This window comes from Helianthus annuus, chromosome 7, assembly GCF_002127325.2.
Source record: "Helianthus annuus cultivar XRQ/B chromosome 7, HanXRQr2.0-SUNRISE, whole genome shotgun sequence".
In the NCBI taxonomy this organism is placed as follows: Eukaryota; Viridiplantae; Streptophyta; class Magnoliopsida; order Asterales; family Asteraceae; genus Helianthus; species Helianthus annuus.
The window spans coordinates 107578506-107650594 of record NC_035439.2 but is presented as its reverse complement, the minus strand read 5'-3'; the positions used below and the strand labels follow the sequence as shown (position 1 = coordinate 107650594).

At 36.9% G+C, this 72089-nt stretch overlaps 1 protein-coding gene and 1 long non-coding RNA gene across 5 annotated transcripts; one reads left to right on the top strand and one right to left on the bottom strand.

Annotated features, from left to right (window-relative positions):
* Nucleotides 1-28399: 28399 nt before the first annotated feature.
* Nucleotides 28400-31599, top strand: LOC110867759. Of its 4 annotated transcripts, none has more exons than XR_004862340.1 (8): nt 28400-28662; nt 28769-28803; nt 28883-28973; nt 29083-29145; nt 29213-29316; nt 30686-30818; nt 30994-31086; nt 31187-31599. It is a non-coding gene; the product is annotated as an uncharacterized LOC110867759 (long non-coding RNA). The 4 variants fall into 4 exon arrangements; XR_004862338.1 differs by having other exon boundaries at nt 28400-28673; nt 31194-31599; XR_004862339.1 differs by having other exon boundaries at nt 28400-28702.
* Nucleotides 31600-48599: 17000 nt separating this feature from the next.
* LOC110866447 (zinc finger BED domain-containing protein RICESLEEPER 1-like) lies at nt 48600-49236 on the bottom strand. The gene is made up of 2 exons (XM_022115594.1): nt 48730-49236; nt 48600-48656 (listed from the first exon to the last, which is right to left on the bottom strand). The coding sequence occupies exons 1-2, from the start codon at nt 49234-49236 to the stop codon at nt 48600-48602; spliced, it is 564 nt and encodes a 187-aa protein (XP_021971286.1).
* Between the last annotated feature and the right edge of the window lie 22853 nt (nt 49237-72089).

Below are 72089 nucleotides of genomic sequence, written 5' to 3'. Positions count from 1 at the left end.
AGGGTGATGTCATCATGAAGTTCTTATGAACTTCAAGTTTTGGCCCCATTCCACCAAGAACAACTCATATCTGAAGGATTTCCACATGATTAAACAATGTTTTCTCATAGATCTAAACATTTTCAAAGTTAAAATAATTGAAAGACACTTTTCCAACTTTCTTTCAACTCTTTTACACTCAATGCACTCAAAACCGATAGATACAGAGCTTGTACAGACCTTCTACTCTTCCTTAGTGATGTGTTGGTTCAAGATATGGTTTCTATCAAAGAGACAACCGATTTCGGATTAAACATGAACAAACCGTCACGAACCAGTTAACTGGTCGAGTTTGGGTGATTCCTGTTCGATCGGGTGACTTGGGTCTTGGTGGAGATTCTGTTGTTTAGTACGTTGTCAAACCGTCTCGAACAAACCGCAAACTTTCAAAATAATCAAGTTCAAGACGACCAGATTCGTTGGGACTTGAGGTTCAACACTTAACAATTTTCAACATATTCAATGCATAGTCAGTTTTAACGGATTGCCATCCGATCGATAGACCATCTGATCGAGTGACAATCCTGTTGTGAACTTGTTCTCTGAGAAATGCCTCGCTGGACGGATCACTATCCGATCAAACTGCCGTTCGATCGATCGACCTGAAGGGTAGAGATACTTCTCTGTTTTCAAAATGCTACAACGAAAACTTCAAAGCCATCATACACAAACACATCCTTACCAAACAAATGTCAATCCAAACGGATTGCCATCCGATCGGATTACCATCCGATCGGATTACCATTCGACACTTGGTTCTTTTCACTGTTTATCGCGTCGTTCTACACTTATGCTATCGTTAACTGTTCAAGCTAATCACTTGGCGCTCCCTTCAATCCAAGAGAGTGTTTACTTGTTAAACGCTATCTGTGAGTATACTCGATCCCTTTTTTACGCACTTTTGGGTATTACATACGTTACCTATGTTCAAATCACATCGATCACACAATGCAAACACTATTTATACACTCACCGTTATTGCATGTTACGTGTTATTCGATGAATGCTTGTATATTATGTTAACACAGTGATTATTGCTTGACACCTTAGCAATGATAGTACTATAGTTTGGACTCGGCACCTATCGTGGACAGGGGTTGTTAAGGTCTTTACTTCACATGTCACAGTGGGGATATGTGTTGTGCATTCAACAACTCGCAGTCACGTCTGTGCATATTTCTCTGTCGATAACCTACTAGCTTTCACTTTGCTACATGTTACATGCTGGTTATGCGTAAATGATTTCGAACTCTATTATACTATCAAACTTGTATGCTCACCTTTACACTATGTGTATTGACTTTATTTTAATGTATGTGACAGGTGTTTGAGATGCTAGGATGTTGCTTGCTTTCGTGGAAACGAGTAGGAGAGTCTAGAAACAAAGACAATTTATATATTTAAATCTGAGTTGTCGGAACATGTTATTTGCCTTTGAGATATCGATGTCTGTAATAATTAATTTTACTTGATGGGTTATGGTATGAGACATAATGTTAACTATCCGGTAATTTAGTTGTTATGGAATTTCTCATGGACAATCTGTTTCGCTCAGTGTCGCGCCCGATGATTCCGCCATCGGTTGGGGTGTGACATGGCTCCTTTTCAATTTCGATACCTGAATTGGTTTGTCGTGGGTCCTTCTGTGTAGTTTCTCCTAAACTAACTGCTTCCACTTCAGTTTCAGATTTATCCTCATTGTTTGGCCCAGAATCTGCCAGTGGGTTTTTAGAATGCTTTTAGTAAAAAAATGTCAAAAAGTTTATCCTTTTTGATCTGAGTAGATTTGTTATACCTGTGGAAGTATTTTTTTTTTTCTTGAACTTTTTCTGGATGTTTTTGTGTAGATTCTGCTAAATGCACTGCTGCTTCCATCCCAGTTTCAGTTTCACCACTTTCTGCAGGCCAGTTTAGGCTAAAAAATATAAGATTTTGTTCTTTTATTTTATTTTATAATATGAAGTGTTTTTACCTTGGACAGGTGGTTTCTAAGCGTATACACTCATTTCCACAGTTTGAATATTTTCAATAAGGGTGTCTGTTACTCCTCCATCATCTGTATTTGTAAATCCTTCATCATCTGGCTGTAGTATCCCTATAGACACGAATTATTGAATTTTAATAACTCATAATCAAAATCGCATGCTATACATGACATGGCATGTGAAATCAAAAATCAATTGTATGCATGAAATCACATGTGTATTTTAAGAAAACGCATGTGTATAGGAAATCCAATGTTTATTTGTTGAGCTTCTGATTCCATTTGTCTGACAGTGTCCACAACATTGGATATTATTTGTTGAGCTTCTTCATTCTCTCTACATTCTTCATTTGTTTTATCTTTTTGATGAACATTAGAAGGTACAGTTTCAGGCTCTTGAACCGAATCAGGCGGCACACAAACTGGATTATTCAGAAGTGTGTCATCCCACTGCTTACAGGCCCCCATAATATTCGGATCCCAAAAACACTTGGTTTTTGCATCTGAAACTAAGTTGTTCATATCTTGAACAATTTGACCCATTTCAATGTATTTTGACATTGATCCTCATTCTTTTCAACAGATTCTGTATTATGTTTAAGTTAAATACTATCAATCTAAATGTTAAAATAAATGGATTAAATGAAATTAATATTTGATGGGCTTACCATTTTATTGATGTTCGAAGCCGCTCGATTTTGTTGCTGGTCTGAACCGTAGACTACGGTGGGTGAAAGTGGAACAGGAGTGCTGCAATAGTCCAACATTTTCGGTGTTTGTCTCCCAACTCCCATCACAAGGTTCAACTGAGACGTTTCCGGGATGTCAAAACTGAAATCCATCATATCATCAGTGTGCTCGTTAAGATCCTCCTCGGTTTCTACGTTTTTTACTACACGTGGAGTTCTTCTTCTGTAGCTTTTGTGTTGTCAATGGGTCGTATGTTGTATACTCCTCCGTTGAACGACCATGTTCATTTTCATTTTCACTTTCATTTGTCCACAAAGTTCCCTTATCTGAAATATGTTCCTCGACTTTATCAATCTCCGTAGATGTGATATAACGAATAATTGGTATCTCCACGACTTTTTCGAACAGTTGAAGCCTCTTGTTGTACTCATGTGTGTATAGAAGCAATATAAATATAAAAAGGAGTTGATTTTTACTTAGAATATGTATTTATTTTATCTTTTTATATATATATATGTTAACAAATGTAGTAAAGCATACCGTAAGAAAGGCAACAGGTCCCACGAACTGTATTTTTGTGTTCTTCCAACCCGCTCTTGTACGACGTAACGTGTCCAGTACATATGAGCACCAATCTAGATGCGGTATATCCTTAACAGTCTCTACCCCAAGCAAACATCTATCATTTGCATTTGTAGCTTTTGTAATCTCTGCAAAAAAATGTCATCCAGTACACCAGGAAATTAATTCTAAACAGGCTTCCCCCATCTCTTTGATTTTCCATTGCTGTTGCAATTAAGCCATGGGTAATTCTCGCGTTGTCCCCCCATTGACTGATGAATTTATCCATAACACTATCTCCACTTTCGGGTTCTTTACTCTTTTCAATCTTCTCAACCTTTTTAACTTTTCTTTTATCGACTATTATAACAACTGGCTTAGGTCCTTTTGGTATTCCAAATACCTCATAAATTGTGTCCGATGTAATTTTGATTTGATGTTTACCTATGTTTAGCTTATCGAACATCTCGTCAAAGTTTCTGGCTAGCCAATAGCCCAAACGTGTCGAAATATGGTTGATATTCATATCTAGAATAGCCCCAAAGCCCATATTTTTCACCTCATCAACTTGTTCTTTTGAAAATTTTTTCACAGTATCCATATATGATGTAGGTTGACATCTCAACAATATTGCTTCGTTGCTGTATTCAAAGAAAGCCCAAGGTTCTGTTCTAGGTGGTTCATGTAATAACTCTCATTAAAATCTATAATTAGGATGATAATTAGTCGATAAGAAAACCCTAATTGAGACACCAAAGTAATTATGCACTAACCCTAAAATTTCCAGAACAATCGGAATTAGGATCAGGGCCCCTAAAACTCAGGGGGGGTTAAACCCTAGTGATAATTATCCATAATATACGTTGTCCAATTTGAAATTCATTTTCATGTTGAGTCATGCAAGCTAGTCCCGAACCCAGCTAGCCTATATAATTAGACTGCATCCCTTACGGACCGTAAGGGGAAATGGCATACGGTCCGTAAGCCTGTCCAAAAAATCAGTATAAATAGCAGACATTGGGACTTGCTTTCTGTTGTTAATTCGACGAAGAAATTTGATGTGTGTAAAATGCAACATATAAATCACATCAATTAAGGCATAAAACTAACCCTTTTTAAGTACTAATGTTGGAAAAAGTGTGTTTTTGTCTTCCTTTTGTATTTTCAGGATGAAATGAGCTCAAATTCACAAAAGAAGCAAAAAGACAACTAATTCTAGCATAAATACAAGAAAAGGAATAAAAGTAGACTGCCCGGACCCTCAACGGCATCCTCCAAAGCAAAGAAGAGAAAACAGAAGCCTGAACACGCCCCGTGCTCAGCCAGCACGGGGCCGTGCCCAAGAAGCAACATAAAAGACAAACTAGTAGAAGCTTCTATTGCCCACCACGGGGCCGTGTCCAGTGAGCACGGGGGCGTGGTGAAAGTACAGCAGGCGCATTAATTGTAATTGCGAATTACAATTAATGAGGAGAGAGAGTGTCAGACGGGCACGAGGGCGTGTCCAGCGGACACGGGGCCGTGCCCAGCCTTCTGTTCAGCCTATAAATAGGAGTGCTTGGTTTCATTCCATCTCATCCCTTGGCACACCACCTCTCTCACACTTCATCCACCACCCACCACCACCATAACACCATCATCCACCACCATCATCCATTGTCATCGTAGAGTGTGTGAGTCGTCTCGGGATCCAAGATTGATAGTAAGAGTTCTTGACAATCAAGGCCATGTTTGCCTAAGTCTCTTACATCACTTGGTGAAGACAAGTGTTTAGTATAATACTTTTTATTTTTAATCTTTTGCACTTTTTATTTGGTTTTGTATTAATGACTTTAATAACTAGTTGCTTATGTTGAAGGTGATCTTTCCTTATCGTTTGTCCGTGGTGTCTTGGCATTATTTTACTGTCTATATAAAATAAAAGATTTTCACCATTCATATCTCCACGGTCTATATGGAGGTATGTTGGCTACCTGGTCGGGGGTTAAGGGAACGGTTTGGTAAGGGTCTTGCCCTTGTTCAGCGTTTAGAGGTCCTGCTTGGGACCTGGGTCAAATTTAGTAGGATCTCCTTCAATGCCCATAGGTATTGGATGGCGGGGATCCAAACTCTTTGACCCCCTCATAAGTTAACTATTATTAATACTATAACCCGGCTATTTAGGACTGTATCCCTGCTGACTCAGACTACTTAGCCGAGGGTAACGTCACCGCCAAAAGCGGGGCCTACCATAATTTGCATTAATAACTTAATTCATTATCTTCCAATAATCCGACCCTTTAGGATTGTATCCTTGCTGACTCAAACTACTGGGTTGAGGGTAACGTCGCCTTCAAAAGAGGGGCCTACTACAATAACTAAGATAATCTCTTAAACAAGTGCAAAAGTGCGAAAATAATCAAAGGTTATACTAATACACGAATCGGATCCAAGTGATTCATCTTGTCTATCTGTTTTTATTTTATTTTATTTTTCAGCATTTAGTTAGTTTTTATTTTCTTAGTTTAAAAACATTTTTTTCACTTTTTGATTTGATTAGACGTTGAGGATAAACTGGTATTAAAAGCTCTTGTGTCCTTGGACGACCTCGGTATCTTACCAACACTATACTACGTCCACGATGGGTGCACTTGCCCATATGTGTGTTTAGTGTTAGTGAATATCGTGTTTTTATAAATTTAAAACTTGGCTAAAGGTGTAAAAAGGGCTTAATTATACATATAAATTATATATACACCAACACACATCAAAATTCGTTGTGTAGAGTACGTTATAAGCAGAAACAGTCCCAAAACACACACTAATATCGAATTGCTGCTGCAAAACAGGGTAATCACTCGATCGCTATTACGATTCATTTTCCGACTGATCAATATATCCAATGGATGTTTAAGTGCCGCCCACATAGGGTTATACTTTGTCGTTCGTCGTTAAATCGATGGATGTTTAAGTATTGCACTTTGTCGTTCGTTGTGAGAATTTGATCTCGTGAGTTATCGTAAATGCTGTATTGATCACTAACCCGGTTTTGTGTGCATTATTATTTAAATTAGGTTAACAAGGCTAAACCATATTCTGTCCGTGTTAAATCCGCAATGTGAGTCATTCTCTTTTTATCAAATGTTTTGCAAATACTCCAAATTATTTTCAGAATTATAAATTACAGTGATTAAGTTTATGTAATCACCAAATTACAGCCAGTATGTGGGGTATTGTGCACATTACTACTGTTTTAATCACATTAGGTGGGCGAACCTAAAAAATAAGTGATATAAGTCATTCATTGGGGCAGCCAATGGTGATATGACCACAGTCACAGATCCGGTCGAGTGACAAATACTGTGGGTAGTTGGTAGATATCAGAAACATATGTAAAAACTCTTAATACTGTAAATTATAATAAACGAGTCATTTTAATAAATAGAATGATTCACTCAGTATTTCCCGCTGACAAAACCTTTTTCAAACATGTTTCAGGTGATCTATTGTAATTCAGGAAAAGTGTTGGGGAGCATTTCAAGCTTAAGAAAGTGGCTCATTATAAAATAGAGAAATATGTTTTCTAAAAATAAAGATTTATCAGTAAAATTATGTTATTGTAAATTACCGGGATTTTATCCCGAATTGTGGAATAAAATAATCGGGAAAAGCTTTTAGCTTTACAACGATCCTGATGATAAACTTCCGCTGTTAAACTCAATTAAATAAATATCACGGGATTTCTGTCCCGCGGCTCCTGAAACGGGCCAAACCGGGTCGGGGGCCGTGACAGAAATGAGGTGGTATCAGAGCCACTGAGTTAAGCTAATTAAGTATTTAGAGATACTTAATTTTTCCTGATTACTATTTATGTGATTATGTGTTATATTAAACTGACTATGTGTTAGTTACAGTATGGGTAGGCAAAAGCTGCAAAATATCTATCTTAAATTAGATAGGTCAGTCTATGAAAAGGGAAGTTCATCCCAAAACAAATCTTCAAAACTCCCTACAATTCTTGAAGAAGGAATATTTGTGCGAAAAGCATAATATGAGAAACCGCTTTTTCCTAGAAAATGGAGTACGATTATTAAGAAAAGTAAAGAGCAAATCCGAGAAAAGAGGATTAAAAGGGAAAGCCAGGAATTAATCCATAAATCACCTTGGGAAGACAAGCTAGATGAAAAATGGGCAAATTTGTATATGCTAGCTACAGTAGCAGAACATGCAGATCTTTAAAAACCCTAAGTCTAGTAATAGCACTTCCCAGTAAATAAATAAATAAATCCGAGTGTGTTCTTTCCTGTTATTTTGTACAAATAGTGTGCAATAAAACTTCAATGTTTATTTGTTAAACTTTGTTCCAAAGTTTTAACTTAGTATTTTTGTGCATTTGGCATATATGCTACACAGCATGAATGAGATATCTAAAGCCTTTCAGAACCTCGATCTTTACCCGGTGAATGTAGAAGTTTCCAAAGATTTCACTGGATACTTTGCTGATGTGGAACAACCTGTAGAATTCAATGATCCACCTTTGACAAAGCCAAAACGAAAGAAAAGAAAGAATTATGTATGGGGTAGTCGTATCCGTAGGAAAAAGCCAGCCACAAAACTTCCTAAAATAAACAACCCTTTAGAAAAAGGAAAAGAAATTGTAATCAAAGAAAGTACTAAACAGCAAGAGATGGAAACTGAAGTCAAGAAAGACTCTAGGCAAATGGAAAAACAGTTTGAGGAATATTCTAAAGATATAGAAATGGAAGTAGGACAAGGTTCTAGACCAACTCAGATAGAAATTGGAGAGAGCTCAAACCAAAACCAGGGAATAACTTTTCAGGAGGAAATAGATTTCCTATTAGCAAGCTGTGAGACTATTCAACCTGTCAATACGAATGTTTTTACCTATCCTAGTGAAAATCCACTCCTTATGAACCTTGAACCAGCAATCCCAGAACCAATAGTCCACTCTCAACCTGTAGAAATGGACGAATGGTGGACAAATGATTGGCAATTTCAAAATATTATCAATGATCCTTATTCCTTTTTTCCACAATTCGATCCAGAACCCCTACCTAATCCACCAATGAGTAACGAAAATATGGCTGAACTTCGCCATTATGGTGAGGAATTGATGGATGCAGGAAATAGAATCAGGGAGATAGGGGGACAAATTGCCTGGAAGTATGATGAAAGGGAATTTCGTTTTTAAGACGACAAGTGGCGAGAGGTAGGAGGGTGGTAAAACCATAGTTGTGTAATAGTAAAAGTAAATAGTAAAATCAGTCTGTAACATAACTACGAATAAAACTTTGTAAAATATTTGTGTGTAGTGATGCATACTATAACGGATATAAAATGGAAATCGAGAAATCGATAGTTTTGACTATACATGTATAATTGCTATTTATCAAATACTAATAAAAAATTATATATATATTATCAGATGGCAAATATTGGTAACGAACCAGTAAATGAGGTTAATCAGTCGGAGCAACATCCAAGGGATCAATATATGACTAGACAAGATATTGAAAATATTGTTGCTCAAGGGATAGCCAATGCTATTCCAGCATTCGTTGCTGCTGTAAAAAGTCCAATCGAACCGCAACATATTGTTCCTAGTAAACGTACTTCTGAAGATAACTTTAGTAACAGTATAAATGGGGGCAATAATCATGTCAATCATGATAATGAATCCCAGCACACGCCGCTCCCTAAGAAACTGAAAGCTGCAACACCTGGTTGCACTTTCAAAGAATTCCTTGCTTGTAAACCCACTGAATTTGCAGGCAATGAAGGGGCAACTGCATCACTGCGTTGGTTAGAGAAAACTGAAGCAGTAATTGCAATCAGTAAGTGTGCCAAAGATGATCAGGTCATGTACGCATCAAATCTATTGAAAGAAGGAGCACTCGAATGGTGGAACACTGTGTTACAAGCTAAAGGAAGAAATAGGGCTTATGCTATGACTTGGGAAGAATTTAAGAATCTTATAGAAAGAAAATTCTGTCCTGGGTATGAAAAGGAACAAATGGCAAATAAGTTCCTAACTCATCGGATGATAGGTGTGGATTGTCGTGGTTATACTTCGACATTCTTTGAATATGCTAGAGTGGTACCAACACTGGCTTCGCCAGAACCGGTACTCATTTCTCGCTATATTTGGGGATTAATTAGCGAAATTCGCAATATCGTTAAGGCTGCGAGACCTCGCACTATTGACGATGCTGTAGAATTAGCTAACACTCTGACTGATGAATTGATACGCACAAGAGATGAAGACAGGAAGAAGGAACTAGCTCAGAAAATTACCCAAGGATTTAGGGTGGGTAATAGTAGTTTCAAGAAAAGAGGAACAGGGCAATCTTCAACTTTGCCATTCTGCAAAATTTGCAAAAAGAAACATTTTGGAAAATGTAATAAAATTTGCAATTTTTGCAAAACGATAGGACATCGTGAAGAAAACTGCAGAAAGAAATCCATAATTTGTTACAATTGTGGAGAAGCCGGACATTTCAAAACAGAATGTCCTAAGTTAGTCAAACCAGTGGACAACAAAACCAAGGCGACCGAAGGAGCTACTAAAAAGAATGCCAGAGCATTCCAGTTAACCACTCAAGAAGCAGAGCTCATCCCGGATGTGATAGCCGGTACATTTTTAGTTCACGACGTTTATGCAAAAGTATTATTTGACTCTGGTGCAAACCAAAGTTTTATAAATACTTCATTCTGCCAAGCTCTTAAGTTACCCTTAACTACCATTAGGCAGATTTTTACAGTCGAAACCGCAGATGGGAATTCAGTAAAAATCAATCAGGTTTTGCAAAAAGTAGAAATAGAACTTTCAGGTCATAAATTTGCTGCAAACCTATTACCTATGAAATTAGCTGAATTTGATGTTGTGTTAGGAATGGATTGGTTAATAGCCAACCATGCTCAAATCATTTGTGATAAAAACTCTATAGAAATTCAATCACCTACTGGAGAAGTAATCATAATTACAGGAGATAAACCTCGAAAGCCACTGAAGTTCATATCAGTAATGAAAGTTGATAATTATGAATGAAAACAAGGAATAGTATATATGATTTTAGTAATCATTAGTACTAAAGGTAAAGAACTTAAGAAAATTCCTGTAGTCTCAGAATACCCAGATATATTCCCGGAAGATTTACCTGGGTTACCACCAGATAGGGAGGTAGAATTTAGGATTCATCTAATTCCAGGAACTACACCGATAGCCAAAGCACCCTATCGATTAGCTCCTACCGAAATGCTAGAATTGAAGAAGCAATTAGATGAATTACTAAGCAAAGGATTTATACAACCTAGTTCATCCCCTTGGGGTGCACCAGTGTTGTTTGTGAAAAAGAAAGATGGATCAATGAGAATGTGTATCGATTATAGAGAGCTAAATAAGGTTACAATTAAGAATCGATACCCATTACCTAGGATTGATGATCTTTTCGATCAATTACAAGGCGCTAGGTACTTTTCTAAGATAGACTTGCGCTTCGGATATCATCAATTAAAGGTTCAAGAAGAAGACATACCTAAAACTGCTTTTAGAACTAGATATGGACATTATGAGTTTACAGTCATGCCCTTCGGCTTAACTAATGCACCTGCAGCATTTATGGACGTGATGAACAAGATCTGTAAACCATATTTGGATAAATTTGTAATTGTTTTCATAGACGATATACTTATTTATTCAAAAAGTCAGGACGAACATTGTCAGCATTTGCATGCACTCTTAACTTTGTTAAGAAAAGAAAAGTTGTACGCCAAGTTCTCGAAGTGTGAATTTTGGCTACAAGAAGTGCAATTTTTAGGACACATGGTAAATCATGAAGGTATTCACGTAGATCCTGCTAAGATAGAAGCAATTACCAATTGGAAGGTTCCGCAAACCGCAATGGAAATTAGAAGTTTTATAGGTTTAGTCGGGTATTATAGACGGTTTATTAAGGATTTTTCCAAGATAGTTGTACCATTAACTAAGCTAACCTGTAAAGCCATTAAGTTTGAATGGGGACCTAAACAAGAAGAAGCCTTTAGAATCTTGAAGCAGAAATTAACCAATGCTCCAATCTTAGCCTTACCAGAAGGAACAGAAGATTTTGAAGTATATTGTGATGCTTCAAAATTAGGATTTGGATGTGTGTTAATACAACGCAAGAAGGTAATTGCGTATGCTTCCAGACAATTGAAGAAGCACGAGGAAAACTATACGACTCATGACTTAGAATTAGGAGCTATAGTTTTTGCCCTTAAGATATGGAGACATTATCTGTATGGAAGTAAGTTTACTGTTTATACAGATCATAAAAGTTTAAGGTATATATTTGGGCAAAAAGAGTTAAATATGAGGCAAAGAAGGTGGATGGAAATCCTGAGTGATTACGACTGTGATATTCAATATCCCGAAGGAAAGGCAAACGTAGTTGCAGATGCCTTAAGTCGTAAGTATCATGAAAAACAAAGGCGAGTCCGTGCTCTTAGAATAAATCTACAAGTAGATTTAATGGGTCAATTAAAGGAAATTCAGGAAACAACAATCAAGGATGATGGTGAAGGAATGAAAGGTTACCTAAAACAATTGGGACAAGGAAATGATGGAATTTGGAAATTCCACAAAAGCAGAATTTGGGTACCTAAACAGGGAAATTTACGATCGAAGATTTTAGAGGAAGCTCATAAATCTAGGTATACTGTACATCCAGGAAACAATAAAATGTACCAAGATTTAAGAAAGAATTTCTGGTGGATAGGAATGAAAAAGGATATAGCCGAATATGTATCTAAGTGTCTAACGTGTTCACAAGTTAAAGCCGAACATCAGTGTAACAACTGCCACTAAAAACAATAATTAGGATGATAATTAATCAATAAGAAAACCCTAATTGAGACACCCAAGTAATTCTGCACTAACCCTAAAATTTTCAGAACAATCGGAATCAGGATCAGGGCCCCTAAAACTCAAGGGGGGCAAACCCTAGTCGATAATTATCTAAAATAAAACGTTGCTATGCTCTGATTGGTTAATTTGTTGAGTCACCAAGGCTAGTCCCGAGTCTAGGCAGCCTATAATTAGACTGCTTAGCTTACGGACCGTAACGGGATCAGGCATACGGTCCGTAAGCATGTCCCAAAAATTACTATAAATAGCCGACATTGGCACTTACCTGTAGAAGTTAAAACGTCGCTCAGATTCTGTCTGTACGTCGTGTTATACTACAATCAGTTCACAACACACACACGATCACGAGGTGCTGCCGCAATCAGGGTAATAACTCGATCGCTATTACGATTCAACGTCCGATCGATTATAACTATCCAACGATTGTCCGAGTGCTGCTCAAATTGAGCTTGTACTTTGTTATTCATTGTGATTTCGACTTGAATGTTTGAGTGCTGTTCGAATTTAAACTATGCTCTGTCATTCGTTGTGAATCCATTGGATTGTTAAGTATCGCACTTGATAATATTTGTGAGGGTTTAATCTCGTGAATTGACGTAACTACTGAATTAGTTACTAATCCCGTTTGTGTGTGCATTGTTATTTAAATTAGGTTAAAAGGCTAATCAGTAAAGCTTATACTCCGCTCGTAAATCTGCAATGTGAGTCATTCTCTTATTATCAACTGTTTTACAAAACTCCAAGTTATTTTCAAAGTTATAATCACAGGGATTAAGTCTTTGTAATCACCATATTACAGCCGGTATGTGGGGTTTTGTATACATTACTTGATAATCTTCAACATTGGGGCAGCCAATGGGTGATATGACCATAATCACAGACACCACTGGACAGGTGGGCCAGTGGGTCGAGTGGTAAAGTACCATGGGTAGTTGGTTTGATAATCAGAAACATTGTAATCGCTCTTAATACTGTGAATTATAACTAATGTGTCGTTATAGTAAAATGGATGATTCACTCAGAATTTCCCCGCTGACAAAACCTTTTTCAAACATGTTTCAGGAAATATGTTGTGAGCAAAGAAAGAGAAGTGCCGTGAAGCACTCCCAGCTTAGAAAAGTGGCTCAGTGTAAATAAATAAAAGAAGCATGTTTTGAAAATAAAAGATTTCCCGGAGAAATCATATTATTGTAAATTATGGAATTTATCCCCCAGCTATAAAACGGGCAGTTTGAATTATTAAAAGATCATGTTTTAAAAAAAGACTTCCGCTGTCGCCTAAATTAAATACCACGGGATTCCTGTCCCGCGGCTCCTGAAACGGGTCAAACCGGGTCGGGGGCCGTGACAGGAAAAGGTGGTATCAGAGCCACTGTTTTAAGCTTACTGATTAAGCTCACTGTTCTAATTAATTTAAGCCTATTGAAAAACAATTAGGAAAATTTTATTCGTCATTCTGTGAATATATGCTTATTAACTAATTAATTGTTAAAATTACAGTATGGGTAAACAAAAGATTTCTGCTATCTACCGCAAATTAGATAGTACACCTAAAGAACAGGGAACCTCTTCCTCCAAATCTCCCACCAATTTAGAAGAAGGAATCTTTGTCCGTAAGGCAAATTATGAAAACCCTCTTACCCTGGAGAAAAGGAATTCAATTCTTAGAAAGGGTCAAGTGAAAAAGAAACCCCAACCCAAGAGAGTGAGGTTTAACCCAGAAATTCAGGAAATTAGCAATAATCCACCAGGGGAAAATAACTTAGATGAAAAATGGGCAAATCTGTATCTACTCGCTACTATAGCAGAAAATGCAAATCTTTAAAACTCTAAGTTTAGTAACAACACTTCCCAGTAAATAAATAAACAAATCTGAGTATGTTCTGTTTACTGTTATGATTGGTGTGCAATAAAAATGTTTATTTGTTAAGCTTTGTTCCAAAGTTTTAACTTGGCATTTTTGTGCATTTTGCATATACGCTACACAGCATGAGTGAGCTATCCGAGGCGTTTCAGAACCTCAACCTCTATCCTGTGCCAATTGAAGTCTCCCACAACTTCACTGGTTACATTGCTGACATAGAGGAACCTCTGGAATTCCAAGCTCCACCGCTGGAAAAAGCAAAACCTAAAAAGAAGAGAAGATATGTAGGGTGGCGAAAAGTGCGCAGAAGGAAACCTAGGAGACTCCCTAAAATAGAAAATCCTGTAAGTGTGAGCAAGGGAAAGGAAATAGAAACCGGAGAAAGTTCCAAACCAGCAGAAATAGGGATAGACCTAAAGCAAAAGGGAATAGAGATCGGAGAAAGCTCTAAACAGCTTGAAGAAATCACATTCCAGGACGAAATAGACCGTCTACTGGATAATTGTGATATATTAGAGCCTATCAACGATAATCTCTTCTCTTATCCTGCTACAGCCCAACTCCCAATAAACCTAGGACCAGCTATTCCAGACCCACTAGTTCACACCCGACCATTAGGCCAAATGGAGGAATGGTGGACCAATGACTGGCAATTCCAAAATATAGTCAATAGTCCCTATAGTTTTCTCCCACAGTTTGATCCAGAACCTATCCCTAATCCGCCAATGAGCTATGAAAATTTAGCTGAACTACGTCAGTTTGGTGAAGAACTGATAGGCACCGGGAATAGAATCCGGGAAATGGGGGAACAAATCTCCTGGAAGTACGACGAGAGGGAGCGTCGTTACTGAAACTGCCAGTGAACCAAAAGATAGGATGGGTTTGAAGAAGTTTGTTTGTATTATAACTAATATAGTAAAACTGACTCTGTAAAATGGGCAATAAAACAATGTAAGATAACCAGTGTGTATTGAAGCAGGTATAATATATAAAACAAAACAGAAGTCGAGGCATCGACAATTTTGGCTATGCTTGCATGTTATACTGATCTATGTGTTTATCTGTGATTTGTTATCAATAATTAGACACTAATAAATCCTATTAATGCTAATTAGCAGATGGAAAACGCTAATAGTGAACCAATTAATGAAGTAAATCAGTCTGAGCAAAATCAAGAAGATCAATATATAACTAGACAAGATATTGAGACCTTTATTGCTCAAGGGATAGCCAATGCTATTCCAGAAATTGTGGCTGCTGTTCAAAAACCTGCCGAACCACAACAATTAATTCCTAGTAAACGTACTCCGGAAGATAACGGCAGTAACAGCATAAATGGAGGCGGCAATCATGACGATCATGATCCGCAACAGGCCCCACTCCCTAAAAGAATGAAAGCTGCATCACCTGGTTGCACTTACAAAGAATTTCTTGCCTGTAAACCCGCAGAGTTTGCAGGTAATGAAGGGGAAACTGCAACACTGCGTTGGTTAGAGAAAACCGAGGCAGTAATTGCAATAAGTAAATGTACTGAAGAAGATCAAGTGATGTATGCTTCGTATCTATTCAAAGAAGGGGCGCTAGAATGGTGGAACACGGTGCTACAAGCAAAAGGAAGAAAGGTGGCCTATGCAATGAATTGGGAAGAATTTAAGAGTCTTGTAGAAAGAAAATTATGTCCCGAATACGAGAAGGAACAAATGGCAAACAAGTTCCTGAGCCATCGTAGGATAGGTGTAGACTGTCGAGGATATACTTCGACATTCTTCGAATATGCGAGAGTGGTACCTTCCCTGGCTTCGCCAGAACTGGTACTCATTTCCCGTTGTATTTGGGGATTAATCGGAGAAATCCGTAACATCGTTAAAGCTGCAAGACCACGCACGATTGACGATGCTGTGGAATTAGCTAATACCTTAACCGATGAACTAGTCCGCACAAGAGAAGAAGATCGCAAGAAGGAATTGGCTCAGAAGATTACCCAAGGATTTCGTACGGGTAATAATAACCGCTTTAAAAGAAGAGGAACAGGGCAATCCTCAACCCCGCCATTCTGCAGAAATTGCAAGAGAAAGCATTTTGGAAGATGCAATATAACCTGCAATTTTTGCAAATCAGTAGGACATAGTGAAGATAACTGCAAAAAGAAAGCCATAGTCTGCTATAATTGTGGAGAAACCGGACATTACAGAACAGAATGCCCTAAATTGGTTAACGCCGCAGATAATAAAGGCAAGCAAGCTGAAGGGGCAACTAAGAAGAATGCTCGCGCATTCCAGCTAACCACTCAAGAAGCCGAACTTATTCCAGACGTGATAGCGGGTACGTTCTTAGTACATAACGTCTATGCAAAAGTATTATTTGACTCTGGTGCAAACCAAAGTTTCATTAATACTTCATTCTACCAAGCTCTTAATTTACCTTTAACTACCCTTAGGCAGATTTTTACAGTCGAAACGGCAGATGGAAATTCTGTCAACATAGATAAGGTATTGCAAGAAGGAAAGATAGAACTATTAGGCCATAAGTTTTCTGCAAACCTGTTACCTATGAATTTAGCCGGATTCGAGGTAGTATTAGGAATGGATTGGTTAGTCGCCAACCATGCTCGAATCCTGTGTGATAAGAATTCCGTAGAAATCCGTACCCCCACAGGAGAAGTAATCTTAATTACAGGAGATAGACCTCGGAAACCATTAAAATTCATTTCAGTAATGAAATTGGCTAGTTATTCAAGGAAACAAGAAATGGTGTATATGATTTCTGTAATCATTAACACTAAAAGTAAGGAACTCCAGGACATCCCTATAGTTTCAGAATACCCAGATGTTTTTCCAGAAGAATTACCTGGTTTACCACCTAATAGGGAAGTAGAGTTTAGAATTCATTTAATTCCAGGTACTACACCAATAGCTAAGACACCTTATCGATTAGCACCTACTGAAATGCTAGAATTGAAAAAGCAATTAGATGAATTACTAAGCAAAGGATTTATACAACCTAGTTCATCCCCTTGGGGTGCACCAATGTTGTTTGTGAAAAAGAAAGATGGGTCGATGAGAATGTGTATCGATTATAGGGAATTAAATAAAGTTACAATTAAGAACCGATACCCATTACCTAGGATTGATGATCTTTTTGATCAATTGCAAGGAGCTAGGTATTTCTCTAAGATAGACTTAAGATCAGGATATCACCAGTTGAAAGTACAAGAGGAGGACATACCTAAAACTGCTTTCAGAACTAGGTATGGACATTATGAGTTTACAGTCATGCCCTTCGGATTAACAAGTGCTCCAGCTGCATTTATGGACATGATGAATAGAATCTGTAAACCATACTTGGATAAATTTGTAATCGTATTCATTGACGATATACTCATTTATTCCAAAAGTCAGGAAGAACATTGTGAACACCTGCATGCACTCTTAACCTTGTTAAGAAAGGAAAAGCTTTATGCCAAATTCTCGAAATGTGAATTCTTGCTGCAGGAAGTACAATTTTTAGGTCATATGGTGAATCACGAAGGAATTCACGTAGATCCTGCTAAAATAGAAGCAGTCACCAATTGGAAGGTTCCACGAACGGCTATGGAAGTTAGAAGTTTTCTAGGCTTAGCTGGATACTATAGACGATTTATTAAAGATTTCTCTAAGATAGCTGTACCTTCAACTAAGCTAACCTGTAAAGCTGCTAAGTTTGAATGGGGATCTAGACAAGAGGAAGTTTTTAGGATTCTAAAGCACAAATTGACAAATGCTCCAATTTTAGCTTTACCCGAAGGAACCGAGGATTTTGAAGTATACTGTGATGCTTCAAAATTAGGATATGGATGTGTGTTGTTGCAACGCAAAAAGGTAATTGCGTATGCGTCTAGGCAATTGAAAAAGCACGAGGAAAATTATACAACTCATGACCTAGAGTTAGGAGCCATAATTTTTGCCCTTAAAATTTGGAGACATTATTTGTATGGAAGTAAGTTTACCATCTATACGGATCATAAGAGTTTAAGGTATATATTTGGGCAAAAAGAATTAAACATGAGGCAAAGAAGGTGGATAGAAATCCTAAGTGATTACGACTGTGATATTCAATATCACGAAGGAAAAGCGAACGTAGTCGCAGACGCTTTAAGTCGTAAGTATCATGAAAAGCAAAGACGAGTCCGTGCTCTTAGGTTAAATCTACAATTAGATTTAATAGAACAATTGAAGAAAATTCAGGAAACGGCAATCAAGGACGATGCCGAAGGAATGAAAGGTTACCTAAAGGAACTAGAACAAGGAAAGGATGGAATTTGGAGATTCCACAAGAAACGAATTTGGGTACCTAAGCAGGGAGAATTAAGAAATAAAATTCTAGAAGAAGCACATAAATCTAGGTATATTGTACATCCAGGAAACAATAAGATGTACCAAGATTTAAGAAATAATTTCTGGTGGGTAGGAATGATAAAGGACATAGCTGAATATGTAACCAAGTGTCTTACTTGTTCGCAAGTTAAGGCCGAACACCAGAAACCTTCAGGACTACTACAACAGTTAGAAATGCCTGTATGGAAATGGGAACTCATAACAATGGATTTTGTTACTAAGTTACCCAAAACCAGAAAAGGTAATGATGCTATTTGGGTAATTGTGGATCGATTAACCAAATCAGCTCATTTTCTACCAATGAAGGAAACCTTTAGCATGGAAAGGTTAGCCAAGTTGTATGTAGATGAAGTAGTATCCTTACATGGAGTGCCACTCTCCATTGTATCGGATAGAGATAGTCGTTTCACTTCCCGTTTCTGGACAAGTTTCCAGGAGGCAATGGGAACTCGACTTAATTTAAGTACCGCATATCATCCTCAAACAGACGGACAAAGTGAACGGACGATACAAACCCTGGAAGACATGCTCCCAGCATGTGTAATTGACTTTGGTGGTAATTGGGATAGCCATTTACCATTAATTGAATTCTCCTATAACAATAGTTATCATTCGAGCATCGAAGCTGCTCCATTCGAAGCACTGTATGGACGCAAGTGCAGAACTCCCGTTTGTTGGGCAGAGATAGGAGAAAGTCAGTTATCAGGTCCAGAGATTGTACAAGAGACCACAGACAAAATAACTCAAATCAAGGAAAGACTGAAGACTGCTAGAGATCGTCAGAAGAGTTATGCGGACAATCGCCGTAAGCCATTAGAATTCCAAGTTGGAGACAAAGTACTATTAAAAGTATCTCCTTGGAAAGGAGTAGTACGATTTGGTAAGAAAGGAAAACTGAGTCCAAGATATGTTGGACCATTCCCAGTGATCCAAAAAATCGGACCAGTAGCATTTCGGTTACAACTACCAGAAGAATTAGCTGGAGTACATGATGTGTTTCATGTATCCAATCTCAAGAAATGTCTATCAGACGAATCCCTGGTAGTACCTCTTCAAGATATAGAGGTAAATGAAAAACTGAAATTCGTAGAGAAACCACTACAGATCGAAGATAGAAAAATCAAGTTTCTCAAACATAAACGACTAGTGCTAGTAAAAGTCAAATGGGAATCCAAGAGAGGACCAGAATATACTTGGGAACTGGAATCAGAAATGAAGCGAAAGTACCCTCATCTATTTCAGTAAATCTCGAGGATGAGATTTTTCTTAAGGTGGGGAGGATGTAATAACCGCCACTAAAAACAATAATTAGGATGATAATTAGTCAATAAGAAAACCCTAATTGAGACACCCAAGTAATTCTGCACTAACCCTAAAATTTTCAGAACAATCGGAATCAGGATCAGGGCCCCTAAAACTCAAGGGGGGCAAACCCTAGTTGATAATTATCTAAAATAAAACGTTGCTAAGCTCTAATTGGTTAATTTGTTGAGTCACCAAGGCTAGTCCCGAGTCTAGGCAGCCTATAATTAGACTGCTTAGCTTACGGACCGTAAGGGGATCAGGCATACGGTCCGTAAGCATGTCCCAAAAATTACTATAAATACCCGACATTGGTACTTACCTGTAGAAGTTAAAACGTCGTTCAGATTCTGTCTGTACGTCGTGTTATACTACAATCAGTTCACAACACACACACGATCACGAGGTGCTGCCGCAATCAGGGTAATAACTCGATCGCTATTACGATTCAACGTCCGATCGATTATAACTATCCAACGATTGTCCGAGTGCTGCTCAAATTGAGCTTGTACTTTGTTATTCATTGTGATTTCGACTTGAATGTTTGAGTGCTGTTCGAATTCGGACTATGCTCTGTCATTCGTTGTGAATCCATTGGATTGTTAAGTATCGCACTTGATAATAGTTGTGAGGGTTTAATCTCGTGAATTGACGTAACTGCTGAATTAGTTACTAATCTCGTTTGTGTGTGCATTGTTATTTAAATTAGGTTAAAAGGCTAATCAGTAAAGCTTATACTCTGCTCGTAAATCTGCAATGTGAGTCATCCTCTTTTTATCAACTGTTTTACAAAACTCCAAGTTATTTTCAAAGTTATAATCACAGGGATTAAGTCTTTGTAATCACCATATTACAGCCGATATGTGGGGTTTTGTATACATTACTTGATAATCTTCAACATTGGGGCAGCCAATGGGTGATATGACCATAATCACAGACTCCACTGGACAGGTGGGCCAGTGGGTCGAGTGGTAAAGTACCGTGGGTAGTTGGTTTGATAATCAGAAACATTGTAATCGCTCTTAATACTGTGAATTATAATTAATGTGTCGTTTTAGTAAAATGGATGATTCACTCAGTATTTCCCCGCTGAGAAAACCTTTTTCAAACATGTTTCAGGTAATATGTTGTGAGCAAAGGAAGAGAAGTGTCGTGAAGCACTCCCAGCTTAGAAAAGTGGCTCAGTGTAAATAAATAAAAGAAGCATGTTTTGAAAATAAAAGATTTCCCGGAGAAATCATATTATTGTAAATTATGGAATTTATCCCTCAGCTATAAAACGGGCAGTTTGAATTATTAAAAGATCCTGTTTTAAAAAAAGACTTCCGTTGTCGCCTAAATTAAATACCACGGGATTCCTGTCCCGCGGCTCCTGAAACGGGTCAAACCGGGTCGGGGGCCGTGACAATCAGAAACCTTCAGGTCTACTACAACAGTTAGAAATGCCTGTATGGAAATGGGAGCTCATAACAATGGACTTTGTTACTAAGTTACCCAAAACCAGAAAAGGTAATGATGCGATTTGGGTAATTGTGGATCGATTAACCAAATCCGCTCATTTTCTACCTATGAAAGAAACCTTTAGCATGGAAAGGTTAGCCAAGTTGTATGTGGATGAAATAGTATCTTTACATGGAGTCCCACTCTCCATTGTATCGGATAGAGATAGTCGTTTCACTTCCCGTTTCTGGACAAGCTTCCAAGAAGCAATGGGAACCTGACTCAATCTAAGCACTGCATATCATCCACAAACAGACGGACAAAGTGAAAGGACGATCCAAACTCTAGAAGACATGCTCCGAGCATGTGTAATTGACTTTGGTGGTAATTGGGATAACCATTTACCATTAATCGAATTCTCCTATAACAATAGTATTCACTCAAGCATCGAGGCCGCTCCATTCGAAGCACTGTATGGACGCAAGTGCAGAACTCCCGTATGTTGGGCAGAAATAGGAGAAAGTCAATTATCAGGTCCATAAATCGTACAAGAAACCACAGATAAGATAACTCAAATCAAGGAAAGATTGAAAACAGCCAGAGATCGTCAGAAAAGCTATGCAGACAATCGCCGCAAGCCACTAGAATTCCAGATAGGAGACAAAGTACTATTGAAAGTTTCTCCTTGGAAAGGAGTAGTTCGATTGGGTAAGAAAGGAAAACTGAGTCCAAGATATGTTGGACCATTCCCAGTGATCCAACGAATAGGACCAGTAGCTTATCGCTTACAACTACCAGAAGAATTAGCTGGGGTACATGATGTATTTCATGTATCCAACCTCAAGAAATGTCTATCAGACGAATCCCTGGTAGTACCTCTTCAAGATGTGGAGGTAAATGAAAAGCTGAAATTCATAGAGAAACCCTTAAAATTAGAAGACTGGAAGGTCAAGTTTCTCAAACACAAGCGACTAGTACTGGTAAAAGTCAAATGGAATTCAAAGAGGGGACCAGAATATACTTGGGAACTGGAGTCAGAAATGAAGCGGAAATACCCTCATCTATTTTAGTAAATCTCGAGGACGAGATTTTCTTAAGGTGGGGAGGATGTAATAACTCTCACTAAAATCTATAATTAGGATGATAATTAGTCGATAAGAAAACCCTAATTGAGACACCCAAGTAATTCTGCACTAACCCTAAAATTTCCAGAACAATCGGAATTAGGATCAGGGCCTCTAAAACTCAGGGAGGGTTAAACCCTAGTGATAATTATCCATAATATATGTTGTCCAATTTGAAATTCATTTTCATGTTGAGTCATGCAAGCTAGTCCCGAACCCAGCTAGCCTATATAATTAGACTGCATCCCTTACGGACCGTAAGGGGAAATGGCATACGGTTCGTAAGCCTGTCCAAAAAATCAGTATAAATAGCAGACATTGGGACTTGCTTTCTGTTGTTAATTCGACGAAGAAATTCATTGTGTAGAGTACGTTATAAGCAGAAACAGTCCCAAAACACACACTAATATCGAATTGCTGCCGCAAAACAGGGTAATCACTCGATCGCTATTACGATTCATTTTCCGACTGATCAATATATCCAATGGATGTTTAAGTGCCGCCCACATAGGGTTATACTTTGTCGTTCGTCGTTAAATCGATGGATGTTTAAGTATTGCACTTTGTCGTTCGTTGTGAGAATTTGATCTCGTGAGTTATCGTAAATGCTGTATTGATCACTAACCCGGTTTTGTGTGCATTATTATTTAAATTAGGTTAACAAGGCTAAACCATATTCTGTCCATGTTAAATCCGCAATGTGAGTCATTCTCTTTTTATCAAATGTTTTGTAAATACTCCAAATTATTTTCAGAATTATAAATTACAGTGATTAAGTTTATGTAATCACCAAATTACAGCCAGTATGTGGGGTATTGTGCACATTACTACTGTTTTAATCACATTAGGCGGGCGAACCTAAAAATAAGTGATATACGTCATTCATTGGGGCAGCCAATGGTGATATGACCACAGTCACATATCCGGTCGAGTGACAAATACTGTGGGTAGTTGGTAGATATCAGAAACATATGTAAAAACTCTTAATACTGTAAATTATAATAAACGAGTCATTTTAATAAATAGAATGATTCACTCAGTATTTGCCGCTGACAAAACCTTTTTCAAACATGTTTCAGGTGATCTATTGTAATTCAGGAAAAGTGCTGGAGAGCATTTCAAGCTTAAGAAAGTGGCTCATTATAAAATAGAGAAATATGTTTTCTAAAAATAAAGATTTATCAGTAAAATTATGTTATTGTAAATTACCGGGATTTTATCCCGAATTGTGGAATAAAATAATCGGGAAAAGTTTTTAGCTTTACAACGATCCTGATGATAAACTTCCGTTGTTAAACTCAATTAAGTAAATATCACGAGATTTCTGTCCCGCGGCTCCTGAAACGGGTCAAACCGGGTCGGGGGCCGTGACAGTTCAGGTTGGCTTGCTTTTTTTCCCTGTTCCAATTTTTTTGAAGGTTTATTTTTTTTTTGTATTTTAGATCTCTTGTCCTCTTTCTTCTTTTTTGGTAGCGGCTCAACAAAGTCATCATCCTCAGAACTTTCTTCTAGAACCCTTCTTTTATTTGTTTTTGTTCACGTTTTCAATGTTGATATGGCCTCCTCAAAGTCATCATCCGACGGTTGTGGTTATAGCGTACATAATGTACGATTAGGGCTATTGTACAATAACCGACCCCTCTATATATATATAGGGTAGGGATAATGTACATTAATTTAAAAGTGTGAGAAGTGTTTTAAACCATTAGATCTTTGATCTAATGGTTAAGATCAATAGGGACCAAATTATAAATTATGTTTTAATTATTTGGACTGATTTAAAAATTGTAGGGGTAATAGTGTCTTTGTATATGTTTCAAATTAGGTAACCTATCCTAAATTCCAGCAATTCACTCCTAAAATCTAGCGATTCAATTTTAAACAAATTTCAAAATTCGGACATTCTAAAAAAATCCAGAAATATGTAACTGCTACAAGAAATATATGACACTATACATCCATCATATAACACTATATAACACCATATAACACCGTATAACACTATGTAACACCATATAACACCATATAACACTATGTAACACAATATACACTATATAAGAATATATAACACTATACATCTATCATAGACATGCTATTAGACAAATATAACACTATAACACTATATAACTCTAAATAACACTATATAACTCCATATAATACCATATAACACCATATAGCACTATATAACACTATACATCCATCATATAACACTATATAACACCAAAAAACACCATATAACACCATATAACACTATATAACACTATATAAAAATATATAACACTATACAGTTCTGAACGCGATGACACAAATTCGTAGATTAATTCTTAATTCGTATTCCTATAATTAAGGGCGGCGGTTATGGAAGGTTATCAATTAATTAAATCATAAAAAAATTACTTATTTACCCTTTTGAATTAATTTAGATTGAGGACACATGTTATCGCCCCAATATTTCTCGCTCTTCTCACACTTTTAGATTAATGTACAGGATCCTCTACCTATATATATATATATATATATATATATATATATATATATATATATATATATATGGGTCAGGATTTAGAGAAAACGGTGAAAAGTGTGAGAACGGTGAGAACGCTTATGGGTCGTCCGATCAAAACAATCCATGGACTAGATTGCGCGGTGGCGTTTTCGTAAATAACATCAGTTATATTATGTGGGACGCGCTTCATTAAGGGTAAAAGAGTCTTTTACCGCTCATATTCAAAACACCATCAAATGATAAACGCCATTCAAAAAAAATAAAACGCCATTAAAAACAAAACGATAACAATTAGTCATAAAACGCGTTGCATATTACAGGAAAATGAAACAACACAGAAACTGAATTTCAGTTATTAACATTTATTCGAAGAAAATTCCTTCCTAAATTAAGCGCCAAAAATATCATTAAACGAGGTAAAACATAGCTTCCATAATCACTTCAATCTATCCAATTCTGCAAAAAAAACATCTTTAACCAAAAACACCAACTTAAACAAAATGCCAAAAATGGCAACAATCATTTCTTGGAGATACACTCTAGGGATCAGGTGATATGTCCCCGTTTTGACAACAGAAGGAGGGTGTGTCAAGACGGTCAGGGCAATTCTGAAGATGGAAGAAGAGATACAGAGGGCAATCTTATCCCTTGGCATCGCTCTAGACAACGAATGCCATGAAACACATATGCTTATGAAAGCATTAACCAGGAAATTTGGACCAATCAAAGCAGATGTGAAGTCGAACCCTGTCATGACATCATGGCATTTTGATGATGAAACAGACATGGTGACCGTTACATACGATAGCGGAGAGCAAGAAGTCTACTGGCTAGAAAACATCATGACAAAGCACCGTCTGGGTTTCATGGAAGAATTGCATAACGCCACTTGTACCAACACAGAAAATAGACTCAAAATTGGAGTTAATGTAACACATGTTCAAGTGGAGACTTAAAAATCTTCAGGAACAAGAAGCTGATGAAGGTGAAGGTGATGACATGGATGAAGATCCAGATGAAGACTCCGAGTAGGAAGAAGATGACACAAGTGATGGTTACTTTTCGGATAAATTACCTTCTGACGAAGGCTTTTAATTTTTTTCCTCTTTTTTTTCTATGTAATCTTCTTTTTTTTAAAGATAATTAAATGATATATTTCTCTCTTTATTAGCAAAATGGCAAAAATATACTAAAAATAGTTACTCCTTACAAAACGCCGAAAATAACAAAAAATATTTTTCCTGCTTAATATTTTATTTACTCCGTTATTGTATTTTGTCATCTTGGTCTGCATAACGCCATTTAAAAAAAACGCCAAACTTAGAAGATGGGATGTCTATAACCTGTAAAACTGATAAAAACTGATCAACAAAGTAAATACAAAAATAGTAACTGAAAAGACAGTTCCTTTATTACTATCATTTATTACAATAAAAAAGTCCCGCCTAAACTACGCGCCAAAAAACTCCTATAAGAGAGGGGTCTATACACAATGAAATTGATCACACCCAGAAAACATAAACGACATATCCTCTAGAAACCACTCACTTTAAAACGCCACAGATGGTAAAAATTTCACTGAAATGGATTATTCTTCTGAGGGGGTTATCTCAATAATATTTTGCTGAATGAGATGGACAAATATTAAAGAAAAAGAGACCGATGACAGTGATATGCCATCATGTAAGCTTTGTTCTTGATGAATATCAGCATGGAATAAAGAGATCAACACAAGTGTAAATGCTATTTTGGACTTCATTATTATAAATAGCATCAAACAAGAGTTGATCTTCAATGACATGCCACCAAACAAGAATATCACACCAAAACGCAGGATGCCACTAAGCAGCTTTTTCTGAAAAAGACAGGGTTCATGTAGGAAAGTTGGAATCTAGCTAAAGTATTCAAAAAAGGTTCAAAACGCCAAAAAAATTCAAGAAGATATAGGCTGATGACAGTGAAGATTCGGAAGAGAAATTAAATTACCATTTTTTATATTTTTTTCATTTTATATTGTTTTAATATCAATTTATATGCTGTTTTGTTATCTAATTCTTTATAAATAAAATACATTATTATATAAAACGCCAAAAACTACAAATACCAAAACGCTAGAAGTATGAAAACTGGGAGAACGGGTGCTGGCAAAGCACCTTGTAAAATGTATTAAACGCAAAAAAAGTAACTAAACGCCAAAAAAAATTGGTCTTATTGTAATCTTAGGCAAATATTAATGACTCGTATTGTATTATTATACAAAACAATACAAAACGCCAAAAAAAATAACCAGAAAACGCAATAACGCCAAAAAATTATCTATATGACACAAAAACAATTAATTCAACGCCAAAAACTTTAAAAAATACAATTAACGCTAAAAAAAACTTAGACGCCATAAAATGTTATACCGCGTTGGGAGAATAAAAGAAGATTGAAAAGACAAAAAAATCCCTCCGCCCTTCTCTACGTCGCGTGACACGTGTTGGGGCAGGATGCGTTCTCACACTTTTGAGCGTTTTCTCGTGATCCCGTTTCTATATCTATATATATATATATATATATATATATATATATATATACACACATATATATAGGGTCAGGATTTAGAGAGAACGGTGAAAAGTGTGAGAACAGTGAGAACAATTGTGGTGGTGACATGTGGCATTGATGTTAAATTACACTAAGGGGTAATATTGTCAAAAAACCCACTCACGTGAATTGGGTGTTCAAATAAAACATCATAACAAAAAAAGCCATTTTTTTGAGCTATAATTTACAACAGCTCAAAAAAAAAACATTTTTTGAGCCATATAGCTCAAAAAACGCCAAAAACTCCAATTAAAACGCCACGCCAAAAAAAAGCTATTTTTTTAGCTTCTATACTATATTATAATGCACGAGGGAGGGGTATTTTAAGATACCCAAAAAATAAGAACTTTCCCCCCCTTTATTTATAGAAAGACCCCTAAAATAAGGGTAGTTTGGTCTTTTAAACACTATTTATTTTTTAGACCCTAAACTTATTACACTTAAATCCCTATGTTTTAACAAAATTATGAATAATTAGTTACACTTTTCCCCCTCCACAATAAACCTATAATTATTTTACGTATTCTTGGCATATTTTATAAACTATAATGTTTTAAAAATATCCAAAGGCACCATGATGATCTACTAATTTTTGTCGATGTTTTGATAGTTGTCTTGTTCAGTATTGACATACAAACTAAAAGATACAAGTAGATGATGTTTTAGTGTACAAGTGATTAAAGCCCAACGTACCTGGTCATTATCGATTTTTATTTTATTCAATATCGAGGTATGAATTAAAATGTACAAGTAAGTAATGCCTTAGTATACAAGTGATTACTGCGATATAAAAACTAGGTGGTTTTGTTTGGAGAGTCGAAATCCGGCTATATATAAAATAATAACATGATAAACACATGTAACTAAGATATTTAAAATATCATTAAGTAATTTTTCACTTTTAAAAATGTACAATTGGTTAAAGCATTATCTACAAGCTTTTCAAGCATGAATTATTATCTTAAAATCTGAAACCTTAAAATCCTAACCAACTCACCATGTATCCGGGACATTGTAAAATCCTAACCTACTCACTATGTATCTGGGACATTCAAATTCAAAATTCAAAATTCAAAATTCAAAATCAACTGAAACAATTAAAGGCACTGATTGGCTCCGCCGCTAGGTATTACATACCCTTAAAACCCAACATACTGTGGTGGGTGAAACTCAAACCTCACACAGGGTTTTTGAAACTCAAACTCACACCAACACATTCTCCTCTCTATCTCTCCTAAATCAAGAAGTACATGATGTTTAATGGCTTGATTTTGAAGATGTTTAGGTGATTCTAAGGTTTGATTTAAAAGTTCAAGTGATTCCAGGTTTGATTTCTTCTTCTTTAGGTGGTTCTGTTCAGTTTAACGAACTTGCTCTAATTAATCTTGCAGATTCGTATGAATTCATCCGGGACCCTTCAACACTTGTAATGGTTCTCTTTTTTTAGTCGAATTTGTTGTTTTTTAGTTATTCGTTGGTTTAGGGTTTCTATTTCTTTTGTACAGTCAAAGACAAGCAGGTTTCTGGCTAGATCACATTCATGGAGGTATAATATGCCACTACAATAGAGTCGACTTTTGAAGACAAGAAATATAGGTAAATAGGTTTAATCTAGCTTTCAAGGCTTTAGCTATATTAAATATCAAACTCTCGTAATAAGCTAGCTGGATGAAATTGTTAAGCACATTCTCTTATTTTGTTTCAGTTAAATGAGGTAGATTCAAAATTCAGATGGAGTCTAATAGGGATAAGATAACCATCTTAAACGGTAAGGATGAGATTGTTATAAGAATGCCCTATTGTGCTTATTACGATAAGTTATCCTATTATTTCAGTGTAGTGACAAGTTGGGTCTAGGCCTTGGACTGGGTAGCTTTGTTGCTGGAGTGATGATATCAACAACTGATCTTGCTCACTATATTCTTGAACAACTGAACAAGTAAGATCTAACTACTTATCAATTTGGACCTAACAATTATTATATTTGTGGTTGATTCTCTTTTTGAGGTTATTGGGTATAGTTTATATTGGAGGCCACACATCCTGGACCTGTAAGTGACTCTCCTACAGTGTTTGTAGAAATCAGTATGTACCTCAAAAGGGAAAAGCTAATTGTTAGATAACGAAAGGTTACTCTTTGGTTTCATAGTTTTAGACTTAATTAGAGGTGACGATTTTAACCCATTTTCTTACGAATGGATTCCGGGTTGTGTTTTATCTCAAAGGTTTCAAAACTTAAAGGGTTGTTATTTGAACTTGCTAACGCTTCGTATTATTCATAATAAGGGGAAAAATTTAGGTATATAGATCAATTATCAATCAGGTAGTTTTTTAATGCTCATCTTTAAGGGCTCTATGGTATAGTTAATGATTTGCTATGTATTGTACTTGCAATCCAAAGATAATTTTACACATTTGCTTTAATAACTGAGTATACTGATTTTCTTTAAAAGAGATATTTGTTCAAGTTTGCATAAATTATCTTCATCAGCATATGTTTTTCCACTTGGTGTGTTGAATTTATGAAGCTTTTGTTCTCACTCCTGGCACATGATTAAAGATTTACATGTAGTATAGATTACCATCTTTAATTCCTTATAACTAAGGAAAAACATAATTGTGTTTTGTGCTCAATTTGCCTCATTAATTTATTCTATTTTGTTTACTTCCCCAGCTAAAGCTAATGTTCTTGAGTCTTTTCAATTATATGAATTGAATACGGGGCATGTATCAACATCCGTGAATGACATGGTGTAGGTAGTTTTAAAATTTATTAACTAACTTCATCTTAACTACCAAAAATAGTTATTCATTTGCTTGTGTTAGTCTTCATATAAAAATGAGAACTCATTTTTTGTGGTATTCAAGTAATAACATCTGAATTGCCCAGAATGCATACTTAATTTCAAATGTAAATGTGTAATAAAATCTATAGGTGGCAAGGTTGGCAGGTCAGTTGAGTTGAGTTATGGGTCAAAAGGGCTATGCTTTTAGGGCCCACTATAACTGGTTAAGCAGGTCAGGTCAAAAGGGCTATATTATTGTTCACTATGCTCCATCTGTTGTATCTTGTGCTTGTACAACCATCTACAAAATATTCCCAAATTCTAGACCAGCACTGGTTGTTCAATTACTATGGAGATATGATTCATAATCAATTAAATTTAAACACTAAGTTGTTTGTCATGTTTGAAGCGCAGGTAAGAACTTATGTTTGTATTATTATACGTTGAATGATAATATTTGCTACACTTTGATCTTCGATGCCAACTTTCTTATCAACTTCAAGTTTGTTATTTGGTTACTAGATCGTTTCTTCTCTCCGCATGATTCCTCCCGTCATCTTCAACATATGTTCATGTCGTCTGCTGGAAGCTGTGGAGGTTGATGTTAATACAAGAAGTCGGGCCTATATTAACTTTTGACAACCTCATCAAATCTGTAGGTTTTCTTTAAAATTACATTTATCTAATATATTATGATGGAAAACTTATATAATTGGTTTTACTTTTAATTATCATATTATTAAAATCCTTTATTCCTTATTTAAACCAATAATTATAGTGGTTTTATGAAATGATTTAGAAGCATTAAGGTAACTTTTTTCTTATTTCAGACGCTAGCATTCTTCTATTGGGTTTGGGCACCCGTTTGTGCAAACATGAGAACCAGGGGTGTTCAAACTGTTGTTGTAACTTCAAACTTAATGGTGAGTGTAAGCCTTGTTCATTATCATAAACAAATTAAATGTTTAAATTAACTTCCTATATGTAAATGGTGGTATTAAGTTTTTTTATGTGTTCAACAAGTTTAAAGTAGTTATCTTATTGGAGAAATGGATGGCGGATTTCATGGGATTGGCGCTGGAAGAATCTATGAGTTTTTTCAACAGTGGTTTATTTCTGGAATCATCAGTTTGTGTTCCTTCATTATTCGTTTCGCTACTGAACACGCTAGGTCGGTTTCTTGTTCGTTGAGGCGGCTTGGTGGTCATGTGCTTTCCTTGCCTGAGGTATTGCACTTGTATCGAGAATAAAATGCCTCAACTGTCTCTTATGTAAATGAGCCTTGAGAGATCATTTAACCAGCTGAAGGGAAGTATCTCCCAAATCAGCCCATTAGTTAACAAAAGGGGCAAAATTGTCACCTTTAGGTACTTATGGCTAATATATTTATTTATGTGTTATGGTTATCACATTCAATAGAAAGTGGAGTTGTGGAAGGCTTCTGTATTGTTTCTTTTGGAGTCAGTTAAAGAAAAATCATGTTAAGGTAATGTTGGTCGTATAAAACCTCAATTTACGCTTGCTATTTTGGATCACATCATTTGATGGTATTAAAGAGGTAAAAATGCATTATTGACATGTTTGCATCAGTGTGGACATTCTTTTAGCCATTTGATCTCAAAAGTCAAACCTATTTTGATTGCATCCAAGATTTATTCTACGAAAACACCAAATTGGGATAAGATGAACTGAAGCCCAAAATGATTATAACTGGGCTCACAAACTGATGGTTGGGTCTTAGTGTGTGGTATGTGGGCCCATAAGGAGATTAGTTCTAACTAGATATAGGGAAGAGTGCAAACAAAAAAAATCGACAAGGTCAAGCATGCTTTGCCTTGCCCAAGTCATTCTGTCACCATTGTTGTGGCATTTAAGAACCCCAAAAGGCGAATGGAAACCGCAATTGTTTACCAACATTTGTGGACTTTCTAACATATTTGTACATTAACCTTCATAATTAGTATAGCAGTTTTTGCAGTTTAATATGCTTGAATAATGAAACTCTTTAGAAAAATTTGATGTTTAAATTTAATTTCCTGTATACGAACATGATTTGTTTTACATGCGTATATAGCAATCACAAAGAACATGACATTGATGGCTTACTAGCTAATCTCTTTGTGCGTATATTTGAGATGTGAGAACATTGACTGTGGCTTTGAAATTAGTCTAAACTAACTTGGGTTAGTTTCATATCGATTCCGTACACACATTTTGGTAAGCAAGTTTATGTGTTATGTGGGCTCGGGTAGGGTTGGTATATTTTACTATAGTAGAAGATTCACTTCAAAACTTTACAAGACCAATTACAAAAGAATCCTTTTTAAGGACATTTTAACATATAAAATAATATATAAAATAAGGACAATTATAAACTTCATCGATTTTAAGGACAATTTAACATATAAAATAATATAACAAGAAATTTTTATAGTTAACTACAAACTAACAGAAACGTTTTTATACGTGTGATCATTTACTCACATAATTTTAATGCTAAATTGATATTTTGTTGAGATGTTGAAGGCTACATATTGATCACACCAATGCTACAAATTTAAAAATTAACTATGATAAAACAATAAACATAATAAATTTTCATAAAATATTATACGAATAAGAAAACTGATAGTAGTACTAGACAATAAATCATAAGAGAATTGATAAAGTAACGGAAACGAGTATCGGGTTGCAAATTTTTGTTGCTGCAATCATTTAACCAGACCGAACCTTTCATATTTTCATATACTTCTAGCTTTTATACATCAAGTTCATGTATTTCATATTTTATACTACCACTTCATTCATATATTATTCCGCTTCATGTTTATACATCCAAATCATGTATTTATACCTCATTTCATATATTTTGAAGCAAACGTAGTGTTGTTTTAGCTATTAACCGAAATTAAAAAAACTGAACAAAAACCATCATTCTAACCAAATAAACCAAACAGATTAATCAAAAATCGATTGATCAATAAACTAGACTAACCGATAGCTTCGATTGAGGATAATAGCCGAACCGGTCGAATCATGCACACCACAATGAAATAGACTTATCGATAACCTCGATTATGTCGTATATCTACCACAATGATGCTACAATAAATATTATACGAACAAAAAATTATCAAGTACCACAATCCAAATTGTCACCCCCGTAGCATCGCGCGGACACCCTACTAGTAATTTACAACAACTAAAAAAAAAACCATTTTTTGAGTCGTATAGCTCCCACTAAAACGCCATAAAAAACTAATATTTTGAGCTATAATTTACAACAGCTCAAAAAAACTATTTTTTTGAGCCATATAGCTCAAAAACGCCATAAGCTCCCAGTTAAAATGACGCAACAAAAAAAAAAACTATTTTTTGAGCTATAATTTGCAACAGCTCAAAAAAACCATTTTTTGAGCTAGCTCATTAAAACGCCAGAACAAAAAGAGCTCAAAAAACGCCATAAGCTCACAGTTAAAACGCCACAAAAAAAACTATTTTTTAGCTGTAATTTACAACAGCTAAAAAAAAACCATTTTTTGAGCCATATAGCTAAAAAAACCATTTTTTTGTCTAACCGCTAAATTAATATCTTTCGTGCTCAGAAAAATCATAATTGGTACTGTAAAAACGCCATAAAACACCCAGTTCAAAAAAACGCCATGAAAAAACTCAGTTGAAAACGCCATAAAACACTCAGTTCAGAAAAAACGTCATGAAAATAACTAGTTAAAACGCCATAAAAACACCTAGTTCAGAAAAACGTCATGAAAATACCTAGTGTAAAATGCTATAAAACACTAAGTTCAGAAAAAACGCCATAAAACCCAGTTAATTTTTTTTCGAAAATTATATCAATAGTAAACTCGTTGGAAAGATAAAAAAGCGCTGAGTTTTATGGTGTAATTTTTTTCGAAAAATAATCGCGTATAAAAAAGTTATTGTCGTTTAAATATGATGGGGGAAAATGGCATGTGAATGACATGTGCACCTTTGTTTGGATCTTCCTATTTTACCCCTCCTGAAAGTTCCAAGGCCCCTATTATTTACAAAAATGCCACCGCATCAATCTCAGCCACAAACCACTCAGATCTTGTGGCTGAGAATCGTTCTCACCGTTCTCACACTTTGAGGGGTTCTCTCCTGATCCGGTTCCCATATATATATATATATATATATATATATATATATATATATATGTATATATATATTTATTTATTTATTTATTCTTGAGGTTGGTTTATTAATTAATTGGAACTATATATATATATATATATATATATATATATATATATATATATATATATATATATATATATATAAACCAACCCCAAGAACAAGCTTCTTCATGCCTTCCCCTTTGTTTAGTCTCTCTAACAATGGTGTATATGTTATGATTTACTGATATAAAATGACATTCATCAATGGAAGTGTTATGTTAAGAATAATTAATCATAATGTGCCATGTGATCATATATTATTATTCCATATATAAATAAGCAAACTTTTTTTGCATAACAACTTGTAACTTGTGCTTTGAGAGTTTTTCAAAAAAAAACTTGATTTTTTAATTTTAACCCAAAAGTTTTTACCTTTTGCAATTTTAACCCTACAATAATTTGTTTTATTAACTTTAACCCAAACTTTTCATTACTTTTAACCCAAAGGTTTTTACCTTTTGCAATTTTAACCCTACATAATTTGTTTTTTTTTTAACTTTAACCAAACACTTTTCATTATTTGCAATTTAACTTCACAACTTTTGTCACTTATACTTTTCATCTTTGGAAAATTTTCGGTTTACATATAGTTCTTAATTTTTCGAGTTAAGACGACGCAACGTACAAGTGTGGTTCAACTTTCTTATGTTTTGTTTCAAATTTTGCAAGTTAATACGACGCAACGTACATGTGTGGTTCAACGTTTTTACCTATTTTTTCATGTTTGACATATTCGTCGCAACACGCAGATCCTAGGTCGAGTCAGTGTTTGTGGTCGATAACGGTTGTGTGACATTAATACTATTTGACACTGTTTTACGCCTCGCCGCAACGCGGCATGTGCTTTGGGGGTTTTCCAAAGAAAAAATGGTTATGCATATGGTTGTCGTAACCTTGGCTTTGGGGGTTTTCCAAAAAAAAAATGATTTTTTTTACTTTTCACCTAAACGTATTTCATAAAATACTTTTAACCCAAAACTTTTTATCTTTTGCAATCTATCCTCACAACTTTTTTTAATTTCAACTTTGGTCCTTTATAGTTTTCATTTTCTGCAAATTTTTCGCTTTATGCTTGGTTCTAAATTTTATGACTTAACACATCGCAACGTGCATCTTTATTTTAACTTTTTTACGTTTCGTTCTAAATTTTGGGAGTTAACATGACGCAACGTGCGTGTGTGGGTGATCGTTTTTACATAGTCTATTTTTCCCGTTTGACAGATTTAACATAACGTGCGGGTCCTAGATTGACTTAGTCATAACAAAAAAAATCCCCGCCACATTACGGCGAGTCTCAATTCTAGTTGATACTAAATCAACAACAGTGAACATAATTAAGTTGAATTATAGGGATTTCTAGGTATGAGTGATCATATGACGTCACAACGAAGATATGTGACCCACAAGTTGATGTTATCTTTTTTTTAAAGATCAACAAAAAATTTTATTCCATTATTCACCTCGGCGACCAAATGTTAGATGAATCACCAAGTACATTCATAAAAAATACATCATCTTTATACACCAATTAGGGGTGCAAATGAGCAAAGCCGAGCCCGAGCCTAACACTACTCAAGCTCGGCTCGTTATATTTTGCTGATAGCTCAAGCTCGAGCTCGGCTCGATTCGAGCCTATGTTTTCTGGCTCGAGCTCGGCTCATGGAGAAAATGTAAAGATCGAGCTCGGCTTGGCTCGGCTCGGGCTAATTGAAGAAAAATCTTAAATGAGCCAAAGCTCGGCCCAAGCTCGTTTTCAATGACCTTAACGAGCCAAAGCACGGCTCAGGCTCGTTTTTGCGACAAATATAAAAAAAAAATGTAATGGGAAGAACTAACATCATCGTGCATTAAAATCCAAATAACCATCTTGAACCATCCATCTAGACCAACAAAAATAACCATATACATGTTACGAGACCAAGTTAATATTCTATACAAAAATCACATATCCAATGTTAATAAACAAAATCTGGTCTTCTCAAATTTTCATAGCCAATGTTCCTCCAAAAGTTACTGAGCTAGAGCCATTATATCAGCAAACCTACACATTAAGATTAAAATCATCAATTGTTATAACACTGACATGTAAAAACATGAAATAAAAATATTAGTTGGTCATTTGAGAAGTTTTAGTAATGAAAAATTTAAAATGAAACGAGGAATAGAGTTGCAACGTACCCTTTACTAACAAAAAGTCATCAACACAAAGATATACAAACCTAATCATTCAAGCGTCAACACCAACCTGTACCAATTCAATCAAACACAACACCAAACCAAATAATAATGTAAGCACTTTAAAAAAAGTCAAGGTAAATTAAGTTGTTCTAAACATGATATGAACCCCTAAAAGAATTTCATCAGTTCACTTTAAACTTTAAAATCAATCATCAACACCATAAAAACTAAAGAATATGTTATACATGCACCTTAACTTAGTTTTTTTTCCACTGGGTAGTAAAACCTCGCATGGTATCTCCTCCTTCTACAAAAATAAAGTCAGTTGTTATAAATCATGAAATATATAGTCATATATATTATAAAGTTGTCAAATATACCTTTAGCTTCTTCTTTAACCCATACATTTGCCTAACCCAATCCCACCACAAATCAACATTTCAACGGTAGTAGGCGCCAATGTAGATCGATAAGGATCAATAACTCTTCCCCCGGCACTAAACGTTGACTCGAATGCAATGGTTGAAACTGGAATAACAAGAATACCCGACGCCATCTTTGACAAAACACGATATTTCAGATTATGAGTGTTCCACCAATCTAACACATTGAAATTAATTCTTTCATTTCCTTTAAGTACACCCTCTTCCAAATACATTTTAAGTTCAGATTTTTGTGGTCTCTCCGCTTCAACATCATTAAGAAACCCTTCAAATGCCTCCCAATCTGAACTCGATTCATTAGGCCTTGAAGTAGTGCTTCCGGCAGAGGATCCACTTTTATGGCTTAAAGCCTCCTTGACTGATGCATCATGCCTCTCCAAATACTCATTAAACATATCATCAAGTGCGTTCTTCACTTCTACAATATTTTATGCCGCTTCTGTCGGCGAGTATATCTTTGGATAACAAAATTCTATAAACCACATTTTTAATCTAGGATCTAGGACTGCAGCAATGGCCATCAATAAGTGGCATTCCCCCCAATACTTGTCAAACTTATCCTTCATCTTTTTGGTCATCTCCCTAATAAATTCGATCTTGGATAATACACCTTCATTCAATGCTTGTTTGACCTTGTATACCTCCCTAAGGTATAAATTTGCAGTGGGATACTCACTTCCTGATGTGATCTTTGTGCACGCCTTAAAAACCTCCAAAACTTCACACACGTTTTTCACATTTTTCCAATCGTCCTCGATAGGCAAATGTTTAAAATGAGGTTCGTATTCTATGTATCTAGAAAACAATTAAAAGTTAATAAAACACATCTTCAATTATATAAAATAAAAGACATTTATATTCATCTTATAAACATACCTTGGGAAAACGTCTTTAAACTTGATAGCAAGCGATAACATATCGTATGTGGAATTCCGTCTTGTTGGAACATCAATCATCAACTTTCTATCACGCACTTGAAGTTGATGTGCAACAGTCGAAAACGTATGACGCCTTGCCTCTGAATGATTGATATATTTTACTGCTTCACGAACTTCTTCAATTACGAAATCAATCTTTGAAAGATCATCTTTGACTAACAAATTTAGGATATGTGCGCAACATCTGATATGAAATAATATTCCACCGCAGGAAAGTTTCTTCATTCTAGAGAAGTTGGTCTTCAACGTACTAACTACCCTATCATTGTACGAGGCATTATCCACAGAAATGGAGAAGATCTTCCCCTCAATTTCCCACTCCTTTAAACATTTGTAGATGCCATGGGCAATATCAAGACCAGTACGAGGAGAGGAACATGCACAAAACTTAACACACGTTTCTGGAATCTGTAAAGTATTATGACCAAATTCAAATATAATAACAGAAATATATTATATAGAAACATATAACATGATAAAATAAAGAAATAAAAGTATGAGGATTTTAATCAAACCTCCAATTCTTATCAATGAAATGCCCCGTGATAACCATATACTCGGTTTTCTGATGAGATGACTTCCAGCAATCAGTTGTTAAACAAATATTCGAGGCTTCTTTTACAAGGTCTTTCAGTTTTTTTTCTTGTGTTCATATACCTTAACGCAATCCGCCTTTATTGTAGTCCTACTTATCCTCTCAAACATTGGATTTGCCATCTTCATCATGTATACAAACATCTCATCTTCAACAGTGGTAAATGGTTGCTCAGTTGCCATCAACTAGTGTGCAATTGATTCCCTCATCTTGTTAGCATCATACTTTGCTCAGGTCTAACCAATATTGGATACTTATTATGTGCCATGTCAGCATCAACTGGTTGAAAGTTTAGTAATTGCTGAGTTCTTACGTATTCTTTACGCTGGAAACAAATATCCATGTGTCTTTTCATTGTTGATGTAGGCTTGCATTTACTTACTGCCAAACGATGCTTGCAATGAATGCATTCGACTTTTAGTGTCCCATCCTTCTCAGTCACCTCATTAAATTCCTTCCATACCTTTGATTTCCTTTGACGTTTAGCCTTCGGTTTCACATCTTCTTCGCCATCATTATTTTCTTCTTCAACACCAGGATTATCTTCTTCAACACTTTTATCGGGAGGTACATCTTGGTTCTCATCTCCATCAATGTTAATGTAGTCCTATGGAGGCTGATTTTGACCTCCTTGTTGCCCTATGGTCGATGTTGAGCCTTGCATTGGGCTAATTGGATTTGTTTCAGTTCCTTTTTTCATTGATATAAAGATCTGTTTTTTCAAAGGAATAAATATCATTAATTTATAGATGTCTAAAAAGCATTAAAAGCACTAATTTAAAGAAATTAAAAGAAAGACATAATACACAAATGAACAACAAGCATATAGTTCGTGAATCATGATATCTCAAAGATCTAAAATATTGCTTCAAATTAAAAGCATTAAAAGCACCGTTTTAAAAGTGTCTAAAAAGCATTAAAAGCAATATTTTAAAATTTCAAAGATCTAAAATATAATTTCAAATTAACCGTAGAGATTTAATATTTAACTGTATAAGCTTGATCTATTATTTATCATCTTCGTGAATCATGATATCTCAAATATCTCTATGGTTAAAATATTTTCAAATAAACCCTAGAATCAACAACAGAATAAATGATGCAACAAGTAATTGTACTACTTGACTGACTTCATAAGTTTACATATGAAGTAAGAGATGAAGAAATATAGATCGAGAGATTAAAGCATTCTACATAAGAAGATGAAGTGATAATATACCTGTACATAAGAATGCCTCTATTGACTATCGATTAAGTACCTAGGGCGCCAAAGAAGAATTGGGATTTGGAATTCTAGAAACACCGGTGTTGACTGAGTAGGGTTTTCTCCTTTTACCTTTTTATCATAATGGGCTAAAGACTTGGGCTATAAAAATGAGCTTTGGGCTGAAAATTGGTAAATAACATTACTAACTAACACCAGTACAACAATATAGTATATTAAACCTAAAGCTCGATAAGGCTCGACGAGCCAAACCGAGCTTCATAATCCGGGCTCGAGCTCGGGCTCGATAACTAAACGAGCTGTTTTTTTAAGCTCGGGCTCGGCTCGAGCTCGATAAAGCTCGGCTCGTTTCGTGCTTTTCTTCGAGCCGAGCTCGAGTAGCTCGCGAGCCGGTCGACTCATTTGCACCCCTATTCTACACCATCTGGATACAAACTCCCAAATCTAGTCCGCGATTCGACATGATGCAAATAAGTGTATAGCCGATTCAACCTCTTCACCACATATTTTACAACAATTATCTTGAACAAAAACATTACGTCTAGACAAAGCTGCATATGTCGGAAGCTTATCTTGAATTAATCTCCAAATCAAAAAATTTACCTTTTTTGGATACCAATTATTCCACTCAAACATCAGCTCCAAATCTGTAAAAATCAACTTTTGCATCTTTTCTTTAACACTGCTCACAGAGAAAGTGCCAGAAGTATCTAAAAGCCAGCTCCATTTATCCGCACCCAATCCAAGTTCATAGCTTGTCAAGGCTTCCGTAAGGCCATGAAGATCAGAAACTTCCATAGTGCTAGACGGTTGTCCAATCCACGTGAAATTCAGCTCCAAGCCTTCGGAACCTACCACCAAACGATCCTTTACAACTGCATTTTTGTGTCTTTCCAGCTGAAACAAGGATGGGAATTTTTCGCAGAATGGATCCTCGAACAACCACCTCTCTTTCTAAAACGAAATTTCACTTTCACTAACAGGAGCCCCCCCCCCCAAAACATCGACTCCAAACATAAACCCACTGCTTTAAACTCTCCTTTTATTTTATATATTTGTTTCCACGGGCTTGCCACGGATAGTTTTGCTGGAATGAAGCTCCATGTTCTTGTATTATTATGTATCTCCTAAACCACTTTTTTCTATAAGCTATCCCTTTCCACTTTGAACCTCTACCACCACTTAGATAACAATGCCAAATTCACTACCCGGAGTGATCCAAACCCCATACCTCCAAAATCTTTAGGTGTCATCATGTTTCTCCACGCAACCCAATTCACTTTTTTCTTTTTCAGGACTCGAACCCCATAGAAACTCTCTTCTCAACTTTTCTAACTTCTTTATCACTCCTAAAGGTGCCTTATACAAGGAGAAATAGTATGTAGGTAAAGCATTGTAACACCACGTAAAAACGTGTCCAATTATGTATAGACACGTGTCCTAAACTTTAAATATGTGAAAGATTGAGTTTGAAGGACTAAAGTTGATAAACAGTAAAAAAAATATGTATGCGAAGGGACTAAAAATGAACATGCCAAACTTGAGCCCCTGAATGACCATACGTGAAGAATATATCCTTAAACGAGTGATCAGTTGGATATAAGAAGCCGTTTGTGAAAATAATCGGAAGATTATAAAACTACAAGGGTTAATTGTGTCAACATGTTAATTCTGACCTCTGAGTGACCTTTTAACGAACCCGAGGCTTCGAGATATTCAAATATACTCTCTAGAATAAGTGATAAAAATTTCACTTGGTTTCGAGGTCGTTAAGCGAGTTTTCAAGACTTTGGGTAAAAAGTGTCAACTTGATGAAACTTGCATTTATAGTAATATTTAACGAGACCGAGCCTAACGAAGTTGGTTTATAAATCCTTGGGCCTCAACAAACTAACTACAAGGGCCTCACATGTCAAAAATGAAGTTAAAATGGGTTTTAAATGACCAAGGACTAAGGCTGCCAAGTTAGGAAGTGGTTTAACCTGTTTTACAGGTTGTCGCGGCCCGCGTAGACTCTTACTGAGTCTTACGTGGCCCGCCTGAAAATGCCCAGCGCAGAAAATGTTGGACAGATGCAGGTTTCAGCTGTTGCACCGCCTCAAACTCGATTGTATCTAGGGGTGCAAATGAGCCGAGCCGAACCCGAGCCTAACACTACTCAAGCTAGGCTCGTTATATTTTGCTGATAGCTCGAGCTCGAGCTCGGCTCGATTCGAGCCTATGTTTGCTGGCTTGAGCTCGGCTCGTGGAGAAAATATAAAGATCGAGCTTGGCTCGGCTCGGGCTAATTGAAGAAAAATCTTAAACGAGCCAAAGCTCGGCCCAAGCTCGTTTTCAATGACCTTAACGATCCAAAGCTCGGCTCAGGCTCGTTTTTGCCACAATTATAAAAAAAATGTTATGGGAAGAACTAACATCATCGTGCATTAAAATCCCAGTAACCATCCTGAACCATCCATCTAGACCATCAAAAATAACCATATACATGTTACGAGACCAAGTTAATATTCCATACAAAAATCACATATCCAATGTTAATAAACAAAATCTGGTCTTCTTAAATTTCCATAGCCAATGTTCCTCCGAAAGTTAAGATTAAAATCATCAATTGTTATAACACTGACATGTAAAAACATGAAACAAAAATATTAGTTGGCCATTTGAGAAGTTTTAGTAATGAAAAATTTAAAATGAAACGAGTAATAGAGTTGGAACGTACCCTTTACTAACAAAAAGTCATCAACACAAAGATATACAAACCTAATCATTCAAGTGTCAACACCAACCTGTACCAATTCAATCAAACACAACACCAAACCAAATAATAATGTAAGCACTTTAAAAAAAGTCAAGGTCAATTAAGTTGTTCTAAACATGATATGAACCCCTAAAAGAATTTCATTAGTTCACTTTAAACTTTAAAATCAATCATCAACACCATAAAAACTAAAGAATATGTTATACATGCACCTTAACTTAGTTTTTTTTTCCACTGGGTAGTAAAACCTCACATGGTATCTCCTCCTTCTACAAAAATAAAGTCAGTTGTTATAAATCATGAAATATATAGTCATATATATTATAAAGTTGTCAAATATACCTTTAGCTTCTTCTTTAACCCATACATTTGCCTAACCCAATCCCCACCACAAATCAACATTTCAACGGTAGTAGGCGCCAATGTAGATCGATAAGGATCAATAACTCTTCCCCCGGCACTAAACGTTGACTCGGATGCAACGGTTGAAACTTGAACAACAAGAATATCCGACGCCATCTTTGACAAAACACGATATTTCAGCTTATGAGTGTTCCACCAATCTAACACATTGAAATTAATTCTTTCATTTCCTTTAAGTACATTTTAAGTTCAGATTTTTGTGGTCTCTCCACTTCAACATCATTAAGAAACCCTTCAAATGCATCCCAATCTGAACTCGATTCATTAGGCCTTGAAGTAGTGCTTCCGGCAGAGGATCCACTTTTATGGCTTAAAGCCTCCTTGACTGATGCTTCATGCCTCTCCAAATACTCATTAAACATATCATTAAGTGCATTCTTCACTTCTACAATATTTTCTGCCGCTTCCGTTGGCGAGTATATGTTTGGATAACAAAATTCTATAAACCACATTTTTAATCTGGGATCTAGGACTGCAGCAACGACCATCAATAAGTGGCATTCCCCCCAATACTTGTCAACTTATCCTTCATCTTTTTGGTCATCTCCCTAATAAATTCGATCTTGGATATACCTCCCTAAGGTATAAATTTGCAGTGGGATACTCACTACCTGATATGATGTTTGTGCACGCCTTAAAAACCTCCAAAACTTCACACACATTTTTCACATTTTTCCAATCTTCCTCGGTAGGCAAATGTTTAAAATAAGGTTCGTATTTTGCATATCTAGAAAACAATTAAAAGTTAATAAAACACATCTTCAATTATATAAAATAAAAGACATTTATATTCATCTTATAAACATACCTTGGGAAAACGTCTTTAAACTTGATAGCAAGCGATAACATATCGTATGTGGAATTCCGTCTTGTTGGAACATCAATCATCAACTTTCTATCACGCACTTGAAGTTGATGTGCAACAGTCGAAAACGTATGACGCCTTGCCTCTGAATGATTGATATATTTTACTGCTTCTCGAACTTCTTCAATTACGAAATCAATCTTTGAAAGACCATCTTTGACTAACAAATTTAGGATATGTGCGCAACATCTGATATGAAATAATCTTCCACCGCAGGAAAGTTTCTTCATTCTAGAGAAGTTGGTCTTCAACGTACTAACTACCCTATCATTGTACGAGGCATTATCCACAGAAATGGAGAAGATCTTCCCCTCAATTTCCCACTCCTTTAAACATTTGTAGATGCCATGGGCAATATCAAGACCAGTACGAGGAGAGGAACATGCACAAAACTTAACACACGTTTCTGGAATCTGTAAAGTATTATGACCAAATTCAAATATAATAACAGAAATATATTATATAGAAACATATAACATGATAAAATAAAGAAATAAAAGTATGAGGATTTTAATCAAACCTCCAATTCTTATCAATGAAATGCCCCGTGATAACCATATACTCGATTTTCTGATGAGATGACTTCCAGCAATCAGTTGTTAAACAAATATTCGAGGCTTCTTTTACAAGGTCTTTCAGTTTTTTTTCTCGTGTTCATATACCTTAAAGCAATCCGCCTTTATTGTAGTCCTACTTATCCTCTTAAACATTGGATTTGCCATCTTCATCATGTATACAAACATCTCATCTTCAACAGTGGTAAATGGTTGCTCAGTTGCCATCAACTAGTGTGCAATTGATTCCCTCATCTTGTTAGCATCATACTTTGCTCAGGTCTAACCAATATTGGATACTTATTATGTGCCATGTCAGCATCAACTGGTTGAAAGTTTAGTAATTGCTGAGTTCTTACGTATTCTTTACGCTGGAAACAAATATCCATGTGTCTTTTCATTGTTGATGTAGGCTTGCATTTACTTACTGCCAAACGATGCTTGCAATGAATGCATTCGACTTTTAGTGTCCCATCCTTCTCAGTCACCTCATTAAATTCCTGCCATACCTTTGATTTCCTTTGACGTTTAGCCTTCGGTTTCACATCTTCTTCGCCATCATTATTTTCTTCTTCAACACCAGGATTATCTTCTTCAACACTTTTATCGGGAGGTACATCTTGGTTCTCATCTCCATCAATGTTAATGTAGTCCTGTGGAGGCTGATTTTGACCTCCTTGTTGCCCTATGGTCGATGTTGAGCCTTGCATTGGGCTAATTGGATTTGTTTCAGTTCCTTTTTTCATTGATATAAAGATCTGTTTTTTCAAAGGAATAAATATCATTAATTTATAGATGTCTAAAAAGCATTAAAAGCACTAATTTAAAGAAATTAAAAGAAAGACATGATACACAAATGAACAACAAGCATATAGTTCGTGAATCATGATATCTCAAAGATCTAAAATATTGCTTCAAATTAAAAGCATTAAAAGCACTGTTTTAAAAGTGTCTAAAAAGCATTAAAAGCAATATTTTAAAATTTCAAAGATCTAAAATATAATTTCAAATTAACCGTAGAGATTTAATATTTAACTGTATAAGCTTGATCTATTATTTATCATCTTCGTGAATCATGATATCTCAAATATCTCTATGGTTAAAATATTTTCAAATAAACCCTAGAATCAACAACAGAATAAATGATGCAACAAGTAATTGTACTACTTGACTGACTTCATAAGTTTACATATGAAGTAAGAGATGAAGAAATATAGATCGAGAGATTAAAGGATTCTACATAAGAAGATGAAGTGATAATATACATGTACATAAGAATACCTCTATTGACTATCGATTGAGTACCTAGGGCGCCAAAGAAGAATTGGGATTTGGAATTCTAGAAACACCGGTGTTGACTGAGTAGGGTTTTCTCCTTTTACCTTTTTATCATAATGGGCTAAAGACTTGGGCTATAAAAATGAGCTTTGGGCTGAAAATTGGTAAATAACATTACTAACTAACACCAGTACAACAATATAGTATATTAAACCTAAAGCTCGATAAGGCTCGACGAGCCAAACCGAGCTTCATAATCCGGGCTCGAGCTCGGGCTCGATAACTAAACGAGCTGTTTTTTTAAGCTCGGGCTCGGCTCGAGCTCGATAAAGCTCGGCTCGTTTCGTGCTTTTCTTCGAGCCGAGCTCGAGTAGCTCGCGAGCCGGTCGGCTCATTTGCACCCCTATTCTACAACATCTAGATACAAACTCCCAAATCTAGTCCGCGATTCGACATGATGCAAATAAGTGTATAGCCGATTCAACCTCTTCACCACATATTTTACAACAATTATCTTGAACAAAAACATTACGTCTAGACAAAGCTGCATATGTCGGAAGCTTATCTTGTATTAATCTCCAAATCAAAAAATTTACCTTTTTTGGAGACCAGTTATTCCACTCAAACATCAGCTCCAAATCTGTAAAAATCAACTTTTGCATCTTTTCTTTAACACTGCTCACAGAGAAAGTGCCAGAAGTATCTAAAAGCCAGCTCCATTTATCCGCACCCAATCCAAGTTCATAGCTTGTCAAGGCTTCCGTAAGGCCATGAAGATCAGAAACTTCCATAGTGCTAGACGGTTGTCCAATCCACGTGAAATTCAGCTCCGAGCCTTCGGAACCTACCACCAAACGATCCTTTACAACTGCATTTTTGTGTCTTTCCAGCTGAAACAAGGATGGGAATTTTTTGCATAATGGATCCTCGAACAACCACCTCTCTTTCTAAAACGAAATTTCACTTTCACTACCAGGAGCCCCCCCAAAACATCGACTCCAAACATAAACCCACTGCTTTAAACTCTCCTTTTATTTTATATATTTGTTTCCACGGGCTTGCCACGGATAGTTTTGCTGGAATGAAGCTCCATGTTCTTGTATTATTATGTATCTCCTAAACCACTTTTTTCTATAAGCTATCCCTTTCCACTTTGAACCTCTACCACCACTTAGATAACAATGCCAAATTCACTACCCGGAGTGATCCAAACCCCATACCTCCAAAATCTTTAGGTGTCATCATGTTTCTCCACGCAACCCAATTCACTTTTTTCTTTTTCAGGACTCGAACCCCATAGAAACTCTCTTCTCAACTTTTCTAACTTCTTTATCACTCCTAAAGGTGCCTTATACAAGGAGAAATAGTATGTAGGTAAAGCATTGTAACACCACGTAAAAACGTGTCCAATTATGTATAGACACGTGTCCTAAACTTTAAATATGTGAAAGATTGAGTTTGAAGGACTAAAGTTGATAAACAGTAAAAAAAATATGTATGCGAAGGGACTAAAAATGAACATGCCAAACTTGAGCCCCTGAATGACCATACGTGAAGAATATATCCTTAAACGAGTGATCAGTTGGATATAAGAAGCCGTTTGTGAAAATAATCGGAAGATTATAAAACTACAAGGGTTAATTGTGTCAACATGTTAATTCTGACCTCTGAGTGACCTTTTAACGAACCCGAGGCTTCGAGATATTCAAATATACTCTCTAGAATAAGTGATAAAAATTTCACGTGGTTTCGAGGTCGTTAAGCGAGTTTTCAAGACTTTGGGTAAAAAGTGTCAACTTGATGAAACTTGCATTTATAGTAATATTTAACGAGACCGAGCCTAACGAAGTTGGTTTATAAATCCTTGGGCCTCTACAAACTAACTACAAGGGCCTCACATGTCAAAAATGAAGTTAAAATGGGTTTTAAATGACCAAGGACTAAGGCTGCCAAGTTAGAAAGTGGTTTAACCTGTTTTACAGGTTGTCGCGGCCCGCGTAGACTCTTACTGAGTCTTACGTGGCCCGCCTGAAAATGCCCAGCGCAGAAAATGTTGGACAGATGCAGGTTTCAGCTGTTGCACCGCCTCAAACTCGATTGTATCTAGGGGTGCAAATGAGCCGAGCCGAACCCGAGCCTAACACTACTCAAGCTAGGCTCGTTATATTTTGCTGATAGCTCGAGCTCGAGCTCGGCTCGATTCGAGCCTATGTTTGCTGGCTTGAGCTGGGCTCGTGGAGAAAATATAAAGATCGAGCTCGGCTCGGCTCGGGCTAATTGAAGAAAAATCTTAAACGAGCCAAAGCTCGGCCCAAGCTCGTTTTCAATGACCTTAACGATCCAAAGCTCGGCTCAGGCTCGTTTTTGCCACAATTATAAAAAAATGTAATGGGAAGAACTAACATCATCGTGCATTAAAATCCCAGTAACTATCCTGAACCATCCATCTAGACCATCAAAAATAACCATATACATGTTACGAGACCAAGTTAATATTCCATACAAAAATCACATATCCAATGTTAATAAACAAAATCTGGTCTTCTTAAATTTCCATAGCCAATGTTCCTCCGAAAGTTAAGATTAAAATCATCAATTGTTATAACACTGACATGTAAAAACATGAAACAGAAATATTAGTTGGCCATTTGAGAAGTTTTAGTAATGAAAAATTTAAAATGAAACGAGTAATAGAGTTGGAACGTACCCTTTACTAACAAAAAGTCATCAACACAAAGATATACAAACCTAATCATTCAAGTGTCAACACCAACCTGTACCAATTCAATCAAACACAACACCAAACCAAATAATAATGTAAGCACTTTTAAAAAAGTCAAGGTCAATTAAGTTGTTCTAAACATGATATGAACCCCTAAAAGAATTTCATCAGTTCACTTTAAACTTTAAAATCAATCATCAACACCATAAAAACTAAAGAATATGTTATACATGCACCTTAACTTAGTTTTCTTTTTCCACTGGGTAGTAAAACCTCGCATGGTATCTCCTCCTTCTACAAAAATAAAGTCAGTTGTTATAAATCATGAAATATATAGTCATATATATTATAAAGTTGTCAAATATACCTTTAGCTTCTTCTTTAACCCATACATTTGCCTAACCCAATCCCCACCACAAATCAACATTTCAACGGTAGTAGGCGCCAATGTAGATCGATAAGGATCAATAACTCTTCCCCCGGCACTAAACGTTGACTCGGATGCACCGGTTGAAACTGGAACAACAAGAATATCCGACGCCATCTTTGACAAAACACGATATTTCAGCTTATGAGTGTTCCACCAATCTAACACATTGAAATTAATTCTTTCATTTCCTTTAAGTACACCCTCTTCCAAATACATTTTAAGTTCAGATTTTTGTGGTCTCTCCACTTCAACATCATTAAGAAACCCTTCAAATGCATCCCAATCTGAACTCGATTCATTAGGCCTTGAAGTAGTGCTTCCGGCAGAGGATCCACTTTTATGGCTTAAAGCCTCCTTGACTGATGCTTCATGCCTCTCCAAATACTCATTAAACATATCATTAAGTGCATTCTTCACTTTTACAATATTTTCTGCCGCTTCCATTGGCGAGTATATGTTTGGATAACAAAATTCTATAAACCACATTTTTAATCTGGGATCTAGGACTGCAGCAACGACCATCAATAAGTGGCATTCCCCCCAATACTTGTCAACTTATCCTTCATCTTTTTGGTCATCTCCCTAATAAATTCGATCTTGGATATACCTCCCTAAGGTATAAATTTGCAGTGGGATACTCACTACCTGATATGATGTTTGTGCACGCCTTAAAAACCTCCAAAACTTCACACACATTTTTCACATTTTTCCAATCTTCCTCGGTAGGCAAATGTTTAAAATGAGGTTCGTATTCTGCATATCTAGAAAACAATTAAAAGTTAATAAAACACATCTTCAATTATATAAAATAAAAGACATTTATATTCATCTTATAAACATACCTTGGGAAAACGTCTTTAAACTTGATAGCAAGCGATAACATATCGTATGTGGAATTCCACCTTGTTGGAACATCAATCATCAACTTTCTATCACGCACTTGAAGTTGATGTGCAACAGTCGAAAACGTATGACGCCTTGCCTCTGAATGATTGATATATTTTACTGCTTCACGAACTTCTTCAATTACGAAATCAATCTTTGAAAGACCATATTTGACTAACAAATTTCGGATATGTGCGCAACATCTGATATGAAATAATCTTCCACCGCAGGGAAGTTTCTTCACTCTAGAGAAGTTGGTCTTCAACGTACTAACTACCCTATCATTGTACGAGGCATTATCCACAGAAATGGAGAAGATCTTCCCCTCAATTTCCCACTCCTTTAATCATTTGTAGATACCAAGGGCAATATCAAGACCAGTACGAGGAGGAGGAACATGCACAAAACTTAACACACGTTTCTGCAATCTGTAAAGTATTATGACCAAATTCAAATATAATAACAGAAATATATTATATAGAAACATATAACATGATAAATTAAAGAAATAAAAGTATGAGGATTTTAATCAAACCACCAATTCTTATCAATGAAATGCCCCGTGATAACCATATACTCGATTTTCTTATGAGATGACTTCCAGCAATCAGTTGTTGAACAAATATTCGAGGCCTTTTTTACAAGGTCTTTCAGTTTTTTTCTCGTGTTCATATACCTTAAAGCAATCCGCCTTTATTGTAGTCCTACTTATCCTCTCAAACATTGGATTTGCCATCTTCATCATGTATACAAACATCTCATCTTCAACAGTGGTAAATGGTTGCTCAGTTGCCATCAACTAGTGTGCAATTGATTCCCTCATCTTGTTAGCATCATACTTTGCATCAGGTCCAACCAATATTGGATACTGATTATGTGCCATGTCAGCATCAACTGGTTGAAAGTTTAGTAATTGCTGAGTTCTTACGTATTCTTTACGTTGGAAACAAATATCCATGTGTCTTTTCATTGTTGATATAGGCTTGCCTTTACTTACTGCCAAATGATGCTTGCAATGAATGCATTCGACCTTTAGTGTCCCATCCTTCTTAGTCACCTCAATAAATTCCTGCCATACCTTTGATTTCCTTTGACATTCAGCCTTCGGTTTCACATCTTCTTCGCCATCAGTATTTTCTTCTTCAACACCAGGATTATCTTCTTCAACACTTTTATCGGGAGGTACATCTTGGTTCTCATCTCCATCAATGTTAATGTAGTCCTGTGGAGGCTGATTTTGACCTCCTTGTTGCCCTATGGTCGATGTTGAGCCTTGCATTGGGCTAATTGGATTTGTTTCAGTTCCTTTTTTCATTGATATAAAGATCTGTTTTTTCAAAGGAATAAATATCATTAATTTATAGATGTCTAAAAACCATTAAAAGCACTAATTTAAAGAAATTAAAAGAAAGACATGATATACAAATGAACAACAAGCATATAGTTCGTGAATCATGATATCTCAAAGATCTAAAATATTGCTTCAAATTAAAAGCATTAAAAGCACTGTTTTAAAAGTGTCTAAAAAGCATTAAAAGCAATATTTTAAAATTTCAAAGATCTAAAATATAATTTCAAATTAACCGTAGAGATTTAATATTTAACTGTATAAGCTTGATCTATTATTTATCATCTTCGTGAATCATGATATCTCAAATATCTCTATGGTTAAAATATTTTCAAATAAACCCTAGAATCAACAACAGAATAAATGATGCAACAAGTAATTGTACTACTTGACTGACTTCATAAGTTTACATATGAAGTAAGAGATGAAGAAATATAGATCGAGAGATTAAAGCATTCTACATAAGAAGATGAAGTGATAATATACCTGTACATAAGAATGCCTCTATTGACTATCGATTGAGTACCTAGGGCGCCAAAGAAGAATTGGGATTTGGAATTCTAGAAACACCGGTGTTGACTGAGTAGGGTTTTCTCCTTTTACCTTTTTATCATAATGGGCTAAAGACTTGGGCTATAATAATGAGCTTTGGGCTGAAAATTGGTAAATAACATTACTAACTAACACCAGTACAACAATATAGTATATTAAACCTAAAGCTCGATAAGGCTAGACGAGCCAAACCGAGCTTCATAATTCGGGCTCGAGCTCAGGCTCGATAACTAAACGAGCTCTTTTTTTAAGCTCGGGCTCGGCTCGAGCTCAATAAAGCTCGGCTCGTTTCGTGCTTTTCTTCGAGCCGAGCTCGAGTAGCTCGCGAGCCGGTTGGCTCATTTGCACCCCTAATTGTATCGATCCTAGGGGCTGGTAAACGGTAATTTTAATCCACTAGGACACCTGGGGTGATCCTAGGATGTCCCATAACAGCTGCAATTGATCTAGGAGCTTGGGATTTAGTATATAAGGAGAGCTAGTCTTATGTTCATATGCACACTTTTGCAAACAATCTTCAAACACTCATCTCTGGTGCTAGCAAGAATTAGGAGAAGATTTACAAGTGTAGAAAAGACAGCAAGGACCACTAGTAAGAGTTTAATTACATGCTTAGTCCTTTTAATTAGCCTAATTATCGAAAAGTCAAACATGTCGTAATTTAACTTTGACTTTCAGTTTAATCACATATGGTCTAACCACTGATCAAAACGAAAGTGGTTATGGAACCATATTAAGGTAGGTGATTAACCCCTAAAAGGGCACCTCCTAATTATCTCGTTTGACAAGTTAATTGTCGGGTCAAATTATTTTGATAAAAAGTCAAACTGGACAGAAAGTTTAAAAATGAATCAAATTAATAAAACGGAGGTTCTAAATTATATTTTAACATTCTAATGACTTGGTAATTAATATTAGAACATGTTTTATCAGTCCTAACCCGACAATTAACAGTCTATGGTCAGTTTATAACCGAAAGTCGCAAAAGCTTGACTTTTGCTTTGACTTTCAGTTCTGACCCGTTTAAGCTTAATTCTCCCATGTTTTAACCTTCCATTAGGACCACATCACTCAGTAGTCTAACCCTCTGGAGTTATATTGCAGGTGCTTAGTAGTTTGGATTATATGCACTTGATTGTTAATATGCTTAAAAATGCCATAAATGCCCTTTTGACACACAAATGAGATTTTTAGCAATGTGAGTGGACAAAAACTTTTGCTACTGATATTTAGACTTGTCCCGAAAATTTGACATCAGTTTGAGGTCTAGATTAGGAGTTATGCTCAATATCGTAATTAAGAAGCTTTTTTATTAATTAAACGGCATAATTAGCATATAGCCTATTTAAACCCAAATTTTGATACCAAACTTTTTACCCACTGGTGTAAAATAATATTTTGGGATTTTTGAAGATTTTTATTTATTTTTAAGCTGAGCATAACATAGGGTTCTAGCTTTGATTCGGTAAATGTCGATTATACCCTTTTCTTGAATAAAATTAGTTTTACATAACATTTTGATACCAAACTTTTTGCTACTGATTTTATATGATAAATAAAATATTTTGAACTTTATAAACTGATCAAAAACTCAGATTTCCGATTTTAACTCGAAAATCGCTTAAAACCGACTTTTAAGCGTTTTAAGCGTATAGTATGAGTTAAAACTATTTTTGGCACATAAAACTTATTACCTACTGATTTTTTAAGTTAATTTATGTAATTAAATAGTAAGCCAAAGTTTTAAACTCAGAATTCTAATTTTGACATTTAAAGCTTATGTGAAATTACCAAAATGCCCCTACGGTGCATAGTTTGGTTATAAAAGATAAATTTCACATATATGCAATACTCTACTGTTATAACTTATAAAAATACATATTTTCACATATATGCAATACTCTACTGTTATAACTTATAAAAATACATATTTTTACTGATTATATCAGAGCTGAAACTCAGATTGATATTTAAACTCTTTTATAAGCATTAAAATTACCAAAATGCCCTTATGGGACTTAACTTGGTTTAAATTACTTTTTGGGCATATATGTTAACATCCTACTGATGTAATAACATATTTTAAGCATAATATCAATTAGGACACGTATATAATTCATTTGGTTACCCGTTATGCATTTATGCGTTCGGATCGGTTTAAGTAACTAGTTTACGTAAATAGCCGAAACGGGTTTAACCTTATCATTAAATCCTCAAATTCCAGAATGTGTTTAGTTTACCCATATTATACAAGTATCCAAGCTTGTCGGGTCTAAACCACATTCTATTCCGGTCTCCGCTTAATCTGGCGTTTAGAACCGTAAGGTTTCTTTCTAGCTAGCCGGTCTAAGTCTTTGACTTAATTAAGGCCCGTTAGCATCCTAATAGGTTAATAAACCTTCTATATAGATTAAACTTCCAGTAGAAGGTGCCAGCAAAAAGCTTTAGGATTATGATTAATAAATTTACATAACCCGTTTTAATCTGTCTTGTTTGATAACATAAACATTGGGGGTTAATTCGACCGTGTCCTGGATATCCTCGGCTCATTTCATTTGAAAATGGCCACGACCTATGCACGGGGTGTAGGCATACACCTGACAGATGCAAATGCTAAATAATATATATAAACCCACATGTTGGGGATACCTCCTTTGTGGGTTCTATAAATGGTGAGTCGGTTAATCACGACCGGCTTCCAACCGGCCCTAATTGTATGACAAACATGTAAATCTTTATACAAGATTATCTTTAAATAGTTGTCCCAAGTTATAAATGATTTGTGCTACTGATTTTATATGATAAATAAAATATTTTGAACTTTATAAACTGATCAAAAACTCAGATTTCCGATTTTAACTCGAAATCGCTTAAAACCGACTTTTAAGCGTTTTAAGCGCATAGTATGAGTTAAAACTATTTTTGGCACATAAAACTTATTACCTACTGATTTTTTAAGTTAATTTATGTAATTAAACAGTAAGCCAAAGTTTTAAACTCAGAATTCTAATTTTGACATTTAAAGCTTATGTGAAATTACCAAAATGCCCCTACGGTGCATAGTTTGGTTATAAAAGATAAATTTCACATATATGCAACACTCTACTATTATAACTTATAAAAATATATATTTTTACTGATTATATCAGAGCTGAAACTCAGATTAATATTTAAACTCTATTATAAGCATTAAAATTACCAAAATGCCCTTATGGGACTTAACTTGGTTTAAATTACTTTTTGGGCATATATGTTAACATCCTACTGATGTAATAACATATTTTAAGCATAATAACAATTAGGACACGTATATAATTCATTTGGTTACCCGTTACGCATTTATGCGTACGGATCGGTTTAAGTAACTAGTTTATGTAAATAGCCGAAACGGGTTTAACCTTATCATTAAATCCTCAAATTCCAGAATGTGTTTAGTTTACCCATATTATACAAGTATCCAAGCTTGTCGGGTCTAAACCACATTCTTTTCCGGTCTCCGCTTAATCTGGCGTTTAGAACCGTAAGGTTTCTTTCTAGCTAGCCAGTCTAAGTCTTTGATTTAATTAAGGCCCGTTAGCATCCTAATAGGTTAATAAACCTTCTATACAGATTAAACTTCCAGTAGAAGGTGCCAGCAAAAAGCTTTAGGATTATACTGCTAGCTAAGGTAAATACTTTTAACTTATTTTCCCTTATACGGGCTTGGGATACGGTATAATAATACCGCTTGGTTGGGTATGAAATCATTTAATCAGATTGTGATTAATAAATTTACATAACCCGTTTTAATCTGTCTTGTTTGATAACATAAATATTGGGGGTTAATTCGACCGTGTCCTGGATATCCTCGGCTCATTTCATTTGAAAATGGCCACGACCTATGCACGGGGTGTAGGCATACACCTGACAGATGCAAATGCTAAATAATATATATAAACCCACATGTTGGGGATAACTCCTTTGTGGGTTCTATAAGTGGTGAGTCGGTTAATCACGACCGGCTTCCAACCGGCCCTAATTGTATGACAAACATGTAAATCTGTATACAAGATTATCTTTAATTAGTTGTCCCAAGTTATAAATGATTTGTGCCATGTGCACTTAAATCAATTTTCATAAATGTTTTCAAAAGAGTCAGTTAATTGTATTTACCAGTGTAAACTGACATATTTTCTTAAAGACTGATTGACAGGTACCTCTCGTAATAGGCTGGAGCTATTAGGTGTCATAAGAGGATCTTGCAAATCCATAGATACCTGAAGTCTGTTACTTTCGTTTCTTTATACTTTTATGATCCGCCTGTGGATCTTATTACATTCCAGTCTGTATATTCTTTCACTCGAACACTCAGACATTATGGTTTGTAATAGTTTATTTACCCAGCCTTCCGCTGTGCTATTATATTGTGTGTATTGACAATGATGATATCAAGTACGTGGGCCCACCGGTAATATGTGGAAATATCGGGGTGTGACAAGCATTTAGTACAGAACTGACCAATGTGATACGGCCACCAAAAGAAATTGTATTTACTTTCCAAAGAGATAACCTTTTCTTGAATGTTTCCACCACCGGATCCCAATTTTTGTTCAAATTCATGTTAGCTCCTACTTGCAATCCCAAATATTTAAAAGAAAACGAACCTCTTGTGCACCCCAACATATTCGCCATCAATTGAACTTGATTATCGTCTAATCCAACCCCATAAAGACTACTTTTTTCAGATTTACTTTCAAGCCCGAACTTAAGTAAAAAAATCTTAGTAACCGCCTTAGATTTAACATCTTATCAAAAGACCATTCACCCACAAAAACCACATCGTCTGCATAAAGGAAATGTGAGATTGGTACCCCATTTGTCGATAATCCTAGTCCTTTAAACACCCCTATGTCACATGCCTTTTTCATTACACCTATAAGAGCCTCCATTGCAAGTACAATCAGGAATGGAGATAGTGGGTCACCCTATCTCAAACCTCTCGAACAAGGGAATTCTTGTGTAGGTGAGCCATTTACTAGGACCGATGCTCGGGCCGAAGATACAATAGACATTACCCAACTTCGCCACTTATCGAGGAAATTCATTTGACATAGCATAAAATTAAGGAATTCCCAACTCAACGAATCATATGCTTTCTCGATATCCACTTTCAAAATCATCCCCTCCTGTTTATTTTTCTTCAACCATGGAATAACCTCGTTTAAAATGATGACCCCATCAAGGATGCTTCTTCCTGATAAGAAACCCGTCTGCTCCTCCGAAACCAGCTTATGAATAACTATTTTCAGCCTATTAACAAGCACCTTTGACACCACTTTGTTTATGCAGCCAATTAAACTAATCGGCCGGTATTCATGGAGACCACCTGGATCAGACCTTTTTGGAATTAGAGCTAAAAAGGACGACATGCATCCGTTATTTAGCTGTTTGGTCGAGAAAAAAATGCTGAAATAGTCTCATAAAATCCCCTTCCAACTCATTCCAAAATCTTTTAATAAATTATAAATTTATGCCATCTAGGCCAGGTGCCTGATCACCGTCACACTCCCAAACCGCACTTTTAATCTCAGTTTGATGTTATTGATGATCAAAAATGGGTGTTTTTTGTGTTTAAAGCTATTGTGAATTAGCATGAATTTGTTTATAATACGATATAGTTGTTGTCTTTGATTTATACTATGTGATGTCATGATTTACTGATATAAAAAGGTAAATTGCACTCAAATTTACTTGTTCTACGTCAAAAACACGTCAAAATAGATGGAGTGGTGTATCAAACGCCCGCAGGCGAACGATATGCTAGTTACCACATATTTCCCTACATGCCATATCAAAATTTTCCCTAGAATGCATGGCGACACCCCAAATTTCTTCATAGAGTAAACTGCAATTTTACCCCCTGGGGTTTCAGCCAATCGGCACTCTAACCCCCTCTAACGAAATAATTGCAATTCCCCCCCCCCAACGTTTTGTTGTTATGTCGCACATTTACCCCCTGGCGTCAATTATGTTAACAGATCTGTTAACTTTAATGTGAAATGACTACCTTAACCTTTAATATTACCCCCAATGTTCTTGTTATGTCGCATAATTACCCCTCACTGGTAAATTACTAAATTGTCCTTTCTTATTACCCCTATACTTTGTTGTAAGAAACAGTATTACCCCCTGCAGTAACCAAAACCCTTTCCCGCCTAAACCACCATCAGCTGTCACACCCCAACCGATGGCGGAATCATCGCATGGCACTGAGCGAAACATATTGTCCAGAAGTTTCCATAACAACTATCATTACCATTCAATTTATATAATACATCCCATACCGTACCTCAAATAGCAAAAATATTATTACAGATAACATCTAGTCAAATATTCTGTTCCGACAACTCAGATTTAAATGTAAAAATTGTTTATCTATGTCTAGAGGCTCAAGCTGCAAGATCTACAGACAACTATACTCTAGACTTTTATTCTAGCTTCGCCTTCCTAGCAGATAAGCATCTTAAACACCTGTCTCATACGTTAAAATAAAGTCAATACATGAAATGTAAAGGTGAGCATACAAGTTTGATAATAGCATAGTAGACTTCATAATAGTTTACGCATAACCAGCACGTACACAGAGGAAACCGAAGCATGTTAATTATCGACATGGATCTATCGATACCAATGACTGAGGGTTGACTGCCCGAGGCAGTTCGCAATACATGATTACCACCGTAATCCATGCAAGTAATTGTCCTTAACAACCCCCGTGTGAACGGGTGCTGAGTCCAAACTATAGTACTTCGTCGTTAAGGCAGGTAGACAGCATTCCACGTGTAAACATAACAACAAGCATTCATTTAGTCACGTAATACATGCGGTAAAGGTTAGCGTTTGAAGTAATTGAGTAGTGTGTTCGATTGTGATTTAGAATAAGTAACGTATGTAACACCCAAAAGTGCTGAAAGCAAAAAGGGATCGAGTATACTCACAGTGGTTGATGGATTGAAGGGAGCACTTGAGAGTAGGGTTAGCCTGAATAGTTTGATAGCATAACAATAAGCAACGCGTAAAACGGAAAACAAGTGTTGGAGGGTCGGACAGCTAGTCGATCGGACGGTTGTCCGATCGAACGGCTTGACCGTTCGGATTGGCATTCCGTTTGGACAGCCTGTCCGGTTGGTCAGTAGGCCGATCGGATGGCTGTTCGAGTGGATTGTTTCTTCCTTTGAGAATGATGTGTTTGTGTGTGATGGTTTGACTTTTAAAGTTTTCGTTGTAGCATTTTGAAAACATTGAAGTATCTTTACCTTTCAGGTCGATCGATCGAACGGTCAGTTCGATCGGCCGGCTAACCGGTATGTTAGGTACTTTAGCAAACAAGTTCTTATCAGGGTGTCACCTGATCGGACGGCTGTTCGATCGGGTGGCACTCCAACGCGTTGAACATGTTGAAAATCGATTAAGTGTTGAAGCATAGTATCTCATGATCCGAAGAGTAATTCAAATCAGACGATAGTCCGATCGAACAGTAGTTCGTTCAATACTAGACTTCATGGAATTGTTCAAGTGTGGGGCCAGGTGCTAGCCTATCGGCTGGCCTGTCCGTTCGGACAGTCAGTCCGATCGGTCAGCATCCAGACCTGATCAGCCTGTTCGTCTAACCCTTGGCTGTTCTGGTTGTTTGACGTTATATAGAGGTGTTTTGACAACAAGTTGAACCATAGAACCCTCGTTCTTACATGTTCCTCCTCATCGGACAGGAATCACCCAAATCCGGCCGGTGAACTGTTCGGAACGGAGTTTAACGTTTAACCTGAAGTCGGTGACCCTCGTGGATAGAATCCGGATCTTTAGTCGTGCAACCACCGAAATGATTAGCAAGTCGGCACAAGCTCCGTTCCTTTCGGTTTGAAATCATTGAGTGTAAAAGAGTTGAAAGAAAGTTGGAAAACCATCTTTCAATCCTTTTCGCCGAGAAATGTTCAGATCTATGAAAGATCTTTGCTTGTTTATGTGGAAATCGGCTAGATCCAAGTGATTCGTGGTGGATTGAAGCCAAAACATGAAGTTCTTCAAGAACACCACGATGACATCATCCTAGAACACTTGAATCTTGATGATTTCACGGTTAGAAATCAAGATTTGAAAGATAGAAAGGTGTAGGAGTGTGTATAGATCAAGGATGTACAAGATTTAGGATTAAATCTTACCGGAGTCGGAAGGAATCTGAGAAAAGAAGGGGAGCACGAGCTGGTCGGTCAGAGCTTTCCAAAAGTGGTAAAGATGACAATGACAGGGGTATTTATAGGATGCCAAAAGTGGAAAGGGCTGGCCGATCGGCCAGGCATCCCGATCGGACAGCCTGTCCGATCGAACAACAGTCCGATCGGCTGGGCTGTTCGATCGGTTGAGAGCCTAGCTCGAGATCATGGGTTGTGTAGTTCTTCTCGTGGATTTTGAGTTGTCGAGAAGCGTAAGCTATAACCTTGTCTCGTTGCATGAGGACACAACCAAGGCCAAGGTTGGAAGCATCACAGTAGACAATGAAATCGTCGTTCCCATCGGGCAATGAGAGAACAGGAGCATTGCAAAGCTTATGCTTGAGGGTTTGGAAAGTAGACTCTTGTTCGGTTCCCCAAACAAAAGACCTGTCTTTATGCGTAAGAGCGGTAAGCGGCACAACGATCTTAGAGAATCCTTCGATAAATCGTCGATAATAGCCCGCTAATCTGAGAAAAGAACGGACTTCAGACGGGTTCTTTGGTGTAATCCAACTCTTAACTGCTTCAATCTTCGTAGGGTCGACATGGATACCTTGACTATTCACGATGTGACCCAGAAACTGAACCTCTTCTAACCAGAATTCGCACTTGGAGAACTTGGCATAGAGTTGGTTCCCCTGGAGTAACTCGAGAACCAAACGTAGATGTTGCGCGTGTTCGGCTTTCGATTTGGAATAAATCAAGACATCGTCGATGAACACGATGACGAAACGGTCAAGATACGGCTTACACACAAGATTCATCAGATCCATGAAAACTGCGGGTGCGTTGGTTAAACCAAAAGGCATAACAACGAACTCATAGTGGTCGTAACGAGTGCGAAAAGCGGTTTTGGGTATATCTTCTTCCTGAATACGTAACTGATGATAGCTTGAGCGTAGATCGATCTTCGAGAAACACGTAGCACCTTGTAGCTGATCAAATAAATCGTCGATGCGAGGTAGGGGGTATCGGTTCTTGATGGTTAACTTATTCAATTCCCGGTAGTCGATACACATCCTGAACGACCCATCCTTCTTTTTGACGAAAAGGACTGGTGCGCCCCAAGGAGAGGTGCTCGGGCGAATAAAGCCTTTTTCAAGTAATTCCTGGAGTTGGTTCGAGAGTTCCCGCATTTCGGATGGCGCGAGTCGATAAGGGGCTTTGGCTACGGGGTTAGCTCCAGGAATGAGGTCGATACGGAAGTCGATATCACGACTGGGCGGTAATCCGGGAAGATCATCAGGGAACACCTGAGGAAATTCACGGACCACAGGGACGTCTCTGATTTCTGTCTTCCTTTTCTTTTCCTTCTCCGCTACTACGATGTTGGCCAAGAAAGCTCTGTATTCCTTGCGGAGATACTTGCTAGCTTGGACACATGACATGAGCTTGAGACCTTTCGAAGCAGTTTCACCATATACACATAATAAATCACCATTCGCGAGCGAGAATCGAATCATCTTGTCGAAGCACACAACTTCAGCATGGTTTTCGCGAAGAAAATCCATGCCCAATATAATGTCAAAACTTCCGAGCTGCATCGGAATAAGGTCGATTGGGAAGATCTGATTGTTGAGCTCGAGAGTACAATCACGAAGAACAAAATTAACGGCGACAGTTCTTCCAGTAGCAACTTCAACTTCGAATGACGAGGGAAGATAAGAACGCTTACGACTAAGGAGCTTCTCGAATTCAAACGACACAAAGCAGTTATCGGCTCCAGTATCAAACAAACACGATGCATAAATACCATTCACAAGGAACGTACCATTAACCATGTTGTTGTCAGCCTGGGCTTGGCGAGCATTGATGTTGAAGGTTCTAGCGCGTGCTTGGGCTGCTGCTGCTGCTGCTGGGGCTCTTACTTCACAACCCTGTTCAGGCACATGTTTGCAAAGTGGTTAGGGTCACCACATGCAAAGCAGACTCGAGCATTGAACCCGGGTACCTGAGCTGCGTGTTGGCCTTGCGGGGCTTGGAGTAGAGCTTGATGAGCAGTGGCTTGAACTGGGGCTTGACGAGGACCATAGCGACAATTGGCAGTAAAATGGCCGTACAAATTGCAATGAGCGTAGAAACGACAGGCGAGGCCCACTGGATGATGATATGAGCATGTCGGGCAGAGCGGGTGGGGACCTGTGTAAGCGCGCTTTGCTGGCGGCGCTTGAGTAACTGGTGCTGGTCGATGATGAGACTGCTGCTGAGCCGGTACGGCTTGCAGAGGAGCAGCAGTGGTAGTGACGGCACAGTTCTTGTTGCTGGAGCTGTTGTTGTTGTGCTTCTTCTTGCGGCGTGATGACTTGGATGGTTGAGCAGTGGCGGTTTAGGCGGTCGGTGCAGTGGTAGCTTGATGTAGAGACTTCGAGGGCTTATCCCAGAAACCAGCTTTTACTCGCTTGTCATTGATCTCGGCGGCAAGCAAGTAAGTCTCTTCAATTGATGACGTCTTCGCGGCGTGAACAAAATTGGCAACACAATCGGGTAGAGCTCGAATGTACTTCTTGATGGCCATGTCTGACGTCTTGACTTGATCGGGACAGATGATGCTGAGTTGTTTAAAGCGAGCAGTCAAGACAGCGTTATCTCCATCCTTCTGCTTAATGTTCCAAAACTCGTCCTCCAGCTTTTGGCGTTCATGGGGAGGGCAGAATTCGTCCATCATGATGGCTTTCAGCTCTTTCCATGTCAGCTCATAAGCTGCATTATTCCCGCGATTGTTTCATTCGGCCGTCCACCAGTCTAGAGCTCGGGACTGGAAGACGCCGGTTGCGTTTAGGGTATGGAGATTTTCTGGACAGCCGCTTTGGCGCAGAGTGACTTCGATGGAATCAAACCATTGAAACATAGTTGTTGGGCCATCTTCTCCGGTGAATTCCTTTGGTCCGCATGCCTTGAATTGTTTAAAGATGAAAACAGTCTTGGTAGCGTCTTTGGGAGCTTCAGTTCTCGACTCCTCGGAAGATTTGCTGACGTTTTCATAGACATCGCTCACAGCTTTTGCTCCTTGCTTGGCGATGATAGCAGCAAGACGTTTGTCTCTCTTTTCTTGGCGGGTAAGTGGGGTTCGGTGTCCGGATGATGACATGATCTGCAACAGACATCGTCGTAGGTCTCAGACACATCAAAATCGAATCTCACCTCACATGTCTACTACTTACTAAAGCTCATGAACACGTCAAAACACGTATCGCATAAACACATAAGCACGTAATCACAGATTCACGTAGTCACAGAAGCACAAAAGCACGTAGGGCACAGAAACACAGAAAACACATACGTATTTAATCATAGAGGCAGTCAGAATACAGAAACCTATCATTCAAGTTCGCGTGTCGTTCGTATCGGTCATGTATAGCATATCGAGTAGCATAGCATAATCGTATGGCATGTCGAGTATAGTATGAGCATATATCGTAGCATAATGTCGTCTAGATTGTAGCGACTTGTCACCGTTTTGAGGTAGAAGAGCAATGCGAGTCGTGTGTGTCGATCGAAGTGAGAGCAATAATCGAACAAATACCAAAATTAAACACATAAACAGATAAACACATTTATAATACATAAAATCGATGAATTATCAGAGTCAGCAGTTGCGGTCTCTGAATCGAAACACATAAAAATCGAGAAGTAGATTGTTTGCGGCTATTAGACTTCGACTACCCAAAGCGATTCGACTATTCTCAATAGACTAGTCGTCACATTTCGACTTTCGGGATCGTGTTTCGGCCTCGATTCTTGGGCATTCAGCACGTATTCCCTAGGTCATACTCGTGAGTTCAGGTCGTTGGAGTCCGTCGAGGCCTTGGTGAGATAAATAAAAGTCAGAACAAGTTGTCAAGGTTAGGGTTTCACCCCTAGCTAAGCAATTCCTTGTTCTAGTAAAGTTGAGGAGATTATTCATCAAAAATGGATTTCACTCCTGATTCGGTATAATTCTCCTGGTTGAACAAGCGTTCGTAATTGAAAGATAATGAAGAAATCATTGATAGGTTCATAAAACAGCTTTTGATCCATAAATTTAGTCGAGAGTTTGCGGTTTTCACACCTAATCTTGACTAAATCGCCTTCTCATTATTGAAAATTTGAGTGCGGTAATAGTGTAGTGTAGGCGAGTTCTGCTTTTTCTCGCTTGGTCTGTTGGTTCCTAACTATAGTCTAGGTCTCTAAGACTTCGACCCGGACTAGGTCGAGTCTAGCCTAATTCCCTATAGTTATGGCTCTGATACCAATCTGTCACACCCCAACCGATGGCGGAATCATCGGGGCATGGCACTAAGAGAAGCAGATTGTCCAGAAGTTTCCATAACAACTATCATTACCATTCAATTTATATAATACGTCCCATACCGTACCTCAAATAGCAAACAAATTATTACAGATAACATCTAGTCAAATATTCTGTTCCGACAACTCAGATTTAGATGTAAAAATTGTTTATCTATGTCTAAAGGCTCAAGCTGCAAGATCTACAGACAACTATACTCTAGACTTTTATTCTAGCTTCGCCTTCCTAGCAGATAAGCATCTTAAACACCTGTCACATACGTTAAAATAAAGTCAATACATGAAATGTAAAGGTGAGCATACAAGTTTGATAATAGCATAGTAGAGTTCGTAATAGTTTACGCATAACCAGCACGTACACAGAGGAAAACGAAGCATGTTAATTATCGACATGGATCTATCGATACCAATGACTACGGGTTGACTGCCCGAGGCAGTTCGCAATACATGATTACCACCGTAATCCATGCAAGTAATTGTCCTTAACAACCCCCGTGTGAACGGGTGCTGAGTCCAAACTATAGTACTATCATCGTTAAGGCAGGTAGACAGCATTCCACGTGTAAACATAACAACAAGCATTCATTTAGTCACGTAATACATACGGTAACGGTTAGCGTTTGAAGTAATTGAGTGGTGTGTTCGATTGTGATTTAGAATAAGTAACGTATGTAACACCTAAAAGTGCTGAAAGCAAAAAGGGGTCGAATATACTCACAGTGGTTGATGGATTGAAGGGAGCACTTGAGAGTAGGGTTAGCCTGAATAGTTTGATAGCATAACGATAAGCAACGCATAAAACCGAAAACAAGTATTGGAGGGTCGGACAGCTGGTCGATCGGACGGTTGTCCGATCGAACGGCTTGACCGTTCGGATTGGCATTCCGTTCGGACAGCCTATCCGGTTGGTCAGTAGGCCGATCGGATGGCTGTTCGAGTGGGTTGTTTCTTCCTTTGAGAAGGATGTGTTTGTGTGTGATGGCTTGACTTTTGAAGTTTTTGTTGTAGCATTTTGAAAACATTGAAGTATCTTTACCTTTCAGTTCGATCTTCCGGCTAACCGGTCGGTTAGGTACTTCAGCAAACAAGTTCTTATCAGGGTGTCACCTGATCGGACGACTGTTCGATCGGGTGGCACTCCAAGGCGTTGAACATGATGAAAATCGATTAAGTGTTGAAGCATAGTATCTCCTGATCTGAAAAGTAATTCAAATCAGACGATAGTCCAATCGAACAGTAGTTCGTTGAATACAAGACTTCATGGAATTGTTCAAGTGTGGGGCCAGGTGCTAGCCTATCGGCTGGCCTGGTCGATCGGCTGATTGTCCGATCGGCTGGGCTGTCTGTTCGGACAGTTAGTCTGATCGGTCAGCATCCTGACCTAATCAGCCTGTTCGTCTAACCCTTGGCTGTTCTGATTGTTTGACGTTATATCGAGGTGTTTTAACAGCAAGTTGAACCAGAGAACCCTCGTTCTTACTTGTTCCTCCTGATCGGACAGGAATCACCCAAATCCGGCCGGTGAACTGTTCCGAACGGAGTTTAGCGTTTAACCCGATGTCGGTGAACCTCGTGGATAGAATCCGGATCTTGAGTCGCGCAACCACCGAAATGATTAGCAAGTCGGCACAAGATCCGTTCCTATCGGTTTGAAGGCATTGAGTGTAAAAGAGTTGAAAGAAAGTTGGAAAACCATCTTTCAATCCTTTTCACCGAGAAATGTTCAGATCTATGAGAGATCTTTGCTTGTTTATGTGGAATCGGCTAGATCCAAGGGATTCTTGGTGGATTGAAGCCAAAACATGAAGTTCTCAAGAACACCACGATGACATCATCCTAGAACACTTGAATCATGATGATTTCATGGTTAGAAATCAAGATTTGAAAGATAGAAAGGTGTAGGAGTGTGTATAGATCAAGGATGTACAAGATTTAGGATTAAATCTTATCGGAATCGGAAGGAATCTGAGAAAAGAAAGGGAGCACGAGCTGGTCAGTCAGAGCTTTCCAAAAGTGGTAAAGATGACAATGACAGGGGTATTTATAGGATGCCAAAAGTGGAAAGGGCTAGCCGATCGGCCAGGCATCCCGATCGGACAGCCTGTCCGATCGGACAGCAGTCCGATCAGCTGGGCCGTTCAATCGGCTGAGAGCCTGATCGTTCAGCTGCCTGATTCGAGCGTTTGGTGCGACGATTTTTGGTATTCCGATTTCGATTGTGATTGATGAGAATACGATAGAGTTTCCTATTCAAATTACTTTTAATCCCAACCACTATATCTAACATACAATCATCTATGTCTCGCGCTGTCTTTTAGCCACCAATTATGTCACACCCCTATTTTCCACGTGTCACCGGTGGGCCTGGTGGGGGTATAGTGACGTAGTTGATATCGTCATAGTCAAACAACACAATATTTAAATGCACAGCGGAAGCAAAGATAGATTTATTTCAACCAAATAAAATTGTAATATCAAGTATCACAACAGTTGAAACAGATCCACAGGTGGATCGAAAGTAAAATGGAACATTGTTCAACAGACTTTAGGCATCTAAGCTTGCGAGACTTTTTATTGATGCTAGGAGTAACCAGACTATTCCGTTTAGTACATGCACTTAGCCTTTTTGGAAAATACGTCAGTTTACACTAGTAAATACAATTTAACTGACTCATTTTGAAAATGTTTTAGAAAATTGATTTAAGTGCAAACGGCACAAAACCTTTTTATAACTTGGGATAATTATTTGAATATAATACTTGTAAAAGAATTACATGTTTCTTATGCATTCAGTGGCCCGGGTCTACACCGGGTTAAAGGTCAATAGACACACCACATGATATAGTCCCGCAGCAGTTTCTCCCGAAACTGGTGGTTATACCTTAATATTCATTTATGCACCAACGGGTGTACGCCTACACCCGCATGCTTAGGTCGTGGCCATTTCGTAAAATGATGCCAAGGATATCTGGGACATGGTCATTAACCCCCCAAAGGCTTTAAGCAAACAAAACAATTTAAATGGGTCATTTCAATGATTTAACCTACATTTGATTAAAGATTCAATGCCCGACCAAGAGGTATTTGGATATACCGTACCCCAAGCCCGTATAAGGAAAATAAGTTAAAAGTATTTACCTGAGCAAATTTATGCAATTTATCCCAGCCGTATATCACCAAGCAAGTACAGATAGCTTTTACTGGGCTCCTAAATCTGGAACGAAGGTTTTTAATAACCTATTAGATTCCTAACGGGTCTTTAATTAAGTCGAAGCTTAGACCGGTTAGTTTTCAAAAGAAAGACACGGTTCAAACGCATGATAAAGGGAAGACCGGTTTAGAATGTGGTTTTGACCCGACAAGCTTCTATGCTTGTTTAATATGGGTAACTTAAACACATTCTGAATTTTGAGACAAAAACGATATGGTTTGACCCGTTTCGGCTAATATATGCAAACTAGTTACATACGCCGATCCGAACGCGAAAAGTGCGCAACGAGTAACCAAATGAGTCATATACAAGTTTCCTAAGTTAATATGCTCTAAATATGTTGTGATATCAGTAGGATACCTTCCATTATGCCCAAAACGAGTTTAAGACCAATTTATGCCCCGTAGGGGTATTTTGGTCATTTTAAAGGTTATAAGAGAGTTTAAATATCATTCTGCGTTACAGGTCTGATTAAATCAGTAATTATACTTAATTTAATAAGTCATAACAGTAGGGTATCATATATATGTGAAATTTATTAATTATAACCATACTATGTACCGTAGGGGCATTTTGGTAATTCCACATAGGCTTAAAAAGGGCAAAACAGAGAATCTGAGTTTAAAACTTTTGCTTATTGTTAAAATATAAAATTTACTAAAAATATCAGTAGGCATCAACCCTTATATATTTAAACTAGTTTCGATACATACTATGCGTTAAAAACGCTTAAAAAGACGATTTGGAGCCATTTCCAGGTTTTGTATAGAAAGCTGATATTTTTATTATTTCAGAAGGATCAAAATATTTTATTTATCATATTAGATCAGTAGAACAAGGTTTGGGGTCAAAAGGATTTGTAAAACTCATTTTATAGCCCAAAAGGGCAAAACCGGCAATTACCGAATCAAGCCTAGAACCCTATGTTATGCTCAGCCTAAAAATAAATAAAAATCTTTAAAAATCCCAAAATATTATTTTATATCAGTAGGTAAAAAGTTTGGTATCAAAAATTGGGTTTAGATAGGATATACGCTAATTACGCCGTTTAATTAATAAAAGGCTTTCTAATTACGCTATTGAGCTTAACTCCTAATCTAGACCTCAAACTGATGTCAAATTTTAGGGACAAGTTTATAAATCAGTAATAAAGATTATTGTCCTCTCACATTTTCAAAATTCTCGTTTTAGGGTCAAAAGGGCGTAACGGTCAACATTTAGGCATTTAACGGAAACAAGCATGAACTAGGATTTCAATGGATCCAAGCTGTATAACCTCGGAGGGTTATACTAACCTATAATATGGTCCTAATGGAATCCTAAGGCATATCTAAACTAAGCTAAATCGGGTCAGAACTGAAAGTCAAAGCAAAAGTCAACTTTTGCGACTTTTGGTTCCGAATCGAGCCTATACTTAGAATTGTCGGGTTGAACATGCTTAGACATGTTCAACTAATACTTACCAAGTTATTAAAGTGAGAAAACTAATTTTATGATTTCTTATGTTAATAGTTATGAATTTATTTAAAACTAACCCGTTTGACTTTCATTTGACCCGACAATTTAACTAAGTAAACGTGGTAATTAGGAGGTGCCCTTTTGAGGGTTAAACACCTACCTAATTACGGTCACGTAGCCATGTTCGATACGAACAATGGCTTAACCATTTAAAAGTCAAAGCATTTATCGCAAATGAATGACTTTTCGGCTTAAAACGCTAAATAATTAAACTAAGCACGAAGGAACACTTACAAAGGGTCCAAAGGACAGAAGGAGGTTCTCAAGAAGCTCAAGATCATCCAAGAATTAGAGAAAAAGCAGAAATGGAATGAGGTGTGAATGAAAGCCAAGATCAAGTGGGTTTATATAGGATTTCAAGAACCGTTAGGATCGTTTCTCGTAACCCGTGCTTCAATCTTGGCCCTCCATGTGTGTCCACGGTTTCTAAATACAATGGGTGTTGAAAACCAGCTCATGGTATTGAGAATTTTACATAAAAGCCCTTGGAAAATGACACAAATGCTGAAAATATGAATCTGCCCAGACCTGGGCATAGGCTACGCTGCAGGGGGCGTAGCCTACGGCCTGCACAGCTCAAACAAACTTTCAAAAGTGCAGTTTTGGTCCCTGCTTGCATAATAATGTGTTTCTAACACATCTAAGGCCTGTTAACATCATTTCAAGGCTCTAAAATGATGACTAAATATAGGGGAGATGAAACATGCTCAAAAACATGTCGGATGTCGGTTCGTTTGGCCGTACGGTCACGTTGTTCGTCTAATTACGACGAAACACGGACGGACGCGAAAAACGATCCAAACTACGCGACAAATGGAATTTTATCAATCCAAACACTAAAATAAAATATTTTAGTGCTTACATAAATTTTTGGGTGTCCGGATATATTCAGAATGCAAGATATGCGCGAAAATGCAAACTTGTGCACTTTTTGACACTTTTAGTCCCTGCATGACTTAAAAGTTTATTTTTGCGCACCAAACACCTCCAAGCCTATATCTAAGCTATATAAATAATAAATATGGTATGTTTAACTCATGGCCATATTCTGGAAGGTCCGATATCCTACGAATTGACATACTTTTGCAGTTTGACGCAATTAGTCCCTTAATTGCGCAAAGTAGCGCGAAATGCCGTTTAATGATATCCAAGACTTCCATGGCTCATATTGATCATTCCCAAGCATATAATTAAATATTACTACGCTCTCGTTCACTTAGATGGTCACCGAAAGGCGTAGATTCAAAAGTTGACGCTTTAGGTCCCTCTATTGCGCAAACTTGCGCATCTCATCATTTAATAGCATTGAAGCCTCATCTAATCCATATTAGACATTCTTGAATGTATTATTAAACATCACGATGCTTCGGGTTTGCTAAAAGGTCATTCAGAGGTATAATTAAACATATTGACACTTTTAGTCCCTCTAACTTGCAAAGTTGCGCGTAACTTTACTTATAGGCATAAAAACCTTAGATGGCCAATAGTTGGCATTCCAGAGAGTATAATAAAATATCATGAAGCTCCCGGTTTGTTAAATGGTCACTCAGAGGTAAGAATTAACATATTGACACTTTTAACCCTTTATTGCGCAAACTTCAAATTAATTACGCAAACGGCTACACTCGATTGACAAGTGGCTCATTTGTGAATATAATCATCGTGAGAGGTTATTTGGAAACTTATTTTAGGTATGCTAACACTTCCAGTCCTTTTATTATCAAAGTTTTCAGTTTTTAAAAAATTAGTCCCTTAAATTCAACATTGGACTTTATTAGGGTTTATTACACGTGTCAATACATCATTGGATGTGATTTTATGAGGTGTTACATCCTCACCCCCTTAAAAAGGTCGACCTCGAGATTTGCTAAAATGTTGGAAGTACTTTTTGCCAGATAATGGACTTTAACTTCTATAGCATATCTGGAGCCTCTCCAAGCTCCCAATTTGACCTCTATAATAGGTTCATGTATCCTTTTCGAGGTTTCTTATCCTATCGATCCGCATTCGATACAGGTTTAACATTATATCACAAGTCTGCCTACCGTTATGTGATAGTGCTTCTTGACTTACTGGCGAAACACATCCTTAAATCCTTAGTGTGTAATACATTGCGAGCTCCGCCAAGCTCCTTAAATAGGTTTTAGCTCATAAGCTATTTGATCTTTGATACATTCGATTCCTTCGAATGATTTTATATATTCAGAGCTTAACTAGTCTGATAATTAACAAATTGGCACACCCTTCCAGGGTGATATCTTTGTTGGACCTTATTCTTTAACAAAAACTTAGGAGGGTTGCTATATTCATAAATCCTTGATTTTCTGCCGAATACTGGCAACTTACAGATGATTATGGATTTGTTTAATCTTATTCGTTATTTCCAAGGCAACTTTTCAGATCCTGATAATTGGACTTACCAATCTTTTGTCCAACATTAGATGTTTAACATTCCATCTATACAAGGTCTCCCAAGGAGCAGCCTTAATACTTATACATCAATTATTATAGAAATGCTTATCTCAAGGTGAGATGGTTATTCCAATCACTGCTTAAAACTAATCTTAAGGGATGGCTAACCCTTGCCGTTAGTCGTGCAAATCTATGATCCTGGGCAGCTGATGGAAATTCTTAATTGTTGCCTAATCAGAATTGTGGTAATCAATGCATAAACAAAATGAACCGTCTTTCTTAATTAACAATACCGAATGCTCAGAATATTGAGTTAGGCTAAATGAATCCTCTTATTTTAAAACTTACTTAAGCAGGGTTTCGATTCTTCTAATGATGGCACTAGCCGTCTTGGAGATTTCCTAATAATACATCCCTAAATGGGATATAAATCTTAACTCTACTTACCTTACAAGAGGTAAACAGGGTAGTCCTAGGAGAAGATAATCAAGATACAAGGAGGTTATAGAGATTTTCCAAATCTCAGGCTCTAGTTCATCTATCATATACTGTGTCGGATAAGTGACACATTTATGTTACGAGTCCACGAATTCCTTAATCGAAGACCTTCACTTGGTCAATTCCATTCTAGATATCTTCTTTGAATACCTTTAGCTGACTTTAGTACCATATGCCCATCGGGATATCTTTGAAGTTCCATGCATTAAACCTCCATACTGATCAGGTATGGAAGCAATCTATGGAACATATTAAAGATACACCAAACCTCATACAGCGCTTTTATCATACCATCTGGTATTCGTAATCGATAGAGATCAAGAGATATCAACTATAT

Excerpts from the sequence above, each read along its gene's own strand:
- LOC110866447 (XM_022115594.1), bottom strand. The coding sequence starts at position 49,236 with ATGGAAGCGGCAGAAAATATTGTAAAAGTGAAGAATGCACTTAATGAT. Across the intron at positions 48,657-48,729 it reads GGTTAAAGAAGAAGCTAAAG|AAGGAGGAGATACCATGCGA; the intron begins GTATATTTGACA and ends TTATTTTTGTAG.